The sequence below is a fragment of the Sorex araneus genome, chromosome 1 (assembly GCF_027595985.1).
Source record: "Sorex araneus isolate mSorAra2 chromosome 1, mSorAra2.pri, whole genome shotgun sequence".
Taxonomy (NCBI): Eukaryota; Metazoa; Chordata; class Mammalia; order Eulipotyphla; family Soricidae; genus Sorex; species Sorex araneus.
Window position 1 is genome coordinate 117,126,120 of NC_073302.1, and position 72,089 is coordinate 117,198,208.

General features: G+C 35.0%; 1 non-coding gene across 1 annotated transcript; it reads left to right on the top strand.

Annotated features, from left to right (window-relative positions):
• The first annotated feature begins 13,967 nt into the window (after positions 1–13,967).
• LOC129401034 (U1 spliceosomal RNA) lies at positions 13,968–14,130 on the top strand. The gene has a single exon (XR_008628060.1). It is a non-coding gene; the product is annotated as a U1 spliceosomal RNA (small nuclear RNA).
• Positions 14,131–72,089: the final 57,959 nt, after the last annotated feature.

A 72,089-nucleotide genomic window follows, 5' to 3' on the forward strand; every position in this document is an offset into this window, starting at 1 on the left:
TGAGAAGGACAGTCCTGCTTTCAAACCTCAGAACAGATTCTCACGTGCGTGTGTGTGTGTGTGTGTGTGTGTGTGTGTGTATGTGTGTGTGTTTAAATTTTGGTGTGCTCAGGGGCACTCCCGATTCAGTGGTTGTGAAACTAAGCAAACTAAATGATTGTATAGAATTATATTTTCCTAATATGCATGTAGTCACCATTACTATAAGTGTACACATACATACATGGCATGCTGCTTTAAAATAAAGGGATAATTGATAGTAAGTTTTTTATTAGTGAAAAATGTGTTTACTTTATTAGAAAAGGAGCCAGAGATGCAGATATTATATATTTGGTATTGATGGTTAATGATAATTCACCTATATCCAACAGAAATTTATAAAAAAATAATGTCCACCTAAGAATAGTAGAATTCACATTCTTCTCAAACTCATCAGGAAAATTCTCATATATATACATATATATATATATATATATATGTTATCTGCTCTGCCATAAAGCAATGGGGGAGACTTGTAAACAACAAAGCAAAATCTTCATCTACAGTGGAAAAAAATTAAATCGAGTAGGGAATTTAGGTGAATTAGCCTGGCAAGCTCCCGGTGGCATATTCAATAGCTCAAATACAGTAAAAATAACGGGTCTCAGTCCCCTGACCCAAACAACAGTTTAGTTCCTTCATGCATGAGGCTTGTCCGAACACCCAGAATCTGACCCCCACCACGCCATGTAATCCAATGTGTAATCCAATCAAAGGTCAAGATCCAGAGACTATAAAACCAATCTCCTGGAATAGAGCAATGCAGTCTCTTGCTCCCGTACCTGGCTGTCTTCACCAAGGCCCCTCTGTGAAGTTACCCTCCCCTCCCTGAGCAGAGCCCCAGCTGCCACAGACCTCTGGAACCGAGCCACAGCCATGCTCAAGGCCCCTCTCTATACTTTCGGACGAGCCTCATGCATGAAGGAACCAGCAGAGGAACCCAGGTGTGCAGGACCCAGGGCTGAAATCTTCAAGCCTGCTTTGATCAGGACAGGCCTCTTCCGCCCAGATCTTCCATTTTCCAGTAGCTAGGTGGTGACACTCATTTTACATGGTAAAAAATGTAAGATATGAAAATAATAAATCAACAAATCGCTTTGTCTTGATACCACATCAATGACTTGAACTCGACTTCATCGTTTGATTTCATTCCCAGTTGTGTTTCCTGGCTTTTTATAGGCACGATCCTGTTAGATGTTACAGACACATTCTAAGAGGGAAAATTAGATGTGACTTCTTTTATTAAATTTTCCATTCTAGAAGGGAAAAAAGGGACTGTGGCATAGAAAGGCCAAAGTAAAATTGTCAGTAAGAGTGTTGTAAGTATAAATCTGGCTGAGAGCCAGACCCACAGTCTGGGTAATGCTGTGGCCACAAATTGAAAGGCGGCTGTGAATTTACAAAAGTATTGTAATATTATTTGACACAATTTTGATTAGTTAATTCTGTCTGCCAAATCCAAAGTAAATTCACATGAAATATTTATGAGTTGAAAGGAATCTTGAAAAGAAGTAGCGATAACAATTGATTAATTAGGATTCAAAAGATGCCAACAAATGTCCCTGTCTATTAGACATATTTTTGGGGACAGAGTGATAGTGCAACTGGTAAGGAACTAGCCTTGCATGCAGGTGACAGAGTTCAAATTCCAGCAATTTCTTTTTTTCTGGAGTCATATAAAAGTGATCTCTGAGTGCAGATGCAGGAGTAAAGTACCAGGGGTGGCCCAGAAACAAAACCAGAACACTCAAACAAATAGAACATGTTAGTTTTATAACTAGAATTTATCCATAGATAATTATATTTATTTTGTTATATATAACCTTCTTATAATTACTAGGTAAAACACAGTTATTAACAATTATTTAAAAGCTGAAAATTGGTAGTAAATTACTAGATACAGTTTTTCCTTACAAAATTAATTCTTAAGACTAAATATCTATACAGAATGTTTAGCAAAAATTATAACAAATTTTTGTGTCATTTCTTATATAAATGGCTTGTCATGTCGATGATGTTTTCACACTTTTTCAGAATTCCTAGCATGTGATCCTAAATCTATGTCACAAGATAGTTCTCATCATTTGTAAAATAATAATAATAATAATAATAATTTGTATAGGTTGCTTATTTTAACATCAGATGGACTTATTGCCAAAAGAATGAAATATTTTACAAATAATTATTCTCCAGTCCTTAGAAATTATGGCATAATCATAAGTTTGTTGCAATTAAAATATAATTAATGTTAGTGCTTCTTATTAATTAATACTGGTAAGAATTAAGAAGATGTAATCTCTTGAATAAAATTAATTTGACAACCTTATTTTACATATGTTATGCATCTGTCAAATAATAGAATCATCATGCACATTTTCATAATATTCTTCATAGAGATGTGAAGTGGAAGCCATTTTTTACTTAATTAATGTTAGTGATTTCATTAGAATTCTCATATAAAATTATTCCTTTAGGCTCTGTTTTTCTTTTAAATTCCCATACATAAACATAATTAAGAGAATATATATTAATTAAAATTAACACCACAATGTTTTAATATCCCCTCATAACTATAGACCCTAGAGAATATAAAGTAATATTTTAGTCTAACTCTGGAATACTATTTATAGTAAATGAATCAATGTTAATAATTGAATCTTTTAACCATGGCTCCCCCAAAAATTTAATACCCAGTTCCTTAAAGCACCAGTAACTCATTGCATGTGGTTGAACTGGAATTCTTTATGCATCTTTGTTAAATATGTGTTAATCTCAGCATGATTGCTTCACATGTTTCAAGTCTTCACTGGAGTAGATAGAGTGACTTGGAATCCAGTGATTTCTGTTCTGCCCAGAGTCCATCTGACTGAGTGGATTTTGTTGTTTTTTATGTCTCATAGGGTTTCAAATCAGATGAAGTCTTAATCTTCCATATTTATTAATTTATCCCTTGCCCCTGTAATTGCATCATTTGACCATTTCATAACGTTCTGCTCCTTATTTTGAGTTCCCAAATATAGAAGGCTGCTCTGGGGTTGTAAAGCTCAAACAAATTGGTCTAAAGCTTTTAGCTCGAGGAACATAATACCTCAAAAAAAAACAATGCTTTGCTCATCGATTTGCTGGAGCGGGCACCAGTAACAGTCTCTATTCATCCTTGTCATGTTCAGGGTCAGGGGAATGAGGACCATTATTGTTACTGTTTTGGGCATATCAAATACGCCAGCTTGCCAGGCTCTGCTTTGTGAGATTCTGCATTGCTCTTTTCTGGGAGCTTTGTTTTAGTCTCTGGATCTTGGCCATTGATGAGATTACATACAGTTTGTGGGTGTGGCTGCCTACCTACTGGAAAACTGGGGATCTGGGTAAAGGAGGCCCAGTCCCGATCCAAGCAGGCTTGGAGATCTTAGCCACAGGTCCCACATACCTGGTTTCTCTGATGGTTCCTTCATGAGTGAGGCTCATCTGAGCCTGCGGAGAGTGGCTGTGGGCATGGCTGTGGCAGGGTTCTGGAGGTTTTTGGCTGCTGGAGCTCTGCTCGGGATGGGGAGAAAGACTCAACCTGCCCCCTTCCGAGGGGCCACGGTGAAGACAGCCTTGTGCAGGACAGGAGATTCTCCTTCAGGCATTATAATTTTTAAATAACAATCATTAGAACATATCTGATTAATAGTCAAAGTCTAACATCAAAGCTAAATATTATATATAAAATGGATAATTATATTTTATATTTTGCTATACAGTTATGATTTTTATAAGAAGGTTTATATCAAATGCTCCGTTATATACAAAAATGCACACTATATGCCCATAAAATTGCAGACTTATTTTTCCTTTTTTATGTCCACACTATCATTACCTTTTCTATTCCTGTTATCAAATATTCCTGATGTACGTCGCTGGCTGTCTTGCAAGATTCAGACAGAATAGCATCAGCGGGGCACAGAAAAACCACGGTGGTGGCCACAGCGTTGCTGTATGCTCTGGCCTGGCTGTCACAGCACTTTCAGCTATAGAGTCGTGGCAGCTACGCGTGCAAGGGCTCATGCACTGTGGAGTGCTGTCAGCCAACCACCGGGTGACCTGGAACTCGGTGCAAGTGTTCGACCTGGCACAGACCCTCCACCATAGGGTCCTGCTTCGCCAGCTGTCAGCAACTTCTGGACGCACTCCATCAACCTCAAGAAGATCAACCTGAGGCCGCACACGTATTTGTCAGTGTGAAGATCATTACAACATGCCAATCGACCAAAAGCTTACATTTGGTAGACTGGGAACACCTATAAAGGTGATTAGAGGCCACCCCAAAAAACTCTGTCTCTCTCTCAAATCCCAGCAAGCTACCGAGAATATATTCTGCCCTCACAGCAGAGACTTACAAGCTAATCCTGGCATACTTGATATGCCAAAAACTGTAACAGCAATGGTTCTCATTTTCCTGGATCCTGAAAGAGCCCCCAATACACAATCAGGCTATGCCAGCACGTGTCAGGGACAAATAGAGACCTTCTTGGCGCCTGCTTGAGCAAATCGATGAACAACAAGATGACAGTGATACAGTGATGCAGTTATTATCAAATATTATTTTCACTATTCCTTGAATATGCATGTCTCATGTGACATACGTAAGCTGTCTGTCAAATACATTAAGTATAGTAGAGCCAAAATGGCAGTGCATCAATTTAAATGCACACATCAATGTTCTTCACACATTTCAGCTAGATATTTTGAAACAGGGGCATTCCATAAATACAAATTCAAGCTAGTTTGCAATGATATTGTGATGAGAAACATGCCATCAAGTTAATCCACTATACAGAAAGCTAACAATTACCAGAAAAGTAAATGATTGTATTGAGGACAAATGGATGCTTCTTTACACATAAACGTACAACTGATACTTCATTAAATCCCAGTGAAATCATTCAGGTCTAAGTCAAATTGAAAAGAGTGTCCCAGAGACCAGTAGATGTGTTAGATGGGAAAAATCATTTATAATATTAAAATAATTGTATTGATCGTACAACTGAAACAACACATTTAGTACACAAATGAGTTGATTTTTATATTTATCATAATTTTATTTTTATCATTAATCATAATATTAATGATTTGGATATGGAAGTCATAACAGCTGTTAACAGCTGCTAACTATGAATTTTGAATTCTGCCTCATATATTTAATCATGTATAATTTTAGTATAATTGTAGTATAATTTTGCTCTATTATTTAATGTAATTTCTCTAATAGTAACATAAAGACCAAAACAACAATTTCTACGAATTAGGTCAACTAGACTGTCCAGTCTGAAAAACAAGTCTATTTTAATGATCTAATTCCTTCAGAACATTTGCATTTTAATTCACAGCTAAACACATTGCATTGCCAACATGCTCAGTTATTTCTTTGAATATTTTTGGTGGGCCTCCTATATTTTGCTTAAGTCAAATACACTATGCATTTGAATTAGACCTCCCTTGGTTTTTTCACCTGTCAAACTCTATCCTATTATAACAACATCAAAAGCTTAACTGTCTTTCCTGACCTAATTTTTCCTCAAGTGGCCAGATAAAAGGGAGTAAAAAATAAATTATGAAACCATCAGTTGCAATACAAGTAAGTAAATATGAAAAGAGGTTAATGAGCAGACAAAGATCAAACAAGCTTAACCAAAATAACAAGCATACTCTTCCTAATGACTGCAAATGTTCACAAGACTTTTACTTTTATCCTGTAAAATAAAACATCCTAAAACACAATGAATTATATTGAAATATGAATGATTAATGCCTCCAGGGCAAGGTTCATTACCCTTATGCTTTTATCTTCATGCTCCTAAGCTCACAGTGAGAAACTTCTTTCTTACAATTCTTTCTACATCAAAGCTTTATATCAGATCAGAAATGCTATTTTTGTTTGGTCATTTATTTAAAGACAATCAGGAATACCAAGGTGCAAACTGTCACTTGCCTATATAATCTTTTAATGAGTATGGTGTGAGTTCACAATTGATAAATGATAAAATAGAATTGTCATAAAACCTAGGGTCTCAAAGTCTACTTTAATTCCATTGCACAATTTTCTGCTTCTTGTAAAATATATTTTATAATGAACTTTTCAATCATAGACTATTATAAATTTTATGTGCATACATAATTCAAAGGCTAACAATAATGAGGATAAAGAAACTAAATTTTCCACCTCAAACTATGCTGCAGAAATTAGGAAAAGCTTTTCAAATCTATAGTTACTCATTGAAGTATAATGTGTGGCTGGCCAATACATATTGGTCGAAATGAAAGAATGTACAAGATATAAAGGGAAACATTGTTATAAAATAAAGAATATGACTTACATAATATTTTAAATATGTTATGTAAGATTATTTAAAAATCTTTCACATAGATTAATTCATCTAATTATTTTCAAGGTGCTTCTAACATGCATCAGATTTTGTTCAAATTGTACATCTCTGTTGAATTTTGTGATGAGAATCAATACTGTAGAAATATCGTTTTCACTATAAAGTACTTCCAAGATTATAAACAGTGCTTCTTTATTTCCCTAGGTTCTTTATGCTGTTTCCCATATCCATATACACAGTTTAATAATCATGAAAGGTTGAAAAGACATCTCCAGTTTGAGAATGTGTCATTCTTACAATTGCTTCCTTTTCTATTGACTTATTTTCCACACTTACAAGACAAAAATATTGGAAAACTGTTCATAGCTTCACCCACTGTCCATAATGATGTGGTATGACCAACTATGAAGAACATCTTTAAGTTCTATTACACTAAAGAAAGTGAAGACAAAGAGTTTTTTGTCCTCTACCCTACTTTGGCTGAAATTTCCACAGATATTTGTGAATAGCAGCTTTGTTATTACCTATTTTAGAATATTGAAGCTCTTTGTTAGGAATTAAACATATATATGTATATCACTTGTATCAATTGTATAACTTCTATAACTTGTCAACTTGTTGCTCATCGATATGCCTGAGCGGGCGCCAGTAACATCTCAATTCATTCCTGTCACATGCTAGTGTAGCTCAATGGTGTCTGCTCGCTCTAGGAAGCACAAAGAGCCTCAAATAGTTTGTTCAGGGTTTTGATGAAGAAGTCCGACCATCTTGTAGGTAGACCACCAGACATTTTTTTGACGTCCACTGGAATCCAGTCGGTAATAGCTCTAGTCCAGCGGTCATCTCAAAATCACATTATGTGTCCGGCCCATGCCTTGGCAAACGAGGCAGCGTCTCTGATTCTCGACCATCAATGAAAGTCAGAAATCCAGACTCCTCTGTCACTTGAGTGAAACATGATACTACAAGCATAGCTTTCGATTTTGTTTGGGAAACCCAAGTAGTGTTCTCATCCTGTTTTTGTAGGGTACAGGCCCCTACAAAAAAAAAAAAATATATATATATATACATATATATACACACACATATATATGTATATAAGTACATATAATTATTTTATTGTCACTTTTTAGTGGTGATTTTAAAATGTGATTTTAATATTATTTACTCAACACTGCTTACAGTCATTTTGTTTTTTCTCAATTCTAAAAGCAATTTATTAAGAGTACAATCATACTATTACATAATAAGCCAAGGTGTGATTTGAAATAAAATCTATTGGGGGTGATGTCCAGAAAATCACGGGATCTAGGATCACTCTTGATAATGAACTATGCAGAACTGCAAGACCATGGAGTAACAGGACTCAAATCCTTGCCTGATTTAGCAGTATTTCATCCAGAGAAACTAGGCAACGATGATAATGATACAATGATCACTAAAGAAATCTGTCACAGGTATGTTCAGGGTGATATGCCTGTCGGCTAATGAAACCTGTCCCAAACAAATTGACAATTTTCTAATTTTATTGACTCACAGTAGTTTCTTCTTTATGTTGATTAATATTTCAATCTTATGAACTATCATTTTGGGGTAGGAGTCCCAAAAACTACTCTAGTTAAGGGGGTCCCTCTTAGTAATTCTTAGTCAACTGAGCTGGCACTTTAGAAAGTGACAATAGCTATTAGTTATTGAATCATTATTCTGGTAATACTTATTTGGTTTTTAATATTAATCTAATTAGTTATCTGCAATTCATTTTCAGGATGATATATTAACAAGCAAAACACATGAATTCAGTGTCATAGAATTTTTGTTTCAAAATCATTACTACTTCTGAGCTCAGTAGAGATTAATTGAAATCCAGAATAGTGGCACAGTGTTTTAAGACAAATACTGTAACCAATATCATCGCAGTAATGTGTGCTGATAGGACTTAAATGGTCAATAAGCATCAAAGTTCGAGGAAGAGTGCCATTATATATACTCAGATTTTGTATATTTAAACATGAACTACTTTGTTTTATTTTATTTTGTTTTGGGGTCACAGCCCAAGGATCTCAGGGCTTACTTTTGGCTCGGTACTCAGGGATAAATCCTAGCAGTGTTTCGTGAACCATATGTGGTGCTGGATCAATTTTACTATGTCTCCAGCTCTTTGTTTTACTTGTTTCACATGAAAATAAACCACAATAGCTATTTAAAAAATGAAATGTTCTTTTATAAGATCCAGATTCTCATGCTTCTTCACTACATGTACTAACATATCCAAATGATTTACATAAGGTATAAATAACTTATCTGTTTAAGACTTAAAATAAAACCAATTAAAATCACACCTTAAATAATTTTCATCACAGAAGCAAAAGATACAATTCTACACATATATATGCTTATATGTAAACATATGTAAACCATTGAGTATTACACTATAAAATCACTGTCATCACTGTATCACTGTCATCCAGTTGTAAGTCGATTTACTTGAGTGGGCACCAGTAACCTCTCCATTCATCCCAGGACTGAGATTTTAGCAGCCTATCTTACTCATCCTTCCCAATGATTGTCGGCTTCTTTCAGGGTTAGGGGAATGAGACCTGTTATTGTTACTGTATTTGGCATATCAAATATGTCATGGGGAGCTTGCCACCTCTTCCTTGCATTCCATGTATTCCATGTCTATATATTAAGTTCTCTAAAATAAATTGAATCAATATTTCTATGTCTATATTATATTAAAGCATGTTAACCATATTAAAATAATGTTTGCTTATTTTGTCTTCCTGATCCACCTTCTACTGAGAAAAATATTAACTCTTCCATCCTGATAAAGTTTTTGAAAACCTCTTATAATTTTGTTAATTTTTGCTTCAGGAAGATTCAGGTAATTGTGTACTAAGTTCAAGTTCAAACTATTATCTTCTTACTTATTCTTTTTTATCATTAAGCTCATATCCCACTTTTCAAAAAACTAAGTTTTTTTTGTTTACTGTAAATAATTCTTTTCTCACATTGTATCTTGATATTCTATGATACTTTGACTCCAGTGATATTTTTCTATAAATGTTAAGCTACATTTACCCACCATTCCATACCCCTAAGTTTGGTTTTGTACCACTATCTTACAACCTCAGTGCACTCTACTGAGTATATCCTTCATATAGTGTCTATTGAGCTGTTCTTTGATAGAAATGTTTCACCACTGGATGTATTAATGGCTCCTGCCATAATAGAACAATCTTCACACTGTTTTCTATATGAACACTCTTTTGTAAGCATGTTCAGCAGCTCTTCATAAAAAACATTACAAAATATATTCTTTTAGTTGTGTTATGGGACAAGGATTGGGGCTTGGGATGGAAACTAGGATCATACTAAGAAATATTTTTATTATTTGATCCAAATTTGATTATGACCTACAATCCATTTACATTGAATTACTGTATTATTTTAATTTTGTCTTGTCTTATTTATTAATTTGATTTTTTTCAACATTTTAAAAGTTTAAAATGCATTAGTATGTACCTACAATTCACTGCATCTAGTTCTTTAAACTTTATTGGAATAAACATTTCTAATATATGGAGGTTTATGAAAATAGTCATCAAGAAAACAAGATGCAAGATTAGTGAAAACAAACTTACATCCCATGATCTTTTTCCCCCTCATAATTTAGTTTTAAACCAAACAATCATTCTATTCTAGAAAATTTAAGTTTTATTTTTAGAGTAAGTCTGTAAGAACTACAAGGCCTCAAGGTGTTTGCATGTACTCAACAGAGTGACAGGAATAATTTTCCACAAGAGACTTGTGACTGCTAAAGAATCAAACTTTTGTAGAGTTCATTCTACACAACTCAAATTACAGCTGCTCTATATCAAGTTATTTCCCACTTTACTATTTATTTTCCCTATTATTGCATTTCCTAATTTACCACAGTTTACATATTTTTCTTTCTTCCTCTTTCACTATAATATAATCTTTGTAAAATATAGATGGTTTTCTTTTTCTGTTCCATGTGTATAATTGAATGTAAAATAATACAGACACCTTGACTAGGTTCAATCTAGTACATCCATTAGAAATTAAATGATGTCATGGCCCCGGGGAAATATAAATTGTCATATTTTACAACTATCTTACTAGGATATATGTTCTATTAATTTTTTTTATCTATAATCCTAGATTACTTGCTACACAGATTATCCAGGTAAATATAAATTAATCAGTATAACATTATATCTGTATACTACAACACCATTTAAAAAAATTCAACAATTGAAAAAATTACAATTTTTTCTATGATTATTATGAATATACTGATGCTTCTCAGATACTATCAGAATTGGCAGTAATTCTGAATTTCCCATACTACTATTTTGTAATAAACTATTCTTTATATATTGCAATCAGTGTATTTGATCTATTTTTAAAATGTTTCAACATCTATATTCCTAATACTTATGAAAATTAAATAATGAAAAAGATCATATTTGCACCTTCTTAGAATTAATGTTTATTGAAAAAAACGTTTTAGGGAAAAATCTAAGCAAGTTATTGTAGTCTTGAAACATGCTGATTTCTTTTTCCATGGTTCATGAATAAAACTGATGGAGCAGAGAAAAAAAAATTCTTCAAAAAGAAAAGTAGTTGACAAATGAAAGTTACTCCTTTCATGACCTTAAAATAATCTAATAGTTCTCCATTATTACACTAAGGAATTACTGCAACTTTATTTTTGGTCCTGACTGAATAGGGGCTCACCTTTTGATGGTTGCCATTTTCCGCTTTTTGTGGGTTATAACTAACTTGACATTTGTGGTGCTCAATGTGTCTTTTTAATGTGAAGGAATCATCTGTGCATTAATGAACTGGCTTGATGTATCTGCCAAACCTTTCAAAGAAGCAATTAAGTCTCTGTAAGAACTTGCTTGAATGGCACGATTTATTGTAATCGAAGAAGTAGAGCAACTATAAACAAAAAGTAATTAATTTTTAAGGCTGGCAATCAAGTAATGCAACACAAGAAATGCATTTATTGAACTCTATCAACATAGAATAGAACAACAACATGCTAATTTTAAAATGTCTCATCAAGTTTCAAATATTACTTTCTGAAAAATGCTCCAATATTTTTTGCTGTTGAAAATTTAAATTATAATAATGGGCATAGCATTTTCATCTATCAGGCTTGCAAACAAACTAGACACAGAAAGAACATGAATATTCAGAGTTATGAAAGGAGTAGTGAAGCGAATACAACTTGACATTACTAATGGTAGGGTGATCTTCAGTCATGTCATTGGTTGATAAATCTGCAACACATCCAAAGAGTTAAAGTCTGCCATATACTACAGTTCATCAAACTCCTCTTGCTAGATAACCATAAAAATAACAAAAAAGCAGTTGACCCTGAGGATCCCTATGACATTTGCTATTTTTTTCATATCTACCATGAAAGCAAACATTTGCGGTGTCTAACAAGAGAGAAATGACAAGTTCAAGTAGTACTACATCCATTCAACTGTATCATTTTGATGGAGCTTACTTAGAAAAATGCATTTTTCATTTAGCATATATTGCGCTCTTTTTTGCTAGTCACTAATTCATTCATCTGGAGCTATTATGACACATTTTAATTTTCAACTCTAATATTGCTCTAAATTACTAACTAATCATTTTCATTATCATAGTTTTCTCAAAGTTACAGTGGTCTTATGAGGTAAAGCAAAGATCAAATATATATGTCACTTGAAAAATCTATGCCCTTAAACTATGACACAGACTAACAATTGAGAGATGATGTAATATTACTGAATAAAAAAAAATACCATACCAAAAATCATAGATATTCTATTAGAAATTTAACTGGATTGTTGTGCTTTGATCTCTCTTTTTTCCTTCCAGGCCATATTACTACTGTTCTATAAGAAATATGAATGCAATTGATGAGATAGAAATATCAATTTGCATAACTCATTTTTTCTTTAAGTCTTAATAGGATTTTTCTTTCTTAATTAACCTTGATTTTGTCTTAAAGTGTTATCAGTATACTAGAGTATACATTGTACTGTTTTCTCCAGCAAGAATCTGTACTTCTTTGGAATTTAGTCATGCACTGAAGGGGCTGGAGTGATAGCACAGCGGGTAGGGCATTCGCCTTGCACGAGGCCCACCTGAGTTCGATTCCCAGCATCCCATATTGTCCCCAAAGCACCACCAGGAGAAATTCCTGAGTGCATGAGCTCGGAGTAACCCCTGTGCATTTCTCGCTGTAAAAAAAAGCAGAAAAAAAAAATCATGCATGCACTGAAGAATCATTTACTAAATCAGATTCTTAGGATATTAAGTTATTCTACAGGATATGCATATGAAAGTTTATATACATGTATATAAACAAAATTTCATGTATATAACAGATCACATATATACCTACATATAGTTTTATACTATAATTAGAAAAGAAACCAAAAAAAGATAACACATAGAAAACATTCTTGTGATTTTTTAGTTATTCTTAATTCAATTATGAGCTGGAGCGATAGCACAGCAGTAGGGCGCTCACCTTTCACGAGGCCAACCCGTGTTTGATTCCTCTGTCCCTCTCAGAGAGCCCGGCAAGCTACGGAGAGTATCACACACCCGCTCGACAGAGCCTGGCAAGCTACCTGTAGCGTATTCAACATGTCAAAAACAGTAACAATAAGTCTCACAATGAGAGATGTTACTGGTGCCTGCTTGAACAAATCAATGAGCAATGGAATGACAGTGAAGTGACAGTAATTCAATTATATTTATTTGGGGGCAGTTCAGAGGAGCAAATTGAGTAAGCCACATCCAGCGTGCTTGGGTGCTATTTCTAACTCGCTTTCAGTTTTCAATGGCTATTCCTTGCAGTACTTGGGGAATCACATGCTGTGTGTGATCGTGTGTGATCTGTATCTAGCCAGAGTCTGCTACATGCAAGGAATGTGCCTTCTTCCTGTACAATAACTCTGGCCCGACTTAATTTTTATGACATATTTTCTTAGAATTATACCTTGCCATGAAACTCTGAACTCTAGGCGCCAGATGCTCTCATCATATTCCACACTGATTGATAGTTAGCCAGTTATATGTTGTTGCCGTTTTGTTTAGGGGCCACACCCGAAGGTGGTCAGGGCTTACTCCTGGCTCTGCACTCAGTGATCACTCCTGGAAAATTTAGGGGACCATATGAGTTGCTAAGGATCATAGCTAGGTCTGCTATGTGCAAGGCAAATTCCACTACTGTCATTATTTCTATGCAATGATATATACTACTATAAGAAATGATAAATCCATGTCATTTGCAGCTTGATGGATGGAGCTAGAAGGTTTCACAATAAGCTAAGTATGTCAGAGAGAAGCCATACACTAGGTAATCTCACTCATCTGCTGAAATATAAAGATAAAACAAGGAAATGGTATCATGAAACAATGGCAGTCCCATGGCCTGGGATTATAAAATTTATTAACAAGCTATATGTGGAGGAGGGAGAGGAATGAAGATCCAACTTGAGATATCAGATAACAGGAGGGGTAATATTTATCTGGCACTGGAGAGACTAGGATCACAAAGGTGGTATTCCAAGAGTGAGGCTCATGAATTGCACCCCAGATGTGCTGATCCCTGTGATTTTTCCCAAATGTGGAAAATTTGACTGTATAATTTGTGGTAATGGTAACTGAATTGGTAATTTTCCCCTGAATAAAGGAAAAAAAAAACAGTGGTGAAGGGTCTTAGACACTTTATATGCGGTGGGTTTAGTATCATTTTACATCAATGCCATAAGCTTTAATACTTCTGTAATCATATTACCTTAGTTATAATTCAAAAATAGTTTAAGTAAAAATAAATAAATGAAGAAAAATTTTAAGGTATGTGAATGGTTGGGGAGATATATCTAAAGGGCTATATAATGGTAATTAACCATTGCTTTCTCCAAATAATATCCAGGAATTGGGAAAAAAATTTGTTAATTTTTTTAATAGTTTCTAATAATATATATTATCAGAATAGATATATCTTATATCTATCAGATATCTGATAATCATATATTTTACTATTTCTTAGACTCATTTACCCAGTGTTATCAAAAGTGGATAATACTGCTTTATCCCTTCCAAATCATTGGAAAGATCTTTGGGACTGTCACTGTATCACTGTCATCCCATTGTTTATCAATTTGCTCGAGTAGGCACCAATAACATCTCCATGTGAGACTTGTTGTTACTGTTTTTGACATATAGAATATGCCACAGGTAGCTTGCCAGCTTCTGCTGTGCAGGCGAGATACTCTGGGTAGCTGGCCGGACTCTCTGAGAGTGTTGGAGGAATCAGACCCGGGTCAGCCTCATGCAAGGCAAATAAATGCCTACCCACTGTGCTATCACTCCAGCCCAAAGAAAGATCTTTGGGACATGACCAAAAATCACTGCCACTTTCTTTTCATTTTTTTGATAAAAATTTAAAGTAGTTAATGCTCAATATATGTCATAACTAATGAGGCATTAGATTGCTATAGTTAGAAACAAACACTGATATTGATTAAAAGAAAATCTCTTTGTTATCTATTTTATGTTAATCTTGGGAAGCATTAAAGAGAGCAATATTTGCCTCTTTTCAGCTAATGCTGATGGATGTCAAGAATAACAAGTGATACTATGATCTGCCACATACTTCTGAAGTTTTCATATTTATGAACCTAATACCCAAATTTAGAATAGCTTTTACTATGGAGAAGTAAAATCCTTCCTCTGTCTCCTTTCAGAAGTTATCCTGGTTCATTAAACTGTGGTATGAGAATGTGACCGTGGGGGATGGCCTTATATTAGAAAAAATTTTGAGAAAGAAACAAAATCAAATGTATTTAAGGAATTCCCTAACTGAGGTTCAACATTGCCTTCTGGTGTCTGCACTGAACATGCTTAAATGAACAGAAAACTTGATCTGAGTGATTCAGAACTACAGCTGCTCTCTTCCAAAACTATCAACTAAAATAACATCTTTCCAGTTGTACATGGAAGAGCAGCATCTTTTGAGACTACATAATGAGGTAAAATATTCCCCCAACTGTGATAAACCATGCTTAAGTATTGATTGAGCCCATTAATAACTGTTCATTTGAGGAAAGAAAAAAAAATCTCTGATTTTTTCAAAGATTAAATATGCTTTTAGGTATCTTATAAATCTAATAAACATATTTTAGAAAAAAATGCCTTGAGGTGTTTATGACAAATCAATGCTTACAAATATTATATAGAGAAGATACAATATATAAGCAATGAGCTCATTTTATATATATATATGTGTATATATATGTATTTGTTTTGGAGCCACACCTAGTGGTGCTCAGGCTTAACTCCTGGTTTTGTGCTCAGGGATCACTCCTGAAGGGTTTGAGGAATCTTATGTGGTGCTAGGAATTGAACCCATAAAAGGCAAGTACTTTACCCTCTTTGGGTAAAATACTGTACTAAACTCTTTGGTCCCATCCTTTGATTTATATATTTTTTAATAATTAGCTGTGATTTTATGTGCTATTTATTCTCTTACAAAAGAAGCTTAGTTTGGGGCTTGAGCGATAGCACATCAGGTAGGGCATTTTTTGCCTTGCACGAGGCCAACACGGGTTCAATTCCTCCATTCCTCTCGGAGAGCCTCCCCCCCACCCCCTGCCCTGCAATCCCATCAAAGGCCAACATCCAGAGACTTAAAAGCAAGCTCCCGGAACCACGTGGCTGCAAAACAGCATCGCAACATCTTATATCCTATTTCTCCCTTAGGGAGAACCAGCAGGCTACCGAGAGTTTCCTGCTCACATGGGAGAGCCTCTCAAACTCCCTTTGGCATATTCATATGCCAAAACAAGTAACAATGCTGGGTCTCATTCCCCTTACTCTGAAAGAGCCTCCAATGTGGCATCATTGAAAAGGACGAATAAGGAGAGCCTTCTAAAATCTCAGGGCTAGGATGAAGGAGACATTACTGAGACCAATCAAGAAATTCAACAATCAATGGGATGATGATGATGATGATGATGATGATGATGATGATGATGATGATGATGATGATGATGATGATAATGAAATTACATGGGAAATGAAGTGATTGAAGGAATCATGAGGTGGGTAAGATGCTTACCCTATACAACACCAACCCACATTCCAAGCCCAGCACCCTACACGGTTCTCTGAGGACTACCAGTATCCCCTGAGCACAGAACTAAGAGTAAATCCTAAGCACCACTGAAGATAGGCTAAAATTCACAAACGAAAACAAAAATATGGACATGACATGCATGAGAAAGAATGCCTTACCAGACTTCTTAGCTTCCTTAGAACTAGAACTCAGAAGAATAAACAATTTAGTCTGGTTTAATAGCCCCCCCCCTTCCAAAAAGAAGACTATTCTGTTTTATATAATTTCACAGTAAATATTTATCATATTGTAGAGAGGGACCTGGGATGCATGCCAGATGTGATCTGAGGATTAAGTATAAAGGGATGACCTTAATAAGGTAGAAAGAATGTCACAAATTTGAAGACTGCTCATTGGGAGGCAATTTAAAAAACAGACTTGGGCAGCATATGAGAACTGCATAATAAAGTTTAAAATAACCCTAGAATGACCAAATTATGGTGACCAGTAAGAAAAGGGAACTTTAGGGTCAGGAGCTCAGGAGGGAAATTAGAGCAGGTGGCAAGCATTTGGGAATCATTACCACTGTGAAAGTTGAAATTATGATAATGGATTATACTGTTCATATATGGTGTGCATACATTGAAAAGAGAAATGAAAGAAATGTAATCCCAGGAGAACACTAAGTTTTAAGAGCAAGGCGAAAAGAGAGGGTTCATGAAGAATGAAAGGGAACATAGGTGGCCAGAGAGTTACAAGAAATATCACATGGTCTTTAATGTGACCCACAATGTAGTTTAGCAGCACTCTAAGTACCTATCAAGAAATGTAAGTACCAAGTCCTTGGCGCTTGGCTAAAATTACAACTTTTTTTATACAACCTTAGGAGTTTACAGTTTATTCATTCTACATAATTTATCTCTGGTTCATATCAAAATGTGTGAGGTTGCAAATATAAAGTGCTTTACTTCCGTCTTCTTAGAATGGCAGTTTTTGTCATAATGGTAAACTATACTGTAGAATTTGTTAAACTTTTTCCTATGTTTTTTGTAAGGATACAGTGCTCAGTAAATTGTTCTTTTTGTGTGTGTGAGAACTGATGTTGCACTAGGACTGCATCTAAATAAAACTTCTCTTATGTTCTGACCCTATTATTTACTGTGCTGACTAAAATTTGATCTTTACATTGAGGAGAAAAAAAATAAATGTTCTAATGTTAACTTATGAAAACATTATATTTCTCATTTAACCCTTACTAACTTTTTAAAACTTATCATACATTGTACTTATTTTTCATTATTTCATATTGTGAAATGAATTTTATCATATTATGAAAGTCAAGTTATGCTAAATCTATTGCATATTCATTGATATTTATCACATCTTCCTCTATTCTGAAAACTGTCATGATCTGAACTGAATATTACACTAACTTGATTTATTTTCTCTTGGGCATCATCTTAGTTTTGGCCAATGCAAGCTATATGATAGATGCTAAAGATTAGAAGAATGAAAGACTGTGACATTTAAATATTTGCTATTTGTTCACTGTGGTTCATTAGTGACCTCATGATTTTTTTAAATACAACATTAATGTCATGTTACTTCCACTCACTGGTGTAGAAATCTCCAATTTCTGGTTATAAACTTATGTCCCTTATCCTAAAAGCTGCGTTTGGCATTGGCTTTCTGCTACTGACTGTTCATAATAAGGTGCTCATCTGTCTTTTTTGTCTAAACCTTTTCGAACTTTGACAACTGGTATTTCAGACTCTCTTCCACAAATGCTTTCAATAGAGGAACAAACTGTACAAACTCTCTTGTGCACTGCTGAATTGAGTGACAAGATTTTCTAAATTTTAATTTTAAAATGTCCAGATTTTATCATATGTACAAATATGTATGTGTATCTATACATGAGTGAAAAACTATACAAAATAAATAAATTATACCTTTACAATTTAAACTTTTCTTTTTTTAATTGATTAATTAATTTTTTGCTTTTTGGGTCACACCCGGCGTTGCACAGGAGTTACTCTTGACTCATGCACTAAGAAATTACTCATGGCAATGCTCAGGGGACCATATGGGATGCTGGGGATCGAATTGAGGTCAGCCTCATGCAAGGCAAATCCTACCTGCTGTGCTATTGCTCCAGCGCTGACAAGACAACTTTTCAAATCCAGAATGAAAACAGAAATTTACAGAGACTTCTCCTAATGCCTTTAGCTATTGCCCTCTAAAGTCACTTAGAGAAATGAAAGTTAACTTAAAGTCAGCTTCCACATTCACCCCAAATCATCCCTATCTCCTCAGAGCCACACCCTTGTATTTTTCTTGCAGCTTTGTACTTTGGATTTCCGGTATGAGAAAATGCACAGATGCATACCACAATCTAGTATCACGTGTAACTACAGCAAAATAGGGCAAAGAGCAGCAAGCAGGGTCTCATTCTCCTATAGAGAGTCTTAAAAGCATAGGACAGAGTCAGATTCAACTTGTCATAATACTGGAATAGAGTAAATGGCTACAGAAACCAGAGGAAAGCCAAATGAAGAAAAATACTGTCCACTCCTGGCTCTTTGGTCAAGAATCACTTCTTGTAGTGCTCAGAGAACCATATGGAGTGCCAGGGATGGAATGGATGGAGAAAAATATGAACTAAAGGTGCATGTATAATTCATGAAGTTTTCAACATTCTCTTATCCCATCAATCTAAGAAAGGAGACTTTATTTCCAGACTGAGAGTAGTGTTTGAGTTTCTGGAGAAAACAGGACAAACCCTATATGTCAAGAATATTGCATGTTATCACTAAGCTAACTTGGAGTTACTTTTAAAAAAAGACAAGGAATAATATAGTTTCCTCTAATTCAGAAGTCAGGACATATGTGGTGATTATAGTTCAGAAAAACTGCTTAAAAATAACATAAAAACACCATATTTCCATGGCAAATATCATCAATAATTTTGAAATCCAATACTATCCAGTATAACTAATATAAAATGAAAAAATGAAGAATGAAATTTAAAAAGTAGAAGAATGGAAATATTTAAAATTATGATAAAATCAATAAAGGATTGAAGCCCCTACCAAAATTATTATGGCATATTTTTAAAGGGGACAGACCTTATTGAAGCTTATAGGGAGCTACCAAAGACAATCAATAATTAAAGTATTTTGTGAAAAAAAGGAATATTACACATCCTAATTTCAAACTATAATCAGAAAGATATATTAATAGTTCAATATATACAGAAATATGAATATAAGTTACACATATGTAATATATTTTGTATATATGCATACATATATACATACAGAATTGAAAGCGCAGAAAATATCACGCACATAAAGATAATTAATTTATCACAAAGATGCCAGTGACCATCACTGTCACTGTATCACTGTCATCCCATTGTTCATTGATTTACTCGAATGGGCACCAGTAACATCTTCATCCATCCCTGTCGTGTGCTAGTGTAGCCCTATAGCATATTAAGGGCTATTTCAGGGTCAGGGGAATGAGAACCATTGTTGTTACTGATTTTGGCATATCAAGTATGTCATGGGTAGCTTGCCAGGCTCTACTGTGCAGGTGGGTTACTCTTGGTAGCTTGCCGGGCTCTTCTAGAGGGACGAAGGCTTTTGGGGAAGCCTCTAATCACCTTTACAGGGCTTCCCAGTCTACTGAATGTAAGTTTTTGGTCAAATGGCATGTTGTGATGATCTGCACACTGACAAATACGCACCTGCCTCTGTCTCTGGGCAGCACCTGGGATATCTATAGCTTCAGGTTGATCTCCTTGAGGTTGATGGAGTGTACCCAGAGGTTGTTGAGCAGCTGGCAGAGCAGTTCCCTATGGTGGAGGGTCTGTGCCAGGTCGAACACCTGTGCTGATTGCCAGGTCACCCGGAGGTTGGCTGACAGCACCCCACAGTGCTTGAGCCACCGCATGCACTGCCACCATGGCTCTATATTCGACGGCGCTGTGACTCAGCCCTGCCAAGGCAAGCAGTGACACCTCAGCTGCCGGCGCCATTTCTCCATGCCCAACTGACGCCATTTTGTCCACATCTTGCAAATCAGTTGGCAATGTCCATCAGGAATCACATGTAGAGTTCTAGCTGGGATCACACATAGAGTTCCATGCCTGGCGTGCTGAGCTGCACGTTGGCTAAGGCGAGATGGTGAGCAGAAGTTTGGGAGAGTACAAGGGGTTCTGGCAGGGTCAGCAACATTTTGCCTCCAATGACCATACCACAGTCAAGTGAAAGACTCTTCAACAAATAGTTCTGGATCACCTGGATAGCCACGTGGACAATAATTAAGCTACACCATTATCTCACTCTATCCATCAAACAAAATATAAAATAGATTCAAGTTTTAGCTCTGAGACCTAAAACCTTAAAATATATAGAAAAAAATGCTCAATATATGGTTCAACACTGGCTACACTTAAGTCCTTGAGAACTCAACTCTAGTCTCAAAAAAATAAATGAGCAAAGCAACTGGGCAACTGGAATGACATTCACCTAAAAAGCTTCTGAACAACTACAAAAAAACAAGAAAGGGAAAAAAAAATCTCCCACTGAATGAAGAAAATATTCCTGTATCATTGTACAACACTCATCCAACAACAGTCTAATTACCAAAAAGTGAAAATAAATAAATAAAATATAAACTAATAAAACTCAATTTTAAATGTCAAAAAAATGGACATAAGAGCTGAATTGATGCTTCACCAAAGAAAATATAATCATGTACATGGAAAATAATGCATATTGACTCAACAATGAGATTTACTTCCCCATGTGAGTACATGGCAAATACCGTAAATATATAATATAAAGCCCTCATATATTATTGGGAAATTTATAAATTGTCTTTACCACAAGGAGAGCACTATAAATATCTATCATAATTTGTTAGAAAAACAGTTTCTATATGATCCAGCAATTCTGTTTCTAGGCATTTATCCAATGAACATCATAAAAATAACTCCAGAAGATACATGCACCCCTATATTTTTTTAAAGTTCTATTTACAATAGCCAAGACCTGGAAACCACCCAAGCACCCAATAATAACAAACAAAGAGTGAATATTCATTGTCTCTTAAGTGACTAAATAAGATACTATATATACATATATACACAACGGAAAACTCTCCAATTACGAGAACAATGAAAAATTTGCTCTTTGCAGCGCATGGATGGAATTTCAGGGTGTTTTGCTAAGCAAAATAAAGCAAAAAAAAGATAAATATTGTATAGTTTACTTTTGTGTGGGCTATAAATATAAAGCAAAGGGACAGTGAAAATCAAGCCAAATGAAGATCTTGAATTCTTACTGAAGAACTGAGGTTATCTAAGCAGGGAAATAGGAGACCAGGATTTGGAAGGGGTGCCCAGTGTTCTGTGACAGTGGGATATTAATCTGACATCATATTTATATAGAAGAGGTTTGAAAGTGTACTCCAGAAACTTACATATTACTGTAAAGTGTAAGGAAATAAAATTTTCTTTCAGTGGGGTATTTGGGAAACTCCCTGCAATGCTCATGAACCAACACTGACTGCATACTCAAGAGTAAGACATGGGAGTTCCCGAGCAACCGTTTTTGGTACCAGAAATTCCAACCTGAGTCAGCTGCAATTTAGGCAAGTACCTTAAGTCATGGACTTTCTCTGATATACACATATATTTATATTTATATAAATATAATAAATATATTTAGATAAAACATATGCATGGATATGTTTATATAAATAATATGTATATTATACTCAAAAAGTATGTATAAACATTGCCATCAACCAAAGACCATTTTTATAATAAATACTGAACATATTTAAAAATACGGTAAACATGGGCTTAAAATGATCATGTAAAATATCAATATACATTTGAAATTTTTATTCATCAGTAGAGATATTTACAGAAATAAAGTATATTAATTGAAAGTTTTATTGTAAGCCTGCTTTATAATTTATGGGAAATAATTTGTTTCATAATCAAATTAATAGCTCAAGTTTCAAGGATCAAAAGCTATTAATACAACATTTAAAGGAATTAAGATCACTTCATAATTAGGACCTATAGTGAAAACTACCTTATATTGAATTATTGAAACTATTAAGAGGTTAAAGTGCAAATACAATTATAAAACCAGAAGATGCAATTAATATTCCTTGGAATAGTAGCATCATCAGTGCTGATATAGTTTGCATATATAAGAATATAATATCACAAACATTAGATTATAATTCTTTAGAGTAGATAATTATTATAGATTTTAGTTACTAATTAATTGCATTCACTGTCCATGAGGCAAAATTTATTCGAGGATGGGCAATTATTTTTGGTTGGTTTGAGTAGTATTTAGGGGCCATCTATAGCAAAAGTGAACTGTCACTGTCACTGTCATCCCATTGCTCATCGACTTGTTCAAGCGGGCACCAGTAACGTCTCTCATTGAGAGACTTATTGTTACTGTTTTTTGCATATCCAATACTCACTGGTAGCTTGCCAGGTTCTGCCTCGAAGGCTCTATACTCTCAGTAGCCTGCAGGGCTCTCCAAGAGGGGCGGAGCAATTAAACACAGGTTGGCCTTGTGAAAGGCGAAAGCCCAATCCCTGCGCTATTGCTCCAGCCCTGCAAAAAAAACTAACCAAAAAAAAAAAAAACTATTAATCACAGCTCTTTAGAAGTTGTTGAATGAATGTCTCTAAAAGAATCAGAGACTTTGATCATTGTATCCATAGTAAGAGTAATGCAACAAAGTAGGGGAAGCTAAAGTAAATTAAGGCTCAGCTGGCCTCTGAAAGAACAGTTACCATTACTTAAAACAAGCGGATAACATCAAATTATGGTGCCACCACAAACAACTCTTTTAACATAAAAATTTAATTGACATCATGGTGTACACTGGCAATATGATAGTATCATTTATCATCACCCCTCTTTATATTAGAATTATACCCTTTTCTCTGTCTTTGATGTGTAGTTTCCTAGGGATGAGATGCATAGCTAGCCCAGAATGTCATTTCACTTTAGAATTCATCTCCAGTTCCATTCTCTAAGTGTATGTTACCAAAGTTTGACTTGAACTCCTATTAATCTAATGTTGTTTCCAGACTCGGAAGAACCCAGAAAGAGCTAGGGAATTTTTCGCCTCACTTTGATGTTGCCAAAGCTAAAACAATTTCTGTTTAAGAACATCTTAATCATCTGTCTGGCTAAGTGTAACTCTTATATTTAATCACCAGGATGACTGAAATATTCTAGTGTAATCTAATATTTAGCAAAGAACCACCAAGTACTTCATCATTCTTGGAATTTTTGACCAAAGATCAGTAGCTATATTGGCAACATGACAACAAGTTGGATGCTGACTGATGTATGTTGTCAAAGCAACCATCTAGTCTGCTTCATCATAAGAAAAGGGTTTTATAAAGAAAAGGAAAGAAAGAGTGAAGTGCTGGCTACTTGATTTGTAAATGAACAGTAAGATTCCCCCTGGGGTAGTCCCCTGAGGCAAACTCCTTTTTATCTACCTAAGCAAAGTAAAGGGTCAAGAGGTTTAGATAAGAGTAAACTTTACATTTCTTTAAATGTGGGGTAAAGATGGCTGTCCTAATTTATTACTAACCTTTGGTCCTTTTTAGGTTTTAGTAAACAGTCTTGAGTAACAGGCACTTGTCTATTTGTAACAACTATATTTCTTTTTTTCTGTCATATGTTAATTTCTGATTTGGGAAAATAATGTTTCTTGTTTGTGTGCGGAGGGGCTCACCAAATGATGCTCTGGGATCAGTCCTGGCTCTGTGCACAGGGATCACTCCTGGCAGTGCTCAAGAGATCTGACTTGGTGATGGGAGTCAAAGTCTAGTTCAAGACAAGTTTCTCATTCCTGTCCTATTTTCCCAGTCCCAGGTAAGGTAATGTTGTGTAAATAGTGCAAAAAATAGAATAGTGTAAATAGGATATTACACTATTCTCTCCCATCCCTGATGCATTTTCAAGATTTAGGCTATTTGCTTTGTTCTTAGAAGAGTTAGTTTTTGTTCTATATTAGTGACTTGGACTGGAACGATAGCACAGTGGGTAGGACATTTACTTTGAATGCTGCTGACACAGGTTCAATTCCTTCATCCCTTTCAGAGAGCCAGGCAAGCTACCAAAAGTATCCCGCCCACATGGCAGAGCCTGGCAAGCTACCCTTGGCGTATTCGATATGCCGAAACAGTAACAACAAGTCTCACAATGGAGATGTTACTGGTGCCCGCTCGAGCAAATCGAGGAACAACTCACCTATGTACACTCAAACACATTATATAGCCCATGTGTTAATTTTCTTTGTGTTAAGTATATTCCCAGTTCCCTTGTTGAAGAAGGCTTGCAGTCCTAAATTTAGAGAAGAAAGGCTAAACTACTTTTAATGTTAGTAGCAAAATTTATGTTCCTGAATCACGCCCACAATAATCAAGTGTGTAAAGGTAATGCGCTCTTGTTTTAAACTGTGTTTTTAAGAAATAGACTGTAAGAGAAAATAATTGAGTGAAAACCCCTTTTTGAAGGAATTTCAGGAAGCATGTTTAAGGGCAGAAACTGTAAGCTAGGGAAAGCAAAGTAGCTGATACACTAGGTTTCAGCAAGTGACTACTGGGGCTGTTGGATATTCATTCCCAGCAGGTATTCGAAACTCCATGAAAAACCATAACTTGGGGCAAGAGATATCACGAGGTTAAGGTTAAGGCACTTGCCATACCTTTGCCATCCCAGGTTTGATGATCCCTGAGCACAGAACCATGAGTTAACTCTGAGAATCACCAGGAATGCACTCTCCTAAATAAAAAAAAAAAAAAAAAATTAAAAATGTATCTTAGTCATGTCAAATGAATCCATTGAGGAAGGTATTTCATTTATTCACCAAGTCCATGAATTGTTAGTTAAGGGCTGCCCACAAGAATATTAAACAAATTATATTAATTTATATAGTAAAATTATGTGGGCTGGAGCGATAGCACAGAGGTAGGGCATTCGCCTTTCATTCTGCTGACCCGTGTTCGATTCCTCCGTCCCTCTCAGAGAGCCCGGCAAGCTACCGAGAGTATTGCGCTCACACGGCAGAGCCTGGTAAGCTACGCTACCCGTGGCATATTGGATATGCCAAAAACAGTACCAACAAGTCTCACAATGATAGACGTTACTGGTGCCCACTCACACAAATCGATGAGCAACAGGATGACAGTGACAGTGACAGTTAAATTATGTAATGAATAAGTATTAAACAAATATCAAATCAATCTCTTGCCCTTCAAGGAAAAGCCGTGAGTGGGAAAGTGGGTCTATGCAAAGGCAGGCAGCAATTGACTTGAGTAAAAGGGATAAGATAGATGGTCTGAGATGAACACTGATGGGTCCTGCACACCCTAAGGTCTCAACCTCCATTAGTATCCATGACCCGTATTGTAGCTAATATTTAGCATACGCATTTTGACAGGCACCCGTTTCAGGTTTAATCTCACTTTAAACCAGCTGTCAACTGCCAAGTTAAAGATTTCTAGTCACATGTTGACAAGGAGCTTTTCAAATGCTTTCCAATGTTATGCTTTCTAGACATGAAAAATAAGAATATATATATTAAAGAAGATATATTTAAAGAAAATATAAATATATACAAAGAATATATATTTAAAGACACATGCAGTGGTTAGTAATGCTCACATCTGGCAAACATCTTATGGTGCCCCAAAATGGGATTATTAAAAAAAAAAAAATGCATTTGCCTCTTTTTCTCCAGCCTCTCCTCTGCTAATGCACTAGAAAATTCCAATTTGAAAAGTTTATACAATTCTGAATTCTGCATATGATAACTACCTTCATAGGACTGCATCTCACATTTTGGAATCCTTGACTACCACCTGAAGTTTTTATTAAAACACATATTCACCAGACATATTTTCTGGGGAACTTGATCCCGTTGTCTAAGTGAGGTTGCACACTCTCCAATTCTAATAAGATTTGCTGGATATTTTTTTACTAATGGGTCTTCAACGCATTTCAGGAATATCATGCAGCATTGTTCAAGGATATTGACATTTTAATTAAAATCTTAAAAAATTGTAAACAATCTTTATCTGTTTTGCACCCTAAAGTATATGAATAAACAACCTAGAGTAAGTCAGATTATAATAATTTAAATAGGGAAAGAAATTAAAATATTAATATTTTAAGTCAGTCTTCCCTCAGATTTTGACTTCCACCTCATCACAACTGTCATGGGAACAGTATGCAGATATACCCTGTGCAGGTAACACCCAAAGAGGAACTGGTGACTGTTAGGCAGATAAGACCATATAAGCTGTCACTTGTTGCAATGAACTCCACTATTTGTGTATTTATTTAATTCTATATCTGTGTATTTCCCCCATTTGTAGTATTTTAACTTGCTTAAATTTAAATTGAAAAGATCATATAAACTCAAATACATAGCAAATATTTATTACAACAATCTGCTACTTTTTTTTCCGACTTTATAGTAAGCATATTAGGCTTTATTGAAAATTTCCCATTATCACTTAGGAGAATCTTATCTTTGATAGTTTTCAGATGCAACTATTGTAAAACATAAAAAGAAAGGCAGCAGTTTAGGACTTATTTTTCATGCAATTTCTTTCTTAGCCTCCAAACATAGAAAACACAACATGCAACATGACTGTTTTTGTTTTTACATATTAAAGTTTGTGAATTGGAAGATACGGTTTATAGTTTCATCACAATGGGAATTTATTTTATTCCATAGATCTTTTTCCCTCAAAGTAGGGATTTCATTCATTTTTGTTGGTTAGTATCACTGTTATCACTGTCATCCCGTTGCTCATCGATTTGCTCAAGTGGCACTGTAACGTCTCCATTGTAAGACTTGCTGTTACTGTTTTTGGCATATTGAATATGCCATGGGTAGCTTGCCAGGCTCTGCTATGCTATATGCTTGGTAGCTTGCTGGGCTCTCCGAGAGGGGCGGAGGAATCAAACCTGGATTGGCCACATGCAAGTCAAGTGCCCTACCCACTGTGCTAAGGCTCTTCTGATCTATGAAAGTACAGCTTCAAACCTTAGAGCTTTACATTATAAAGTTTTGGTTAACATTATGATTGAATGTTTAAGAAATGTGACAGCCATGTTAGCATTTGAACACTCCTGTTCCAGTATGTTGAGAAATGAAATGGGACACTTTCTTCCAGACTAAGAGAAATTTCTTCCTACATGAAGACATTGAATAATTGTAGCTAATTAGTTTATAAATCATGCTAAAGAAACTTTAGGGTAATACACCTAATAATAGATTTTAAACTTTTTGTTTGGTGAAAAGATTCTCTATAATATATTCAAATGCATCATGAACTGTGCATGTAATGCATCATTTATATTTACATCCTAACAGATTATAATAATTATGTTTCAAATTTTAATTAGCATATATATTGAGTTTTAATTATTATTAGTAGGCATTTTTATATATTTAATGTTTTTTTGTTAATATAACACAGTGGGTAGGTTGTTTGCCTTGCACATGGTAGACCCAAGTTTGATTCCTCCATCCCTCTTGAAGACCCCGGCAAGCACAGCAGAGCCTGGCAAGTACCAATGGTATATTCAATATGCCAAAAACAGTAAAAACTATGAAGCTGGAGTGATAGCACAGCAGATAGGGTGTTTGCCTTACACACTGCCGACCCAGGTTTGATTACAGCATCCGATATGGTCCCCCGAACACCACCAGGAATAATTCCTGAGTGCATGAGTCAGGAGTAACCCCTGTGCAACTCGGGGCATAACCCAAAAAGAAACAAAAAAACAACAGTAGCAACTAGTCCCATGATGGAGACTTTACTGGTGCCTACTCCAGCAAATCAATGAACAAAGGGATGACAGTGTACAGACAGTGCTAAAATTCAGAGGGCTGATCAGGTAGTACAGCAGGTAAGGTTACAGTTTTATAACAGTTCCTACAAATTACTGATAACAATTCAACATATTTCATTTTTATGAATAAGAGTTTTAACAGTCATCTATAGTATTATATGCTGAAACTAGCCCCAGCAAAATGCAAACAGTAAAGTCTGATCATCAACATGAGTGTATGATACTTTTATTATTATTAAAAACTAATAGTTAAAATGAGCTCATAAGGGCTGGCCTTGTACAATATGATTGATCCTTATAAGAAAAGAATATTAGGACACAGACATTTACTGTAGGTATGCTTTCTAATGACTAAGAAAATGGGTGACCCTTTGCTTGTCAGAGAGGCATCAGGAACAAGTTGTCAATCTCCTTTATCTGACTAAGCCTTTTAACTGCTACCATTGTAAGAAAATTCTTTTTTGTTTTGTTTTGTTTTCTTTCTTTTTTTTTTTTTTTGGAGGCCATAAGCAAGGTTGCTCAGGGACTAGCTCTAATTCTACTTCAGGCAAACCTCTGGTGGATTCACCAGGCTTGGTGATGAGACTCAAACCAGGGTTGAAAACATGCAAGCCTTAACACCTACAGCAAGCATTTTTTTGGCTCAAACAATTAATTTCTAGTTCTTGCTTGAGATACTTCTGAGATTTGCTGCAGTCTTACAAAACTAATACATATACATAATAATCTTTGAAATATATATATATTCATTACCTTAATATGCTACTCTATATCATCATTAAAACTTATGAATATCTCTTACTGTTGCTAAAACAAATTTTATTAAAATATTAGCAATTAAATAATGAATATAATTTTTATACAAACTTTCTTATACACATATATATTTCTTTAGAAATCACGAATCATGAAATCCCCGTTATTCGTCGATTTCTCGAGCAGGCTCAGTAACCTCTCCATTTGTCCTTCCCTGAGATCTTAGAAGTCTCTCTCTACTTGGTCCTCTAAATGATGTTGCACTGGAGGCTCTTTCAGGGTCTGGGGAATGAGATCCAGCTTGTTACTGGATTTAGCATATGAATACACCATGGGAAGCTTGCAAGGCTGTCCCCTGTGGGCAGGAAACTCTTAGAAGCTTGCCAGTTTCTCCCAGAGGGAGAAGTAGGCTACAGGATATCCCTTCTGAGAGCTTGCTTTTAAGTCTCTCTCTGGATGTTGGCCATTGATGGGATTACACACACCTGGGTTCCTCTGCAGATACCTTCATGCATGAGGCCTGTCCGAACATGTGGAGAGGGGACTCCAGCATGGCTGTAGCTAGGTTCCGGTGGTCTTCGGCTGCCGGGAGCTCTGCTCTGGATGAGGAGGGAAGCTGGAGCCCATCCCCTCCGAGGGGACCCGGGGAAGATGGCCAGGCGTGCGGGCAAGAGACTCTCTGTTTAGAAACATTTGTTTAGAAATAAATATGTATAATATATAAATAATTTCAAGAGACATGGACGGATTGCTTCCTAAAATGTCAATGACAAATGACATGTTATTTGCCAAGTTTATCTTTCATTTTAAAAAATATACTAATAAATTTCCAAATACTACTGTTTAGCTGAAAATTCTTCATATTTTCTAGTCATTTAATTTCTTATTGCAGTTGACTTTTACATTAAAATGCTACACAGCTGTTGTTGTTGTTATTGGCTTTGTTTTTTGTTTTCATTTCTTCTTGACAAAAAATGCTGAGAGGAAATCAGGGCTAAAAGTTAAAAACAGGAGCCTGGGAGAAGGTGTCTAGAAGTCTAGATTATCACAGTAGGTTCTTCTCTTTGCTCCATATAGAGAAAGAAATTGAGCACCTGCTATTAATAAACAATTGTATCCTTTATAATCATATATTTTGTGGACCCTATAGATTTCATTTTTAAAAATAAAAGCCGATACCTTATTTTAGATATCAATTTTGCAAGTCACAGAAAGTTGAATATATTGTACGGCAGGAGATTAGTGTTGTGCAGCAATAATAAGTAGGTAATTTACTATTAAATCTATTCGGTGGTAACATGAATTTTCAGAGCAATAACTATAAAGTTATTTATGTAGGTTTATTATGCAAAACAGCACTTTGTGGTTTGAATTATCACCTAGAAAATTAAGCTACAATCTAATGGTTTTCACTGACATTTAATTTCAAGTAACTGATTACAGTATTACACTCTATTATATTTTTGAGCACATTGTAGTTTTGTGGTATTATAAATAATGTATTTTCTCATAGTTGTAAGAATCTCTAACTATTCTGTAGCATATATGTGTGCATCTATTTTATATTAACATAATATATGGCAGATTATATAATAACTACCTTATTATATATTTATTGTTAAGATATTTATTATGTACTTAAGTTAAAATAATTTGACATTACCAGTAAAATACTTCTACATTACTATCTTATAATCAATGAAAAGGGAAAGTTCTATTATATGTGCATTGCACAAAAAATGCTATCTGACAATTTCATTTTCAGTAAAATACAAAACATATTCCAAAAATTATTATGGCATTAATTAAATTATACCACAATTAAATTAATTTTAAAAATATAATTAGTTTGGCATTTCAATAGTGTGATATACATCTTAATTATGGTGATATCATTTTAATCAGATATATGTGTTTTATTAATTGAACAAAGCACATTATTATGTTTAAAGTAATGATGATTAGATTGTTCAGGATGGGAGATGTGTACTGAAAACAGACAAAGGACCAAACATGATGACCTTTCATTATCTGTAATCCATATTGCAAACCTTAATACCCAGAAGTAGAGAGAGAGTAAGAGGGCAATTGTCTGCCATAGAGGCAGGGGGAGGGATGGGATGGGGGAGAAGGAGGGATATTGGAGACATTGGTGGTGGAAAATGTGCACTGGTGGAGAGATGGGTTTTCAATCATTGTATGACTGAAACTCAAAACATGAAAGATTTGTAACTGTAGCTCTTGGTGATTCAGCCAAAACTAAATAAATAAACATATATGCAATAAAAAAGTAATATTTATTTTTCAGACTTGTAGGAAAAAATCTATAAAAACTGTGTTATATTAAAATTGAATTTACATAGCTCTTTATAGCTATTATGTTCATATTCATTAAAATTTGCATATTGTTAGATAACACATCATCAGCATAGTAGATTTGAATCTGTCTAAAACTATGATTGATTAAATACTGCTTTTATATATTTTGGTAAAGCAATGCTTTATTGAATATTTTCATCAGTATGTGATTTTTCTATATCACCTTAATATTTCATCATCATTTTTATTGTTCAGAGCATCCTTTATTTAAAAGTGTTATAGATATTTCAAAGAGAAAAAATATGTATAATTGTTCCAAAGCACATATTTAATAATTGGTATTGGGATGATTTTTCATTTATATTTTGCTTTGGGAAACTGAAAATTACCTAATGAAAATAATTATAAACTGATTATGAAAATTTCTGAGTTTATATCTGTGATTAAATAGATATTTATGATTAAACAGCTATTATTAAGTGAGTCAACAAAAATTACAAGTCGGAAATCTAGTATAAAGTTACATAATGCTGACTCAGTAATCCCCATGGCTAGTAAAAATAAAATGAATAATGTGACTAAAATATCTATATTTATATCCAAAAATTGTAAAAGGGAAATTATCATTTTAGCTATAGTATAATATGACAAAATTTTTATAACATGAAATATTTTTAATCCATGATGCCAAAACATAAAATCCATTAACTTTACACAAATGAAATGCAAAATATAAATCTGACTCTTAAATGTCTATATAAAATGTATAAACATTAACAGTTTTCTGCCACCAGGGGACAGAGATGTATTACAGTTGGTAAGGTATATGTCTTGCCAATTCCACATATGGGCTCTATCCCTGGACCACACAGGATTCCCTGAGCATGGTTGGAGTAATCACTAAGCACAGAACCAAGTGTAAGCTAAGTACAACTGAGCATGTATATACAGGACTTGGCCAATGACATTGTATGAGAACATTTTTTAAATATCTACTTTCTACTATTTATTATGTATAAATTATTAATTTGAAATGGCTGAGGTTAGAAGCAGATGCAAACTAAATGTATCAGGAAAATGTTTGCTATTCAAACTCTTTATTATCATAACATTAAAAAACTTGAATAACAAGTGAAATACACAAAAGTCAGGAAAAGTAGGAGTAACCATATGTGGGATTTTATTGAGCATCAATACAAAATGTTTAATACTACTCTTCATGATTCTTTTTTTTGGGGTATAAATGTCTTCCAATACATTATGTAAGATAATTTTATTAATGGATCATGAAAAAATATGTAAAGTTATATATATGTATATATATAAAGAGAGAAGATAAACTTTCATTGGGAAGTATAAAACAGCTAAAAGCAAATGAGATATAATAGTGGGTGATGTACATATCTTGCATGTGTAGGAATCTTATTTCTTATTTTCTTTTTATGCTGATTTTTATTTTTTTTTTTACTTTTTAAGGCAATACCTGACAGTTCTCAGGGCTTATCCTGAAAAATATAACATGTTTTCTAATGCTAAATTTCTGTGTGCAAAATGGCAATAATAATATCAGGGAAATAAATCACAAAAACACAATACATTTGTTGTTAGAGAAAAATTTAATCATTAATATGCCACAAAAATAACTTCTGGAGGTAAAATTTTAATTAGCTGATATGAGGTACTCTCCAACTCTTTATGTTTCTATCAGGTAGGTTTGATTTCAGTGTAGTTCTCAGTGAAAATATCTTAGTGTTCAGCTGGCCACAGTTATACAATGCAGGAAAATTATCCCCTTCACTAGCATGTATTAAGAACCTATTTATGTGAGCCATTTTGTTCTTGGTGCTACAAACTACTTAATGAAAATAATATAAGGTTCCAAATATTGTTCTTGTCTTCTGTGCAGCCATGGAAGGTAATTAATATTTTAGCAAGACTGCATTGAGCCATAAAACAATGAATAGAAGCATTTTTATTTTTGCTTGGCTTCTTACAAAATAATGTATGCTTATTAGAGCTGAAAATACAGGATTGCACAAACATATAAAGTATAAAATTTATCATAATCTTGTCACCCAGAAGCAGGCATAGTTAATATATTTCCATGTTAGTTTATTTTTCTTTTTATTCTGTTCATTTTTTTATTTAGAATAAGAGTGAATATTTTATCATAAACATTATCCATCTAGTTAGCTTTCACAATACATTCTATGTAAGATATATTTCTTGAAGCGAATATGTAGTTTTAAATTTGCAAACAAGGGTCACTTGGAGATTCAATTCAAGCTGAAGACTTGTTCACCCAGGTTAGATTCTGAGATCTGTCTCCACCATCTGACTGTATAAGTTTGTACAGTTTTTTTTTTCAGTCTTCTGTTTCTAGTGTCTTATTTATATGCTATGCATACTTATATACTATATGGAATAAAAAAAGTGTTTGTCTCTCTTAGGCCTGCTAAAAAATGAAACTAAATCATGTATAGCTCTTGAAATATGTAGTAAATTAATTAAAATACTTTACGGTTTATTTTCAGGTGCTTACTTTGTGTTTCCAAGGACTCTCCAGAACCTGTGAGCATTCTCTTCAGAAAAAAGCACACCAGTATAAAACAAATCACATAGTGTTATGTGTGTATAAAAATGCCTATAGTAAGTTAAATTAATGAAACCTTAGAATATCAGAATTCTACCTTCTTATTTATTTGTTAATTAGTTCATGGGAGGGAGACAGAGATACACACAGTTATACTAAGAGCTTACTCCGGGCAGGTTTGGGAGAACATTTGGGTTACTAGGAATAGATCCCATATCAGCTGCATGCAAGACAAATGGCCAATTCTGTTTTTAACAACATACAGAAAATTCAGAAGAGGAGAAAAAAATAAAAATAATAATCAAATCTGAGTGCACAAAAACAATAGCCAAATGCTTTGGAATCAGGAGCTCTTGCTTTTATTTTATCTGGGGTTGGGGGAGGGCGTAATAGGGCATAATGTCTTAAATGAAGGCATCTTAATTCTTCTTCTGAGATATTTGGCTTGTCATTTCCATCAATGCAAATTTATGTCATCCAAGTAGTTAGAGGCTCTAGGGAAGGAAGATTATACTATTCTAAAATTGTCATAATGATTTCATTAATTTTGGGCCTCCTCCTTTATTATACTCTTCTGACTTTATAGAGTAGCAAAGACATCTTCTTTCTTGCTGTTAGAGGCATGTTAGGTTCCAGTATCTGTTAAGTAGATCAGAATGCTCATATCCTGTCTTCATAAAGTGATTTTATTAGGAAGTCATCTAAATTCCTATCTCTATTTTTCTCTCACTCAGTTTCACTTGCTATCTCGTTATCACAGTACTTTTTCTCTGTTGGATGGAGACTCATTCTTTCACACTACCATTTGGGAATGCCAGAAATTTTTCAATAAAACGAAATCCACTTATATAGTTCCAGATGATGTTTAAAAGTGCCTTAACTATGGAACCACTTTTAGTACCAAAGAAACACCATGAAATGTGTGTGTTTGTTTATGTGTGTGTGTGTGTGTGTGTGTAATTGCTGAAAGATCCCTAAACATTTTCTCAATTACATGCTCTATGTTATGGATTCATATTTTTTGGTATAATTTACCAAATAAGGTATTTAAATTGTAGCATTTAAACGAGTGTGCAAACTAATAATATATCTTATATGAACTATATCAGCCACTGACAATTTCCAATTAGGGTTATTTGAGATTTCTGAACAACACATCTAACCAAGACCTATCACCACACTAAATTTGTCTTTTAAAATAATTGTTAATAATTGTTAGTAGGAATGCAGACATAGTACAACTGGTAGGATGATTGTTTTGCACATGGCTGTCCCATGTTCAATCCCTGGTACTCAATATGACCTCTTGAGCCAAGAGTGATCCCTGAGTACATAACCAGGAACAAACGCTGAGAACTTCCAGGTGTGGCCCCCAAACAGAAACAAAAACAACACAACACTCTTGTAAGTGCAATCTAGGAAATTTATTTGACTGAAAACAATTCATTTTGCAGTATATCTTCACGTAATCATTTTAAGCCTGCGTTTTATGAAATATCTTAAAATTTTGAAGTTTGGTTATGTTATCCTTTCATCTGCTAAGAATACAAATCTCTACAGGAATGGAATTTAATCTAGTCTAACTTTGATTTGTTGAGATTAAATTGCTAAGATATTTCGTTGAGTAGCATTACAGAAAAGCCTTTTATGTAGAAATATAAAAGCTATAGAAAATTTCGACAATGTGCTCTTTTTACTTAATATCACTAGAGTGTATCTACTGAGGTTTCAATACTTATGAGACAGACAATTATATTTATTATATTTATAATGATATACATTAGCTTATTACCATTACTAACTACTGCATTTCTGTTATATATAATGCTGTTTTATGGTGATGTTGTATGGTGAATATATTGATCGAAAATACAATTTCTTTTAGAAGAATATCTAACCCTAAAAATGTCCCACCAGGCCCATAAACGGCTCTTCTGCTCCTGAATGACCATGATCCTTGAGGCACACAAACCAATTTTGGAACCCAGCGGCTTTTGTCAGAAATGCTTCTAGACTGTGAACTAAACTATGGCCCTTTGCCAACCTGGGATGGAAAAAATTTAGTCCCTTGGCCTTTCTCTTCGGCAGCAGCATGGCAACTGCCATCTTTCAGAGCCTATTGGACAGACGTACGAGTTTGCAGTTATGGGGCACGTGGGAAATCTCAGGATGGGCGGAGTGGAACCAGACCTGTTCCCGCCCAGAGGAGACCCCGAGCGGCTGCTCATGAATGGCTCCTCCGCTCCTGAACAGCCGTGATCCCAGAGCCACACAAACCAATTTCAGAACCCAGTGGCTTCTGGCAGAAATCCCTCTGTACTTGATTACTAAAATACCAGAAATCCAATGAAGACATCATATGCTCTTCATTATCAGCAACAGAAAACAAATTATCAAATGATGCCTTTCAACAGGTCTGATTGTTGGAGAAAAATTCAAAATAATAATAGTGGGTTTTCTGTTGAAACATTCAATTTAATCAAAGTAAAGAGAGAGTAAAGTGAAAATCATCTGCCACACAGGCAGGGGCGTGGGATGAGGTGTATACTGGGGTTCTTGGTGGTGGAACATGTGCACTGGTAAAGGGATGGGTGTTTGATCATTGTATCACTGAGACTTAAACCTGAAAGCTTTGTAACTTGTTCTCATGGTGATTCAATTAAAAAAAAAAATTCCACATGCTAGAGGGCACTGTTATCAGTGTGCATGTGACTTCATGAAGTCATTTTCTAGTTGATAGATTAAGCTGTCTCTGATGCACAATGCAAAACATTAGCATTAAATCAAGATCATGGTATACTGCTTTAACTTACCCTTAAAAATTTCCTGTTTGTTTGTGTGTAGAATACAATGGATAGTGAAACTTCATGTACCATTAACGAAACTAAGAAATATAAATTCAGAAGCTATCTATTGGAAATTATCCTTTCATTTGCTTCTATTAATGATGTAATTAATTTCTAGGTATCAGCCTATTATAGTGGTTATGATTACTTACTGCAGACTATGGTTCAGAAAGTGGGATTCCCATGCCACATTATCAGAATACACAATTTGTTTTAAACCACATGAATGAAAAATGTTTAATACTAGTGTTTCTGTTGGGAAGATTTTCTGTTTTTCTTCCTAGTCACAGATTTCATAGTATAGAAAATGAAATATACTGAATTGTTATCAGCAATTTGTAGGAAATATTATAAATTCAGTCAGGAGTATTTCCTGAGCAATACCAGGTATACTTCCCTTACAAAAGAAAATGAAGCTAAACCTTCACAGTATGCAACTTTAAGAAGCCATGTTGTGTTATTATCTACATATTCTGTTTGTAGTCACATTATTTTTGAATGATTCTCTCCAAATGTGGTTAATTGCAGGGATTTTCTAAACTAACCACACTAAAAAATAACTGTATTTTTCATTAAGTAAAATATCCAACAGTCTTTAAAGACACAGGATTATTGGGTATACTAACTAGTAAAGTTGTTTAGAGGTAAACATATATCTTTTATTGTTGGTTGCAGTTGGAATCTGAAAAACAGAAAATTAATCTGCTGAAGTTATAAAACCTTGATAACAAAATAAAATATCTCTTTTTAAAATTTCTTGGGTGTTTCAGTCATTTTTCACTATAATATGTAAGACTAAGAATACTCTTAGTGATCAACTTTGAATTGCTGTGTAAAAGGGAAGACTTTTCCTTCAGATTTTTAAGATATATTATTGTTCACTATGCCCTAATTTAAGTGTGGGAATTAGTGGTTAATCTAGTTTATGTTCCCAATTTTTTTTGAATTCTATAAAAATAGGCTATTTCTAAGAGTGTTAAAAATAGATCTGCCATGTGATTCACCAAATCCACTTTAGGCATACAAAGAACGTGAGATACTAATTTGACAAGTGCATGCTCTGTATTGTACTTCTATTTACAATAGCCAAACTCTGACCTGAGGATAATATAGTCATTAGGGTGCTTACCTTGATCAACACATACCCTTGGTATCCCATTTGGTCCTCTGAGCCAGTCAAGAATTATTCTAGAATACAAAGACAGTATGACCACTGAGAACTATCACCTATGACCCAGAAGCAAAAACCACTAAACAAACAAACAAACAAACAAAAAAGAACAAGACGAAGACTTGCCTTTTGCAGCAACCTAAATAAACTGAAGAGTGCCATGTTAAGGGAAACTGGTCCAAATTATAAAAGTAGATTTCAAATGACTTCATTTATGTGTGGGATACAGAGAAGCAAAGCAAGAGAATTCACAAAACTGAATGGAAACAAATCCCTGAGTACTGTAACAGAGAAAAGGGCAGAAGAAGGTTATCAAAGTTTGCACAAAGGTCCAATAAACTGTGTAGGGAATTGTACTTTGGTGGTGACTTTAGTTTGGAGAGATTTGACAAGATTTGGAAGAGCTTCAAAGTCATGTAAACAAATATGACATCAAAAACTCAAAAGAAAGGCATGTAAACCAGTGAGTAGGAAACAATTTTTTCACAGTACTTTGAATTAAATGTTTTCAGAAAACATCATCATCTTTAAATCTCTATCACTAAAATGATAAAAAGCAGAAAAAATAATATTTAAATAGTTGAAATAATATTGCTTTGGATGACTGATATATTGGTAAATATGGAATAGGTAAAATTTTAATTAGACTCAAGTGATATTTCTGAGGAAAAATCATTGTTTGCATGAATTAACTTAAAATGTTGCACAATGGTTTAAACTTTTCAATTAAGGAATATTAATAAATTCTGGAGATCTAGTGTATGGCATCCTATGTGTATAATAAGTGCAATAGAAACTTTTATATGATCTAATATTATTTACACAGTTTCTTAAAAGGGTTCTAAGCATTCTCCACAAAAAATAAAAACAAAAAAAACATATGCAAGGGAATATGCATAAATTAGTTGATTAAATTTATTTGCCATGGGTGCCAAATTTATTACAAAATGAGTGATGTCATTTTATTAGACTATAGATATTAGTATTCTAAACAATATTACTTGAAGTCATAAGTTGCACAGTCATCACATTTCGTAAAAATAGTTTGATTTCATTTTAATGGCTCAATCTACTCATTTCTTATTATTCATATTAACTCAAGAAATTATTTTAGTCAAGCTAAAATCTAAAGAGTTAAAATCACCGGTTGTCAATTTAATCTTCAAGCATTTATAAATTATTTCAGTGGGTCATTGGGTGAATGACCCATTCAAGCATTTATAAATTATTTTAATAGGTTTAGAAGTTTGGGTGAATTTTAAGACCTCTCATTCCTTTTTGTCATTAGTGGTAAATACCTATCAATAATTTTATACCAAACACATTTTGTTAGGATTGAATAAAATATGCAAATAAAACCATTTACTATATCCTTGATATTTTGCAAACAATAAATATGTTCACATTGTAACTCTTCTTTTAGTTTTTTTTTCAATTCAGCAGCTATAAAGTGAACAAGTATAAGTGAATTCATATATTTAAAAAACCTGAGGTCATATTATCTTTATATTAATAATGCTACACATATGCATGCATGTTTTAAGGATATTGGTTAAATATGTGTAAGTTTTATACATATATAAAAGATATGTTTTTAATTAAAAACCAGAGGGTGTTTTTCACATTTTGCCTGTCACACAACACTTTGGTGACCAATTCTGGGATTTTGATGTAGTGCTTCCCTGACTGAACAATATTACTTTGCGCCTCAAAGTTGTGAGATACTCAGCCAACAACTTTTCTCCTTTAACTTTCAGGAGTTATTCAGTTACATTTCTCATTTCATGGGTCAGCTACTTCCTTTGTTCTCATCCAATAAGGATAAACTCAACCTCTCTTATTGGATAGAAAGCAGGTAGTGTAACTCTTAACTCTGTTATGGATCTTGGCTTGTCACAGATGAATTGCTCCTCTTTGATACAACTTAAGCAATCTATCTAGTATGTGGAAAAACCCCATCTCTGTGGAAGAAGAAACACAATTCAGACCAAGGAGATGCTTCTCTTATTTAAAATGAATAGTGGCTATTGGTGGATGACAAATCCACAGTCAATTTAAAAAAGCTGGTCAATTGTCTGTTGAAGGATAGACTCAGCTGAAGAAAAGGGGAAAGAACGATTGTGTAGTTGCAATATGGGAGATTTCTCTTAGTTTAAGACAAACATGAATAGTTAAACCTAGAAAACTACTTTGTTTCTTTTTTTAAAGAGAAGCAAGAGGAAACTGTATAAGGAACCATTGTCTAGTAAAGTTAAATATGTGGACTCCCCAAAATATCTGAGAAGAGCTGAATTGAAGGAAATTGAAGAGTATATTTCTGTTTTATTTTACTCTTGTTTTTTAAGTCTTGTTTACTTTCTCTAATACTATGATAGGATTAAAAATTGGCAGTCATTTTCACACTGTACAATTTGGAAATTCTGTGCGGCATTCGTTGAGACATATGTAGATCTTCGTTTGTTTATTTTGTGTTGGGACCCACCCCAGGTGGTGCTCAGGGCTTACATCTGGCTTTACGCACAAGGTTCACTCCTGGCAGATTCAGGGGTCCGTATGAGTTGCCAGGCATCCAATCCAGCATGAGCAAGGCAACTTACCCACTCTGCTATCATGTTGGCCTCATGTACATATTTGAGTGTTTTTTTGTTGTTGTTCGCTTTTTTTTCTTATTGTTGCTTTTTAGCTAATACAAATTAATAAAAAACCTAACTTTGTGGTTGGAATCTGAAAAGCTAGTCTGTGAGGCTAGAGAAAAAGTACTGTGGTGTGAGCCTGTTTTGCTGCTTTGTTTGATCAAACTGTGCTGCTCAGTTTGATCCCGCGAACCACGTGATATCCCACCACTACCAGATGCTAGTGTGGAGGCTACAAGTACCACTAGGTGTAGCACTAGAGAGCTAAGAGTACTAGAGTCGTATAGAGCACCCACTCCCCCTCTCAACACACACACACACACACACACACACATACACACACACACACATATACACACACACACACACACACACACACACACACACAGAGGATGAACTGGGTTACCCCTAGCACCTTAATGTCGAAGCAGCACTGCATTCTCAGACAAATGCCTTTATGCACTCATCTGTTTGATTAACCATCACGGGAACCAGTTCTTGCAATGTGAGGACAGCTACAATAGATGTTAAAAAAATAGGGATCCTGTTTTCTAGGAAAATGCCATGCAGGATATGCAATATTAGGAATAGGGGCACTATCCAAAGCTCAATTAAATGCTTAGTGATTGATAACTATCCAATTCTTAGAAAAAGTGATTTCCAAGAAAAAAAGGAATATATTTATGATTATTGAGAAAGGAAAAGTACCAAAATGGCATTACCTATATTAAGACAAATATTTTAGAGCATATATTAATATTACAGATATTAAATATGTTACATCAACTATAGAAATGACATTAAAATGCAAAATATATAATAATACATCAAGATAAAATATACATATGTGAAGAGTACCAGTAGATCTGTAGGAGAAGATAGAAATATTTTAAACTAAATAAAAATAAAAGCACAATTTGTGAAAATACTGTGATATGTAAAAGACCCAATACGCTTTTAAAAAGTTATTCAGACAGAAAACAAACATGGGTAAAGACATTTAGGCAAAACAGTGAGCTAGTCATGTCTTAAGAGGTAAGAAGATATGTCCTATTTAATGGAGGAGCTTAAAATGACATTGAAAAAGGCAAGAAAATCTGGGGAGAATCTGTTTTGATACTTGTCACAACTGACATTTGTTCTGTAGTTTCAGTAGGTGAAACTTTCTTGTTCTTCCTGTTATTTGTGGAAGCAATAATGGCCATGTAAAGTAAATACATATATCCGTACATATCTATTTATATATTTGTTTTTTGGGCCACATCCTGTTATGCTCAGGGATTACTCCTGGATCTGTGTTTAGGAATCACTTCTGAAAGTGTTGAGGAGAATGAGGTATTAAACTGTGGTTGGCGGTGTGCAAGGAAAACCCCTACCAATTGTATTAACTCTCTTGCCTAAAACTATTTATAAATTTCTAGTCATTAATATTAACTTGCATTCATTTTTATTACATTATATTAGCAAAAAGCAATGATTTCATGAAAAACATAACAGTTTAAAAAATCAAGTACATTCTCTGGGCATATTTTTTATTCAGACATATTTTCCACATAAAAATAGGAAAAATCAGTGAGAAAAAATAATTTCTTACAAGACATAACAATTTGCATAGATAAATTAAATCACACTAATTTTACTGATTAAGCATGTACAATATTAATAAGTCACTTATGTTTACATTTTCTCCAGATGCCGAACTTCATGTCACCATGAAAGATTAATGCATTCTCTAAATATTACATCGTTGTATTTAATTACATTGGATATTACTTAAACAGTATTTTACTGTATAGAACCTTGTAAATCCAACTACCTAATACAATAAAAATAAAATATTTTTTATTTCTACAAAAATCCATACTTATGATAGACTTTTCCAACTTTAGCTTAAAGAATTTTCATCATAACACTGTGTAGGATAACATAGCCTCTGATAGTTTAGGTTTATTGGGTTACTCCCACCACAGTGCTCCCATTCCTCTGTGTTCATTTGTAGCTTCTTAATGTTCTGCTGACTTGTAAATATTGTTTTTCTCTTCTCCTTGAGTCCTTTGCATAGTTTATTCAGAGCCATGTCCCTTTTGTATGAACAGAGGAAGACTTAGCAAATGCTATGCTTTTGTAACCTGGGAGTCGTTTGACTCTACATGATATTTTCCTCCTGGGCATCTGTTCTCTAAGAATCTAAGCCTCAGATGCCTTTACTTCCTAGCACCCCCAAAAGCAGAACCAACGAGGGATGAGATGGACCCAGGGCAAGCGGTAAGTTGTATGCTACCCTGGCATCGAGATGGGCCTGGCCAAAGTGCCTAATGCTTAACTATAAGTTAAGAGCTTGGTCATGGACAAATGCTGTCATGATCCAAACAGTGATAACTAGATTCGGACCCTGCTAGGGTGAGGAATGATTAATCTGGCCTGAGTGCTGTAGTCTGTGTCTGGCAAGATGTTCCCAGGAGAGCTGCCTTGCAAGCCTCAATGTATCTCTTGCTATGTCCATACAAATATAACTAGTATTAGGATGTTAATGAGTGTTTGGATTAAGGAAAGGAGAAAAATACCTTAAGAGTCAGGAAGGGCTTTGGAATGCCCTTTGGTAGTGCTGCCTTTGAACCTGAAGGCCCTCAGGAAGGTCTTTCTTATGTTGACTTTGCCACCTGGCTGTGTGTAGCCTAGAGGGCAAGGTGAAGAGAGACAAGTAGGGGGAGAGACTAGTGAAGGGGGAGAATCCAGAGATAAGGCAGTAGATCCAGAGAGAGGACAGAGCTAAGAGTTCGGGAGATGAGAAAGATGGAAGATTGAATAAACGGTAACTAATCAGCAACCAGCTTGGTCCTCCTTCTTCCTTCCGTCGCCTGCCCTTGACCAACAGCCACACACAGCAGTTCCAGAGCACCGAACACGGGCGGTGAGACAGAGCCGCTTGGAGAGCCCGCGAGTGCACACGCCCTTCGGCGTGCCTTAGTATTTTACAACAGTGTACACTTTTCATTACAATTTTTCTTGCTAAAAATGTATGCACTAATATATCATATGAAGAATTCATAATATCCATGAAATAGCATAATTGAAATAAATAGAATGGGATGCCAGAATGAAAGATTAACCATACATTTGGTTTTTTAGTCCATCATTCATCTTAGTTAAGACGCTACTTTGATGAAAAATATATAAATCCAAATTTTCACAAAATGTTTATATGTGTAGTGTGATTTATTAGCAAGACATTTCCAAATTACTATTTAAAGAAGGTGCTTAAATGTTTCTTACCAGCTAAGAAACAATAGTGAACTCATGCAGTGAGCACATTTCTTAAATATTGTTGAAATGACATGGCTATATTGTGCTTGGATCCTTGATTTAAGATTGAAAAATTCCAAACCAGAATTTCTGGATGCCTACAAGATTAACCCTCTACTACCCAGTGTCAATCCTAACCATTCTGTAATAATATGAAGAGTCTGGAGGCAGTCAATCTCTGAGATCACAAGAATAGGAAAAGCAAAGAAGTCAGGCTGAGGGCCCAGAGTGTGACTCAGGGAAGTGTGTGCGTCCATGCCTGAAACCAGGATTCAACGGATCAAAGCGATAATTCAACTGACTGATCTCTAATGCATTCCTCTAGGGAACCTAGGTCTAGTAATGCTGGATAAGGCCTCAAAGAAGCAACAAAGGATTAGGAATGAATTTTTTGATCAAGTCATCACTTGATAGGTAAGAAAATGTCCTATTTATGGGAGGAGCTGAAAATGAAATTGAAAAGGGCATGATAATCTACAGAGCATTATAGTCATTCTTGCTATACATTACATAGTGAAGGGATTTCAAAAAATACATATATTGTAAATATACATGTTACATGTCTATGTAACATGTATATACATATATTGTAAATATACATGTTACATATCTATGTATATTTACTACTATGTATATTTATCTACATACATAGATATGTAACATGTATATTTACAATATTACAGATTACTGTCACTGTCACTGTCATCCCGTTGCTTATCGATTTGCTCGAGTGGGCACCAGGAACATCTGCTTGTGAGACTTATTGTTACTGTTTTTGACATATCGAATACACCACGGGTAGCTTGCCAGGCTCTGACATTCGGGAGTGATACACCCGGTAGATTGCAGGCTCTTTGAGAGGGGTGGAGGAATCGAACACGGGTCTGCTGAATGCAAGGCAAACTCCCTACCATTGCTCTAGCCCATTACATATTACATCTACATATTTATGTTTTATTATATTATATAGTTTGCCTAAATATATTTACATATATTTGTTTTCTATCAGATTATCTTCTGTAATGAGCATCTGGGTATTTTACCCATCGCACTTAGCTCTTGGGTTGTACATTTGGATTTGTCTTTGTGATATGCTCTGTCCTGAATTCTGGAAATTTGTTTATTTCTAAAATTAGATTAAAATGACATGGGGAAAGGGTACTTAGGGAAACCATTTTCTTGTGCTTTACTCTAAATAAGGTAGAAGAAAATTTACGTGAATTTTCAGACTCATAATTGATACAATTTTACTATATTCATGTTATATGTGGCTTTTGCCATGTATCATGACTTGAATATAGGAAAGAAAATGTCCCTGTCCACTGCTAGAGAGTTTTTAATAACTGGATATATCTTATATAGATAGCACAGCGGGTAGGGCATTTGCCTTGCACAAGGCCAACCCATGTTTGTTTCCTGCGTCCCTCTCGAAGGGCCCAGCAAGCTACTGAGAGTACCCAGCCCACATGACAATGCCTGGCAAGCTACCCAAGGCACACTCGATATGCCAAAAACAGTAACAACAAGTCTCACAATGGAGATTCGATTAGCAGCATACCGTTAACGCCTGATTCTTGCAGAGCTCCTAGAACAGCTTCTAATCTCCTTCCTTCTCCCTCCAGAACCTCCCAGTCATTTCCCAGTGTGTCGCTGTCCCTTCCCTGTCCCGTGAAGAACCGTAGAAGGGTACTGGATATCCCCATCAATCATTCTCCTTTCTGGAGTCCTCTGCTGAGACCCAGAAGTAATGAAGCCCTGAGCTTGCTTCCTCCTCTACCACCCCTACCAGTGTTAGGAAACAATCTTAACATTCTTAACAATGTGTTAAGAAACAATCTGTTAAATACCAAAAAGCATTGGGAAACCTAAACACAGAACCGATCCATAGTCACTGCAAGTGATAGAAGGACTTAAACTTCCTCTACCTGATAATGTTGCAAAATGTTATCCTTCTAAACAAACTTGTAAAGCAAACTTTTTTTTTTTTTTTTGCTTCTTTTGGGGCACACACACCAATGCTCTGGGGTTGTTCCTGGCTGTGCACTCAGAAATTGCTCCTGATGGTGCAATTATCGGAGATTACTCTGATCTAATGTTGCTTGTACCTTTTTAGAAAACTTGGATATCAATATACTCAGAGGCAAGATAGAAGATGACATTTACAATCACACAAACTTTAAAAGAAACAGAATTTGCTCATGTCTCATCTCAAACACCAACAGGCAGAAACATGCAAAAAAAAAAACAAACCCTCAAGTTTCTGTTTCTTTTCTTTGGTTTGGGCGCCACATATAATGGTGCTTCAGGGTTCTCACAGTTCTGCACTTAGGGATCATTCCTGTCATGGCTGGGGGATCCTACTGGGTTCTGGGGATGGAACTTGGGGTGGCCAGGTACAAGGCAAGCACCCTACCAGCTGTAGTATCTAAGTCACTCAGTCTGTTATATTTTGTGATGACAGCCCTGATAAAACAATGTGAATAAAATATTGCTTTTATTGATGTCTAGAATGTATTCTATAATATATACACACCATTCTATAGTATATGAATCACTTTTTAGTACTTCTCCCTCTACTGTTAAGAGGGAATGAAGAAGTCAGTTGTATGCTAGTCTAAGAGAAGAATTTGTATTTTCAAAACAGCTATGTTAAAATGCAAGTACCTTCAAGAATACAGGGATTAAACAAAATAAGTATTTTGTGCATTAATTAATATATTTTTTTAAAAAACCTTTCTGGTTTTCATTTTCTTCAGTTATATTAACATTTTTTTACATAAAAGTCACTATATATATTAAGTACAATTTTTAGTTTATGCTGCTGAAAAGCAAATTATGCTAGGAGAAATTTGTGTCACTTTTATATGCATTTTTATAAATGTCTCTTCTAATTTTGATTTGGTTGTATCTCCAATTCCAGGTTTTGTCTATTAATTGGGCTTACTTCTACATGTTTATAGCTATTTTAATAAGTTCTGTTGTGAAAGAAGGGAGACATCCACGATATCGGCAACTATCACCCAATCTGCCTGCTGTCTGTCGTCTACAAGTTGTTCACTCGTGTCATCCTGAATAGAATAGGCAGAACACTCGACGAAGGACAACATGCGAGCAAGCCGGGTTCTGAAGGGGATTCAGCACGACAGACCCTATCCACACAGTGACAAAACTCATTGAAGTTTCACGAGAGTTCAAGATGCCGCTCTGTCTAACGTTCATCAACTTAATGAAGGCCTTCGATTCTGTTGAGACTAAGGCGGTCATCGAAGCCCTGGCCAAACAGGGCGTTCAAACTCAATATATCGAAATGCTCCGAGAGCTGTATTGTGGATTCACCACCAGGATCTCACCATTCTACAAGGAAGTGATCATTGACGTAAGGAGAGGGGTGCGGCAAGGTGATACCATTTCACTGAAACTCTTCAGTGCTGCCCTTGAGAACATCATGCGACTACTGGAATGGGAAAAAATGGGAGTGAAGATAGACGCTCGGCAATTACACAACCTCTGCTTCGCTGATGGCATCGTTCTCATCACACCAAACATTAGCCAAGCGGCACAAATGCTGGTTGACTTCGACCACAAATGTGGAAAGGTTGGATTGTAGCTGAATCTCAACAAGAAGATTTTCATAAAAATGGAACTGGTCCCTGAAGCTCCATTTGCTCTCAATGGAATGAACATCTCCAAATGCAGCAGCTATGTGTACCTGGGTCGAGAAATCAACATGAGGAATGACTTGGTGCCAGAACTGCGCAGGAGGAAGATAGCAGCATGGAATGCATTCAAGAGCGTCGGAGAAGTGGTTAAGAGAATGAAGAAACTTTGACTCTGGGCACATCTTTTAGATTCCACTGTTCTTCCTGCACTAACATATGCCTCAGAGACCTGGGCCCTAAGCAAACAGGATGAGAATACTATTAGGGTATCCCAAAAAGGAGTCGAAAGAGCTATGCTAGGAATATCATGTCTCACTCAACTGAGAGAAGGAATCCAATCCGGAGTTCTGACCTCTGTCGACGGTCAAGAATCAGGGACACTGTCTCGTTTACCAAGGCATCAAAAATCAAATGGGTTGGTCATGTAATGAGATTCAGAGACGACTGCTGGACTAGAGCTGTTACCGACTGGATTCCTCGGGACGTCAGAAGACCTCGTGGCCTCCCACCAACCAGATGGTCAGATTTCTTTGTCAAATCCCTGAATGAACGATTTGAGGCTCTTCCTGTTCCTGGAGCAAGCAGATAACACTGGGCTGCACTAGCTCACAACAGGGACAAATGGAGACGCTACTGGTGCCTGCTCAAGCAAATCGAAGATTATTGGGGACTACAAGTGATACAAGTGATATAAATTCAAAATCTCAAGGATTATTGAATGCTAAATTACTATTTTAATCAACAAATATAAAGACATGATCTTATATATAATTCAAATAGCCATGTTTTATATTAACCAATTGTGGTTTTTATTAAAATAATTCTCCTACATAACCAACCTTATGGAATGCATACAATTAAATTTGCTGTAAAGACTTTTTAATTTTACTGACAGGGTTATTCAAGTAAATAGCCAAATGTAGAGCAGTAAAATTTGCTTCAAGTATCTTTTGTTATATTTACTGAACTCTAGGAACTACTTACTCATTTCTTTTGTTTTATTCTAAATGTACTTTTAGATTTTAATTAATTAAAAATAAAAGGACAAATATGAAATTATTCCACTGTTTATATGTTGTTCTAAAATATTAAATCTCAAACTCATTTAATAATTTTTCTTGTTTTCCTAGAAAGATAATTCTTTTTTTTAATTGTTTAATTTTATTTTTTAAAATTAATTTATTTTTTAATTAGTGAATCACCATGAGGATACACTTACAGATTTATACATTTTCGTGCTCGTGTTTCCCTCATACAATGTTTAAGAAACTATCCCTTCACCAGTGCCCATTCTCTACCACCAATAAACCCAGCATCCCTCCCACCCCTGAATCCCATCTCCCCCCACCCCACCCTGCTTCTGTGGCAGGGTATTCCCTTTTGTTCTCTCTCTTCCATTGGATGTTGTGGTTTGCAATAAGGGTGTTGAGGTGGCCATTGTGTTCAGTCTCTAGTCTACACTCAGCATGCATCACCCTTCCCCCTGTGGCCTCCAACCACATTTTACCTGGTGTTCCCTTCTCTATCTGAGGTTTCTTTTCCCCATAATGTGAGGCCAGCTTCCAAGCCATGGAGTCAACCTCCAGGTACTTATTTCTACTATTCTTGAGTGTTAGTCTCCTACTCTGTTATTTTGTATTCCACAGATGAGTACAATCTTCCTAGAAAGATAATTCTTTTCCTGAATAGTTTCCTTGGTTCATCTTTCACACTGCTGACGTCACTTTTGTAGTAGCCATTTAATTTATCTTATATTTTTTTAACATATTATTTTTAGTCAAAAAATTCATGTAAACTAATATTTTCTGTAAGTAAAATTGTGCATTTAGTGAGAATCATTGCCACATAAGGAAATTTAAAAAGTATAGCTAATATTACAGAAATTATAGGTGCAATAAAAGCAAATCTTTAACACTAAGATAATTTCTAACTCATTGGTTATTTCTAACTTCATTCTTTCTCATATTTTTACTTTTTCGGTAAGATTGTTTATTACTTTGCTTGTTCAAATTTTCCAACACTTACCTCAGGACTATTCCACATAATTTTTCTTCCTGGAATGCTTTTTCTCACCTAATTGCTCCCAGGTACACATACATCAATAAAGATGTCAAGTGTAGTGAAAAATTACAGAGTAATTTTTTAAGTACAACTAACTTTAAAATATTTTTAAATCTAGAGGTAAATATATGATTTGCCCATAGAACAAAAAATATAGTCTTATGGAAATAATCATTGTATCACTGTTATCCCATTGTTCATCGATTTGCTAGAGCAGGCACCAGCAACGTCTTCATTGTGAGACTTGTTGTCACTGTTTTGGCATATCGAATATGCCATAGGAGCTTACCAGGCTCTGCCATGTGAACAAGATACTCTCGGTAGCTTGCCAGACTCTCCGGGAAGGGCAGAGGTATCAAACCCAGGTCAGCCGCATGCAAGGAGAACACCCTACCTGCTGCGCTATCGCTCCAGCCCATGGAAATAATACCTAAACAATATTTGGTTCTATTATGTATGTTAATAGAAAAAATATAAACAATTAAAAGTAGATTTTGAGTGACAGAACCCTGTGCTTTTGAGCACTTTATCACTGTATCACTGTCATCCCATTTTTTATTGATTTGCTCTAGAGGGCACCAGTAATGTCACCATTCATACCAGCCCTGAGATTTTAGCAGCCTCTCCTTACTCATCCTTCCAAATGGTTCCATATTGGAGGCCTTTTCAGGATAAGGGGAATGAGGCCCGTTATTGTTACTGTATTTGGCATATTGAATACGCCATAGGGAGCTTGCCAGGCTCTGCCATGCAGACAGGATACTCTCGGGAGCTTGCTGGGCTCTCTGAGAAGGATGGAGAATATATATAAGAGAACACAAGCAGGGTGGGAAACGGGGGATATACCGGGGATATTGGTGGTGGTGAATGTGCACTGGTGGAGGGATGGGTGTTTGATCATTGTGTGATTTTAACCGAAACATGAAATCGTGTAACTATCTCATGGTGATTCAATAACATTTTTTTAAAAAAGAGAATACAGCAAGTATGTTAAAAACAAATAAATGTGTGCTGCTTTAGGTATATCAGTGGGCTAGACTATAAGAGGTACATAAGAATGTACTTTTGATGAAAGTTTGGATGAATGACAAGTAAACTTAAATGATGCTATTAGTATAATTTTCATCATAAAATTATAATTTAGCGATTTATAATCGCTAAAAAAGTACTCTGTTTTCTTATCCTTTCAAGTATATTTTCCTTAAATTTAGATTGATCATTATTTTATCTTGATCATTATTTTGAAAATGAAAGGTTTCCTAACAAAATATGAATTATTAAAATACAATATGTAAATATTATAGTATATGAAAGTAACAATATTGATGATTATATTTTATACTGAAATATAAGAGTAGATTTGTGTTTACTATTAAATTTACTATTTACTATTACATTTATTTTTAGTTCCTAATTAATATAGATTAATGTAATATTTATTTAATTTTTAATTATTAGATTTAATATATAAATGTTACTGTGACTTATCTTCTTTTGAATTTATTTGGTATGCTTTTATACTAACATATGCAAATACAAATCACATATGTTAGTGGGGCCAGAGATATTGTAGGCCTTGCATGTGACCAATCTGGATTTTAATCCCAGTGCCACATATGGTTTCCTGAGTACCTGAAATAATTTTGATCAATAAAAGTAGTAAACCCTGAGAACAGTCAATTGTGGCCTAACCCTTCCCTCAACCCCCCCCATCACATAAGTCAGGTATTGGTACATGGTCTCTATGGAACAATGGAAATAGTTCATAAATCTGTGAACTCCTTTATAACCTCACTATACAGCTAAGGGCTATAGGATTTAGGGTTTATGCACATCAATGTGGTATTTGACAGTTATAGTTTCTGTGGATAGTTTCTATTATAATGCTTTTCCTCAATTATTTTATGGGGTTAAAATAGATATAGCAAATTCTACAAGGATTTCCTTACTGTGCTTGGAACATTCACTTGGTTTTATTTTCTCAATGTTACAGAGCAAATAATGTTCAATGTAGACCTATATAAATACATGTATTCTGTTAGATATCTGTTTCTCATTGTTGCCTATTAGATTTAACTAGATAAACATTTAGCATCCTAACTTTCTTACTATATAGTATAATAATAGTTTATTTTGAAAATTGGGGCCATACCCAGCAACGCACAGTGGTATTTCCTGGCTTTACACTCAGAAATTAGGGCATTTCTTGGGAAGTCAAGGGTCAAAAACAGGTGTTCCATGTGTAGGGCTAACACTGCAATATGGCTCAGACCAGTATTATATATATATATGTTATTATATATTATATATAATATATTTGTATATAATATATATCTTTATATAAGTATATATTGTATATTAAACTTAATGAAATTCAGTCAAAAGCATATTTTATATTGATTTAACTAAAATGATGGAGATTGCCTATGTTGGATATAATGCATAATTAATTTTCGCTTTTATGATTACTCTGGAATTTTGTCAGGCCTTTTACTATGTTCATCTTTTCAGTAACTGAAACAAATTCATATGCCTCAAACATAGTTTATCTCTAGACTTACAAACAACTTTTGATTTCCACACTGATTATATATTTGCTTGCTTGTTTATTGTCACCAGGTGGGAGCAGAGGAGTTACTCTGTTTAACTTTTTGTGTGTTAAGCTTGGGGTTTTATTTTGTGATGTTCAAGGTCAAACTCAGGGAGTTACACATGTTTAAGGCATGCTCTCTAATACTGAAATATTGCCCTAGTTCCTGAGTTTTAATTGAGACTAATTCCTCATCCCCAATTCAGGAATTAGTAATTCCATATTGTAATTAGTTTAGGAAAAAAGAACTCAGACAATCACAAAAAAGATTGATTGAACTTTCCTAAATATTTCATTCTAAGGATTTTCAATATTGACATCATCAGAATTTTGTACAAATTTGAAAAAAAATCAATGATAATTATCTCCTCTGTCTCCTACTAGATCTTGTTAGTTGATTTCTGAATATATACTTATTTTAATATTCACATTTAAAAATACAAATCTACAAAAATTGTTTTAAGGCACTATTGTAGAGTCTGAAGAGATAGTGCAGTGGGTCAGGTGCTTGACTTTCATGAATGGCTATCCAGGTTTGAGGACCGGAGTCATCAATTGTTACCTGAGCACTAACAAGAGTGATTTCCATGCACAGAGTCAGGTGTGGACACAAATGAACAAAAAAAGAAGATATGAATACATGCACTCATACAAATATAAGAAGTACGTACTTTATTGCACATCCTGAATTAATAGTTTTATCATTAGAGGCTTGTCTTTGAATTGCAGATCAATTCTAATCTCATTGCACTGATACCATGGTTAGTGGGTAATAGAAAATGTAGGCAGGAAAAATAAAATTTTCATTAGCATTCATAATTTGTAAGTATTCTATTTCCAAGAGGGTCGCATAATTTAATCTCCATTTTTCTCACCGTTCCATTTCCAGTAAGTAATAAATATGCAGTAAGAGAATAATTGTGCAAAATCCAGAATCTTTGAGTTGAATGAAGTTGCAGTATATAAATACTTTCTATACCTATATAAAGTTAAAACTGTATAAAGATTGGATGATTTGTTTACATGTAAATTCGAGAAATTTTAGTAAGAAAGAGACTAATTAAAATCACTTATACTACAAAACAATCACTTTTACTACAATACAAGACTTTATTTTGGCATATAACAATATATTTTGCTAAATTTATATAATAGTAATCCAATACAAATATACATGAATCTCATATTATGTATCCTCTATTAAAAATGCATTCCAATAAAATTGAAATTTGATGATTTTCTTTGAATTTGGAAATATAAAACAAAAGGGAACTCATGCATTGTAGTGTTAGCCTGGAGAAAAAAATACTATGATATTATAAAGAAGTTTAGAAGCACACTAAATTTCCTATCACATCAAAAATATGTTTTGCTTTGTGTGCTTTTTCTATGGTTTCTTGCTATTGATGTGTTGTAAAATTCTTCAGGACTTCAAAGGGCCTTGAATGTCTTTTGCTTTCATTGCAAATATTTTAATAGGATGGACAGAAAAGCGTAATGCTTCATTGACTTCAGCTAATGGAGAGGAATGCAAGGACTTCTTCCTTTCAAAGTGGCATTGCGACAAAATTACCTTAGATATGCAGACATGGAGAAAAGGGAAAGTAAGATTTTTCTATAAGAAGTGTGCATCTGTCTTTAAAATACATCCACAAATTCCAGACATTTGAAATACTGAAAGTTTTATTTTTTGTCTAATAAAATATAAATAGCATGGCTACACGTTCAATAAGTGTGACGTGTGTTGTAATATTTCTAAGTGAAGTTATTGAACAGTGGTTCAATCATGTTCCATACAGGAGAAAAATATGAAAATGAAGAAAGAAAGAAAAATTCCCTCTCTCAAAATATTGTCTGATGATGTCGCAAATACTAAGCATTCCCTCCAAATAAATATAATATTGAGTAATAATTCACACATTATGGATAATTTGGGCTATGAAAAGGACTTGTGGGTGGAGAGATAGTGCAGCAGTCATTGTGCTTTCCTTGTGCATAGCTGACTCTGTTGGATACTTTGATACAATGGTCCCCAAATGCTACAACAAGGAGTAATCTTTAAGCGCTATCATTTATCTCTAAGAGTAAGCCTAGAGAACTACAGGGTATGGTCTAAACCCCAAAAACAATTTTTTTGTACTCATGTATAAAACATATTCCAGACTTAATTATTAGTCTTCAAACAATAATATTACAACATTTTTTATGTTAGATTGCAAATCAAGAACCACAGCAATAGTACAGTGGATAAGGTATTTGTATGCATGTGACTAACCAAGGTTTACTCCCTAGACCCCATATGATTTCCTAAATGGTGCTAGTAGTGATTCCTGAACATAGTCAGGGGTAATCCCTGAGCAACAACACCAGGTGTGCCCTCCACTCAAAAAAAAAAAAAAAAAAAAAAAAAAGAAAGGAAGCCAATGGATGAGTTGATTTACTTGTTATATATAGCTCCATATATAATCAGTCTATTTGACAAATGTGGAAAATGTTGGGTTCTACTTATTTAAAAATTTTGACCAGCATATATTTGGCTCAGAATAAAGTGTTGTATTTGTCTGAAGAAAAGTAAGCTATAATTTAAGTTAGCTGCACAGAAAAAATAAAAATCAAATTAAAATAGAATTAATTTTATTAAATTGAATTAAAATAAAATTTAACAAAAATCTAAAACTGGAAATAAACAATAGTGATAAGATTGCTTGAAGAACAATATTTCTCAAATTGCAACCCTGATTATTTCAACTGAAGATATATTGTTAGGACATATGAAAACTGAAAATACTTACATATACACATGAGCACATAGGTACTTAATTTATATGAATTAGTATTTTAATAGGTTGTATAAATTATATAGCTCATTAGATATCATATGTTTATGCTTATTCTATTATTTTACGTACTTATACCAATGGACAAAGGACTTTACTATCAGAAAATAAAATGCCTGAATAAATTCTTTCGCTAATGATGCTGAAGCAAATTACCACAAACTTCAAAGCCTTAAAGAAATGCTTTTTTGCAATTTTTCCAAATGAATATCAAAAGATTTAACAGGAATAAAATAAAACTGTCAATAAAATAAAATGTACCTTTATAAGGGTAAAAATTTCGTGTTCTACTAAAAGATTTAGAGGACAATCTTTTTTGCTTTGTCCAATCCTGTTTCATTAGAATATCTGCTTCCCTAGGGGCCAGAGCGATAGCACAGCGGGTAAGGCGTTTGCCTTACACTCGGCCGACCTGGGTTCGATCCCCGGCATCCCATATGGTCCCCCAAGCACCGCCAGGAGTAATTCCTGAGTGCAAATCCAGGAGTAACCCCTGAGCATCGCTGGGTGTGACCCAAAAAGCAAAAAAAAAAATATATATATCTGCTTCCCTCAAGGCATATATTTCTTCAGTTTTTAACCCTCCAGTCTTTCTTTATCATAATCTTTAAGCACAACTTGAAACACATTGTATAGTTCAAAAAGTCTCTCCATCTCAAAATTCTTAATTGAACTGCACCTATGGATTTCATTCATACCAAAACAAGAATATTTTTAGACTTCAAAAATGAATACCTAAATATTTTGAGGGACATTTACATTAACTTATAGTTAGCAATAAAGTGTTACATAGAAGCAAAAACCATTGAATTGTTGATAGGGAAATAATGATATATAATATATTATATAATACATAATATAACATAATATATTGTACATACTATATTATATTTTTATTATATAATATAATGAATTATATACAATATATTATATATAATATATAGAATTATTTCCCTATCAACAATTCTATGGTTTTTGCTTCTATGTAAAACTTCATTGCTAACTATAAGTTAAAGTAAATATCCCTCAAAAATATTTAGATGTTTTGAAGTCATTTTTGAAGTCTAAAAATATCCTTGTTTTCATATAAATGAACTCTATAGATGTAGTTCCATTAAGAATTTTGAGATGGAGAGACTTTTTGAACTATACAATGTGTATATATACACACACAGACACATATATGGGACTAACTTCAAGTTAATTTAGAGGCACTACACAGTTATACTATAGCAAAAGGAAGGCGTAGATAAATGTTAATCCCTGAAGTTAGACTATACATATGATCGAATGCATTCAAATGCAATATCCCTTGAGTTTTTTCTGCAATATGATTTATTGATCCCTGATAATTAACAGAAAAATATTGGAGAGAGCCAATAGGTTGAATGCTTGCATTGCATGTGACTTGAGTCTATCCCCAATACCTCTTAAAATTCTCCAAGCCTGAGCAGGAGTGATCCTGGAACACAGATCCAGGAGAAAGCCCTAAGTGTCACTTGGTGTAGCCCCAAAACAAAACAAATCAAACCAAAGTAAAAAATAAAATCAACCTTGAACAAAAATGTGACTAAAAGGACAGTGTCTTCAGCAGAATATGTACTAGGACAACTGTACATATGCATAACAAAATAGTCCTAAATCCATGCATACATTTCTGATTAAATGACCTCCAGGAGTACATGTTCATTCATCTATATGTTCATATACATGTTTATTTTGTTACTAAATATCCTTACATAATCCTGGTTCACAGGTATTAGTCCATAGGGGTACTTCATAAGGGTATATTTTCAGATTTTCAGTAATATTCTAGATATATATTTCCAATAGCACACCAACCATCAAAATACCAATATCCCTTCTCTATAGCATACTGCATCTCTCCCCATTATCTCTCAGAACTTCATATCTGTATCCAGAGTCTAAATGCTTGCTACTTCTTATTTTGTCTGTTTCTTTGCTGCCAAGCCTTATTTTGATGACCTTTAATGTGTCTCACATTGATATTAATATTGGTTTGTCCTTACAGATTTCTCTTCTAATTTTCACTTTATTTTAATTTGAGTTCTAAATTCTCTTACCATGAAGGTTAGTGTGAATGTCAAAAGTCTTAGAAATTTAAATAACTACAGACTCTATCTCAGAATCAATCTCTTTTAAGTCATGGTACAGTAAGGTATAATCTTGAATCCCCACAACAATCTCAAAACACTGCATGAAGATTTATAATGAACACAATCAAATTATTTATTATCGATACCACTGCTATTACCAGGATTATTGAGTACATATGTCTCATAGAAAATATGCAACACAGTTTACTCAGCATATCCTTCATTGAGAGTAATGATAATTACATATTAATTTTGAGCTATAATTTTAACTTTCATTTTTACTATGTATATGAATTGAAACTGTTAAGAAGATATTAAAATGATACTAATATTGAGAGTATGTGTATTGTGTCCATGATTTACATTGTCAAATTGCTCTTAGGGATCCTAACAAATTACATTTTATTCAAAGGTAAGTGAATGCATTTTCCAGATTATTGACAGGACTCAATGTTATGACTTTGTAAAATCGCCACCAATTTTGTAAACTTTTACTAATCTGATGGATATACAGTGACATCTCATTTTTACTGTCATTTGCATTTCTTAAACTGCATAGGCTGTTGGATTGTTTCTTTTTCATCTGTACTTAAAAATCAAAAATGTTTTTATACATTCCATCAAAAATTATATCCTCTCGACTCCCTATTATTTGTCACCCATCTTTACTGCTTTCTACTTACCAATCTCACAGGCTTATATACTTTTTTCTTTTATTTCTATTTCTCTCTAGAACATGACCCTAGAAAACAGAATTTTTCATCATTTTGCTTATCAATGTAACTGCAGCATCAACAGATTGCCTGGCATGTAGCAAAAAAAATCAACAATATTCTAAGGGAGAATATAAGTAAAATCATTTTAAGAAAAGGATAATTTTTTTGTGTCTTTAAAACTTTGTGTCACAGCAGTTTGTCACTAGGAAACAGCAATGAGAGAATCTATGAGTTTATGCTAAACAGATACATTTCGTAGAACATTAGAATTACTGAGTTTATAAATAGCTACATTAATAACAACGCCATGTCAGGGGAAAAAAAGAATAGCATAAAATTTCCCATACAAGCTATTTGAAGTTGGCTTTAAGCTTATGCTTTCATCAGAAAAAGGAAGGAAAAGAAAAATTAAACTGGTTTTAAGCACATGCTTTCATCAAAAAAAGAAAAGAAAAATTAAAAATCTCTGAAAACAGCCACAACATTTCCAAAAAGATTAGGTGCTGTATTTTAAATATAGTGTGAACTGGATTATGCCTGACTTAATGGAGAATCAAAATCCACTAGCTGAGGACGTTTGATTTCTCCAGGATCTATTGTCTCAAGGAATACCCTCTTTCTGGAAACCACTGCCATATCAGAACCACATATAATTAAGTCTCAATTGCAGTAGAATCAAGCAATAAGAATTATATTTTATTTAAAGAAATATTTGCTGCGTTTGGTAGACTGTCTACTATCTGACCTTTTCTTGTTCCTCATGTGTTAAGATCAATAAATAAACACTTAGCCCCCCAAAAATTGTCAAGAATCTGTATTAGCATTATATAAATATGGAATACTTAAGACCTTCAGTACCACTTAATTTGAAAAATAATTGTTTGGGATATAAATTAGGACATATGTGGCATTATTACAGAGGAAGTTGGGGGATAGAAAATCAAAACTATGTGATTGACCATTTAAAATCTTGGTAATATGGGCATATAGTCAGAAAATAAAATCAGGGATAGGATATATAGATGTAGCACAGCAGAGACACGCAATCAGGCTTGGCAAATGGTTCAGTTGGGTCTGCATTGGTATAAAGAAAATAGTTTAACACAGGAGGTGGCCTCACTGTACAGTGAACACTGGTGACCAGACTGTGGCAAGGAGCCTCATATGACACAGCCAAGTGGACCGAGCAGTGTAGCAGCTGAGAGCAGCAAATAAAGTCCAGCAAAAGAGAAAGTCACAGATTGCTGTCCTAAAGTTCTTGGTCCCATTTCTACGATTGCTTTCAGCAATAAATACCTTCATAAGATGTTAAGTAGAGATTTATAAAGTGAAAGAGCCATAGCACCATGATATCACAATTGGTATTCTTTTTTACATGCTAAACCTAAGGACCCTAAGTTAGCTGGTATCCTCTGAGTATTACCAGAGAAAACATAATTTGTTGTAAAAATGTGCAAGCATTTATTTTGCAATTCAACAAAATCGTTCCTGTTGGAATTTTTAAATTATGAATTTAATAAAGTTTCTTAGCACAGAATAATTAGCCTTTAAGTTATGAGTATTGAAAAATATTATTCAGGTGATTTAGCTTTCAGGTCTTTCATTATCCTCATTTAATATCAAAAATGTAGGTAAACCTTTTGTTATAATCGCAACTGCAATAATACTATCAAGGATGTTATTACTACTGCAAAAGAGTATGATAGAATAAAACCTTTTAAACTTCAAATTTGCTTTGTTTAAACTTGTTATATATATTTTTATTGATGTATGTGAACTGAAAAATTTTGTGATGTTCTTTACATTTTATAAAATTAGGTGTCAAAGTAAACAATGAGATGGGTCAGTTGTCTTTTACATGGGACTCCTTATCAGGCAATTGAAATGCAAACACAATACACAGGTGAATCTGAGTCAACTTGAAGCTTTTACAGTGACAAAGGAATCATGGACTCAGTTTATAATAAAAAAAATGTAAAAACACATACACATGAAAGTATGTGTGAACATGCATGATCATAAAATCAGGCCAGAGGTCTAAAAATCAAGTGTCAGATCTATTTACTATGAACTAGGCAACTACTTTACTTATCCCTGCCAAAAATGATTAAAAGGTGTCATTGTTATTCAAAGTAAAATTATTCAAGTTTGAATCACTGATACAAGATTGAATAACCTACATGTGACATTACTCCTGGACTGAGTAGCATCCACCGAAAGGAAATGGATTTTTATGTCCATAATAAAATATATAATTCTTGATCTTGGCAATGTCATCTTTGTAAATTATATTTGGATAGAATTATTCCAGTTAAGTGTCATGAAAAATAATAGAAATGATTATTAATTCCACTTTAATTTAATTTTCAACCATATATTCTATCTTTAAAAATCACACTTGGTTTCATTCACGTTTTGAGACTATAAGTTTCTAGGTCAGCTAAAATAAACAGATGACTTTCACAGGATATAAGGTTATTTTTTTAACATCAACAAAGATCTGAGAAAAATTCCACTATAAAAATTAAAGATGGCAATACCATACTCCCAATATTTCATATTTTATAGCATTACTATTTGTGTTTGGGACAGACTGAAAATCTATTTTTATTATGCTTTCTGAGATGGCACTTTGAATTTAAGCCCCATTTTCCATGGCTTATAGCTTTTCTACTGAGTACCTGTGGGGATAAACTTCATCATACTAGTGCTTAACCTAGAATGAAATAATTCAGGAAGTTTGAAGGAAATGCATTTTGTTTTTCAGTTTAATAGCTATAGGAAAATATTTTTGACTATTCAGGAATACTGTATGAACTTTATTCTCAATAATTCATAATGATTATAATCTGTTATAGATTATACTCATAAATTAATAATCCATATGATTATAAGTGCAAATATTTACACATAATTATGCTCTATAAAACACATTACAATTTATTATATAAAAGGTAAATGAAATGTATTGCTTGTCTAGTATATTTCTCAAGTTCATATAATCACATGCTTATGGTCTGAAAAATCCATCAGAAATTCTGAAATGTAGGCTTTTGTGGAAAAGACTGCGGTATTGAATCAAGATGAAAAATATTATTTGTAAGAATGACTAGAAGTGTATTAAATAGTCAATTTTTTGGAGTTATTTAAAGTCAGCCTCAGTAGTTTATGTTAGCTTTCAAAAAATACCCCATTCTTCTATTTCAAATATGTATATATAAAGCTATTTCTAAAAAATAAAAAATTAGGGCTGGAATGATAGCACAGCGGGTAGGGCGTTTGCCTTGCACACGGCTGACCTGGGTTCGATTCTCAGCATCCCATATGGTCCCCTGAGCACCACCAGGGGTAATTCCTGAGTGCAGAGTCAGAAGTAAGCCCTGTGTATTGCCAGGTGTGACCCAAGAAATAAAACAAAAATCAAAAATTAAGACATTAATAAATATTTTTAGAATTACAGAAGATAAAATGCTAAGATTTATATAATGGCTCACTCAGCTTAGTAAAGTTTTTAATTCTTAGAAGTGAGAATAATCATGATTCCATATAGGTTTCATGATTATAGTAATGAAAACAGGACATTATATACATATATATACATATATATATATATAATATTTGTTGTTTTGGTCATGCCCAGTGATCCTCAGAAGTTACCCTGGGTCTGCACTCAGGAATCACTCCTGACAGTGCTGGGAGGCTGTATGAGATGCTGGGGATTGAACTCGGGTCTGCAGCATGCAAGGCAAGCATCCTACATGCTGCACTATTGCTCCAGCCCTGGAAATTATGTTTTTAAGTAACAGGAGAGAAATTTAACCAGATGAGAGACACCTAAGCAAAATATGAAACCTGTGACTTTATCACACACATACATGTACACTTTACACATTTATATACAAATGTTTTCAATATTACATATCCATTTGATTTTGATTTAATGCTTACATCATATTTTGTAGTTTTTTCAAATTTGAAAAACATAAATTACTTGGTTTAGTTAAATAATTTTATTTAACAACATATGGGTTATAATTACTTTCACAATTATATTCCTTTTACACTTATATGCAAGCATACCAATGCACATATCTGTAAAATAAGGTCAGCTTATGTGTTTTAATCTTTTATATTTCCTAATTCACTTTTATTAAAAATGAAGACTTAGCATATATTATTCTCAATTTATTCTATTTAATGTTTCATTCATGGGCTGGAGTGATAGCACAGCAGGCTGGGCTTTTGTCTTGCATGTGGTTGACCCAGGTTTGATTCCTCCGTCCCTCTCGGAGAGCCCGGCAAGCTACCGAGAGTATCCTGCCCACACAGCAGAGCCTAGCAAGCTACCCGTGGTGTATTCAATATGCCAAAAACAGTAACAAGAAGTCTCACAATGGAGACCTTACTGGTGCCTGCTTAAGAAAATTGATGAACAACCGAATGAAAGTGCTATAGTGCTGCAGTTCCATTCAAATATTAGGAAGATGTTTGTAAAATTTATAAGCATAAGCTTTTAGAAACAGTAACAAAACATACAATAAAAACAGTAAAACACAATTCAATTTACTTAAAAAAATGGAGTCACTACAGTAAGTTATGCAACCTTGTTTTATTTTGTTTGGGGTGCTCAAGCAGTGCTCAAGAATTACTCCTGATTTTCTGCACAGGGATCACTCCCTGGTTTGGGGATTGAGCTACAATCAGTTTCATGCAAGAAAATTGTCTTAGCTTCTATACAATCTCTCCAGCATTGAGAAATTGCAACCATTTTAAAGAGGGAGAAACATTAGAAATGGATCTTAAATCTAAATATTCATTGAGATTTATAATATAGAAAATAGAGGAAGTTGCTGTTTCTATGAAGCATGTTCCCTGTGTCAAATGATATTTATGATGTTGTTTTGAAGTGATGTTTATGCAGATATTATTAAATCAGTGAAAAAGAAAGCAGAATGAGTAATAGTTTTCCAGGATTCTGAATTGAGTCATTTTTAGATTTTAACTTGCTTTATTTTTTCTCTCCTCACTGCCAGAATGTAATTAGGTAGTTTAATCATATTTTTCCTGCTTAACAAATTTACACTCAAAATTACAACTTTACTTTGAAACACCTTATTGAGTGGTATCCCTTTTAAACTTAGTAAAATTATATTTGAAAATAGTGGTCTATTAATGACTATGTATACATAATTATTGCTCCCTACCTTTCATATTACATAGCAAATTATTTTATGCATTAATTTTTGTCATAACATAATTTTCAGGCAATTATAAGCTTACCTGGTAATTTATGCTCTATTCCATTCATTTAGTTATGGATTTTACTCCTAAAACATTGTGTAATGAGGTACTACCTCAGACTAGTGTCTAGCCGTATATTTGAACATACTGCAATCTATTCAAGTAGGCAATGTTGTCTAATACTATAATATTTATTAACATAAATTTTTTGAGCCACACCTGACTGTGTTCAGAGTACTCATGGATTGTTCTCCCTTAGAAATAACTTCTGGGACTGGAGTGATAGTGCAGTGAGTAAGGTGTTTGCCATACATGTGGCCGACTGGAATTCAATCCCTGGTATCCTATATGGTCCACCAAGCACCTCCAGAGTACTTTCTGGGTGCAGAGCCAGGAGTACCCCTGAGCATCCATGACTGTGATGCAAAAAGCAAAAAATAATCAGAAATAACTTCTGCTGGTACTGATGGTCCATATGTGTTGTCAATGATGAAATCATGGTGAGCCATCTTTCTGGCCACAAATAGAACTTAAGAGTTACTACTCTGCACTGCAGTGATGTAGTTGAACACTGTGTTGATTATATGAACACTAAGATCATATAATTACTAAATCCTTTTAAAAATATTTCTGGCTCTCCGCCGAGATGCGAACCGGGTGGCCACACATTTGTGTGGCTGCTCTGCGGCTGATCAACCATGATCCGGAGGCCAGCTAGACTACTTTTGGTACCAGCAGCTGCTTGCAGCAATGTCTCTAGACTGCAAACTAAGCCATAGCCCCATGCTGCCCCAGGGAGGGACATGATGCAATTTCTAACATAAATTTCCCTGGACTTAGTTACTAAAATACTAAATTACAGAAATCCCAAACTTCATATCTCTTCATTCTTAGCAATGGAAAACTAATTATCAAATCCTGTTTTTCAGCAGGGCTGTTTTTTTGGGGGGAAAACTCCAACAACAATAGTGAGTTTTGTGTTGAAATATGGAATGTAATCAAGGTAAAGACAAAGTGAAGTGAAATTTATTAGCGGCGCAGGTGGGGGTGGGGGGTGGGGGTGGGAGGTATACTGGGGGTTTTGGTGGTGAAATATGTGCACTGGTGAAGGGATGGGTGTTCAAGCATTGTATAACTGAGACATAAGCCTGAAAGCTTTGTAACTTTCCACAAGGTGATTCAATAAAATAAATAAATTTAAAAAAATATTTCTAAAATATTTTCAATATTTTTAACAGTAGTATATTCCATTTCAAGCTGCCAATTTCAGGTCTACAAATGTAGGTCAATGCAAAGTCCATACCATACAGAAAAATTTCAGTACCTTTACCCGGATAAAGCTACTTCTCCTGAGAAACAACTCCTCACACATTCATGTGTTCATGAGATGGCAGCAACTCATTCACAATTTTAAATTTCACTTTTAATTCAAAGTTTCTATGGCTTTAGTGGAGAGGAAGTAGAGAGGGAAGGGTGCCAGGTAATCTAGACAAGATACTTGGTGGTATTGTTCTAGATAATGAAACTTTTGTTATAGTTTGGTTTGTATTGTTTTGCTTACTCTTTGTTTGATCTGGTTTGGGGGACACATGTAGAATTGCTTAGTGCTTACTCCTGGATCTGCACTCAGAGGTCACTTCCGACAGGGCACTGGAGATAGGAGGTGCTAGGTATAAAGCCCAGATCAGCCACACGCAAAGCCATGGCATTACCTCTTGGCCGCTGTTGATGTGTTTTAGGGCTATAACCACCAATGCTCGTGGTTTACACCTGATTCTGAGCTCCAGTATTACTCCTGGGAGTGTTTAGGAAGCATTTTATGCCATGGGGGAATCAAACCAGTGCGGGTCACATACAAGTCAAGTGCTCTAACTCCTGGACTATCTCTCTGGCCCCTACCAGAGTGATGATCAAAATGGCTAGCACAGTATAATAGGAACACAAACGGGAAATGAGTCAGGTAACTTTCTACTTGACCCGAGACTATTACCTGAACTGAAAGCAAGGCCCAGGTGGATGGCAAGAAAAGTAGGAGTTCTTATCCCTAAGGTAGAAAACAAAGGGGATTCGCAGGCAGCAGGCAAGCATAGCAGAATACAAAGTGTCAGTGAGAGAAGAGCTTGATCAACGGGGACAAATAAGCAAAGGACATGGGATCCCTGGACTTTGTGGGAATGACCCAGAGAGACACCCGCAATGACCAGATGACATTGAAGGACAAAACCAACAAGGGGCCCGGGTACAGCAAGCAGAAACAGCAGGATACAATATAGTATTTACTTATTTTTAATTTTTATTAAATGAGGTGATAGCACAGCAGGTAGAGTGTTTGCCTTGCACGCGACCGACCAGGGTTCGATTCCTCTGTCCCGCTCAGAGAGCCCAGCAAGCTACTGAGAGTAACCTGTCCACATTGCAGAGCCTGAAAGGATACTCGTGGCACATTCGATATGCCAAAAACAGTAACAAGTCTCACAATGGAGACATTACTGGTGCCCACTTGAGTAAATCGATGAAAAACGGGATGACAGTGCTACAGTGCTATTAAAGAGGCATGATTTACACAGATACTAACAGTTGAGTTTTAGGCATACAATTATTCCACACCAATCTCTACACCAGAATCAATTTCCCTTGAGTAGTGTTTCCTGACTTCCTTCCCACCCAACCTCCACCCCACACCCTTCCTGTCAACTTGACAGGCACATGACAAAGTTTCAGTGGTTGCTGCTTAGATCCCATCAAAACTATCTTTTGAAAGCTGTCAAATAAATAAATCTTTATATAAATCTTCAATTTTGCATGCTATTTTTACACACAATAACTCAAAGACCCAATAGGAAATACACATTTCCCATAATTACTGCACTATATTGTTCAAATATGGTGTGAACCATGGGAACACCTGTAAGGCTGATTACAGGCCATCCCAAGAGCCTCCACCCCTTTTAGAGAGCACAGCAAGCTACCAAGAGTATCCTACCCGCATGGCAGTGCTTAGCAAGCTACCCCAGATGCATTCAATATGTCAAAAACAGTAACAACAATGGGCCTCATTCCCCTGATACTGAAAGAGCCCCAGATAGAGTAGCATTAAGAAGGATGAGAAAGGAGAGGCTGATAAAATCTCAGGGATGAACTGGACTGCCAAAATTAAGAAGGGTTACAAAGATTATCTGTATTTTCAACACATGTACCCTGGCATCTGAATCATCCATCAAGGACCTGATGGTACAAGCATAGAAGATCAAATACGACATCATTGTTCTTACGAAGAAGAGAAGGAATTGATTACATGACGCCATTGTCAACACTGGAGAAGAACTGTTCCATGGAACATGTGAAAATAGAGGCGTCAGTGGTGTCAGTGTCTTATCAACATGAACTTGGCCATGAACATTGATTCATTCGAATGCCTACCAACCCAAATTGGACGATTAAGCTCGAATAGATGCGGCTCACTACTGGCAGTTTCTATCTTCATCGTCTATGCATCAACATCCAACTATGATGAAGAAGAAATTGAAAAAATTCTACATGGAGTTGAAGAAGTTCTATAAAGAAGACCATACCTCCTACAAAATCATTGTCAGTGATTTCAATGCTAAGATTGAACTGAGAAGGAAGCTTAAAGAACTCCACATAGTGACCTATGGCCTAGAACGGAATGAACAGGGCAAGAGATGTCCAAGTTCATCATGTCAACCAAGACCATCCATGGTAACTCAGTTCCAGAAAGCCAAATCTAAACATTGGACATGGGAGTCTCCTGGTGTACAGTTCCACACAAAATTGATTACATCATATTCAATTGACAGTTTTACCTGACCAATGTTGCTGTCCCAAAATTCCAAACGGGATTAGACCACTGTCAACTTCGTGCAAAATTCTACTTCACAGAGCGGGAAGAAAGGACTGCAAAGTTTAAGTCTAAGAAGAGAACTCACACGTTGTGTGAGACGGTGGTCCCGTAAGGATCACCAACAGGGATCTCTTTAGCACTATTGCGGCAATGGGGAAGATGACTTCATTGACAATATCAATGAGGAATACAACTGACTGGTTCAGCCACAAACAGACACCTGTGTTCGGAAATTCCCGAGCTCATTCGCCAACATGGCTTGGCACAAGCCTCAGGAAATCACAAGTTAAGGTCCAAGTTCACAAAGCTGTGCAGAGAAGTGATAAAGGAAGGCCTCAAAGAGAGAAGAGCAGCAGTGTTGTCTGATGCAGCAGAAGCCAGGAAAAAAATTCTCAGTGCTCACCTGACCTTCGCCAACTAAAAGATCAAGATGACTGCCCTCGGACGTCCGGATGGATCTGTCACATCTTCCAGAAGGGCAATGGAGAGGATTATTCATGAATTCTACTTGAATCTCTTTGACAGTCACAACCTCCTAACCACATACCAAATTCTGCAGGATGGATATGTCATTCCCAACATCCCTCTTTCTGAAATCCGACACTCCATTTTGTAGGTAAAGATGTGTACAGCACCCAGTCTAGACAAGGTCAGAATTGAATCCCTGAAGAATCTGCAGCCAGTACTAGTCAATACACTGACTCGGCTCTTCACATGCTACCTGTCCAGATGCAAGGTTTCTTCCAAATGGAAAACCTGCAGGACTGTTCTGTTATTCAAGAAGTGAGACATCCACGACATCAGCAACTATCACCCAATTTACTTGCTGTCCATCATCTAATAGTTGTTCATTCGAGTCATCGTGAATAGAATAGGCAGAACACTAGATAAAGGACAACCATGAGAGCAAGCTGGGTTCCGAAAAGAATTCGGCATTATCAACCATATACACACAGTGACGAAGCTCATTGAAGTTTCGTGAGAGTTCAAGATGTCACTCTGTCTAACGTTCATCAATTTAAAGAATGCCTTTGATTCTGTTGAGACTGAAGCGGTCATCAAAGCCCTAGCCAAACAGGGTGTTCAAACTCAGTACATCAAGGTCCTCCATGTGCTGTATTATGGATTTACCACCAGGATCTCACCATTCTATAAGGAAGTGATCATTGAAGTAAAGAGAGGGATTCAGCAGGATAAGAACATTTCACTTAAACTCTTAAGTGCCACCCTCAAGAATTTCATGAGATGACTAGAATGGGAAGGAATGACAGTGAAGATAGACGGTCGGCAACTACACCACCTCCACTTTTCTGATGACATCGTTCTCATAACACCAAACATTAGCCAAGTGGCACAAATGCTGGCTGACGTCAATGGTGAGTGTAGAAAGGTCGGATTACAGCTGAATCCCACCAAGACAATGTTCATGAAAATCAAACTTGCCCCTGACATTCCATTTAATCTCAACGGAACGGACATCTCTGAATGCAGCAGCTATGTGTACCTCTGTTGAGAACTCAACTTGTGCAATGATTTCATGCCAGAACTGTGCAGGAAGAAGAGAGTAGCGTGGAATGCCTTCAAGAGCATTAAAGAAGTGGTTAAGAGGCGGAAGAATATCTGGCTCTGGGCACATCTTTTCTACTCCACCATTTTTCCTGCACTAACCTATATCTCAGAGACCTGGGCCTGAAATAGGAAGAGAACACTATTCAGGTATCCCAAAGAGGAACCGAAAGAACTATGCTTTGAGTATCACGTTTCACTCAAGTGAGAGAAGAAATCTGGAGATCCGAACTCCATTAATGATTAAGAATCAGAGACGCTGTCTCGTTTGCCAAGTTGTTGAAAATCACATTGCCCGGACATGTAATGTGATTTAGAGATGACCGCTGGACTAGAGCTGTTACCAACTGGATTCCATGGGATGTCAAAAGACCGAGTGAACGCCCACCTACAATATGGTCAGACTTATTCGTCAAAACCCTGAATGAACAGTTTGAGGCTCTCTGTGTTCCTTGAGTGAGCAGATACCATTGGGGTACACTAGAACACAAAAGGGATGAATGGTGACGTTACTGGTGCCTGCTCGAGCAAATTGAAGATCCATAGGATGACAAGTGATATAAGTGATACACGTGATATTCACAATACCAACAATCCTTATATCCACAGGGAAAATTACCCATTAAGGTTGGAACCAACTCCTTTCAAACTTCTTTTGTTGCTACTTTGGCCTCTTCCTTCAAAGAAAATTCAATACTCATAGTGGATCCTTTAATGTTTCATGTCCCCATGGAGAGCTGACTTTGTTTTACAACATGGTAAGTTCTCTTTCTTCAGTAACTTTTATTTATTTTTTCTTGTTAGTATTAAGCCCGCACCTTACAATAAAGTTTGGCCTTTAGAGGAGGCCAAGATATTACAACAGAAAGATTTTATTTATTTCAACCAAAAAATGATATTTAAGTCATTTACATAATATTTACTTGAATTTTTTTATAACTTTGTGTTTTATATTTTTGTTCTCATAGATTTTAATGATTATTTTTCTTATTTTTAGTCTCTATACTATTTTTTAAATAATGTAGTTTTAGAGCCTCTTTTTCTTATATTTTGTTTTATTTATTAAATGTTTCTTGTGTATTCTCCTAGAAAAATATTTAATATTTCTTTGATGTAGTTATACTGTGCTTTTTATTTTATCTATCCAAGTGAATGTTATATTTCACTCTTTCTATCACAAGGACTTGGGAAGTTGGGCATAAAATTTCCATCAACATTATTTTTATTAAATATCCATCCATTATTTTCTGTCTGGCATCATTTCTACACATTTTTTAGGCTTGTTATTAATTCTTTGAAGATAATAATATTGTGTTTACACTTTTTACTTCTCCCACATATTTTATATAATTTCAGCAGTGAATTATTCCATTATCATACAACCTCATGTTGGCAGTTGGGTTGTATTGGCAGGTGGGTAAGTGGAGAGTATAAAAAAACAATAGCATTTTTTCCACCCTCCTGCTTAAGACACTGTCATGGCAGCTCTTAGAAGCCTTTGCCCTATATTCTAGTCATCCATTTATTAATTTTCTTATTATTAGCCTTTTAGACCAAACATGGCAATTCTCAAGGGTCACTCCTGTCTCTGCACTAAGGAATTACTCCTGGAGATGCTCAGGGGATAATATGTGATGCTAGAAATTCAATCAGGTTCGGTCATGTGTAAGGCAAATGCTTTACCAACTTTACTACACTCCTACAAACTCCTTGGATTTTTCTGTGACATGAGAAATTCAAAATTTTCCTAAACCATGAATTCTGCCCCAGAACTCGGGTTTACAGGAGTTTAAGGTAATGAGTAATATCTGGGTATACAATGGCATAATGACCTCTAAGTTCTCAAATAGACTGTCACTACCACCTCCATGGAAATTCAAGATGTCTGGAGTAAACATGAGAACTCTGAGAGAAACAAATGGGAATTCTCTGATTTTTTTTGGTAACACGAAGATCCATATTTCCTATTAAAAACACACCAAAAAATGAGCCATATTTACCTTAGTGAATTCCTTCAATGCTCGGTTTTTCTTTCTTTTCTACTTTCCAATAAACTTGTATTTTTTATAACTCTGAATATCTGTATATTCACTGTTATTATTTTTGAAAATAATAAGAACCTGGGAATCATGGATGAACCATCTTGACCCGCCACCACTGCTGTTTGTCACTGGAAGGAAAAGTCAGTTCAGATCTGCAACAACAGCCTGGTTACTTGTCTAGTCTCTAGAGAAGAGGAAGAGGAAGAAAAGAGAAGAGAAGACAGAAAAAAATAACTGTGTTCAAGATTAAACACAGAAAAAGGAGAATGTAAGCTAAAGGAGAGAAATAGAATATGAAGGCCAATACCAAATGGAGTCTGCAAAATCAAAGAATTATGTATCAAGAATTTGTGTGCAGCTGACTCCAGAATGAGGTGACAGTAGCTATTTTGTAAAATGATTTTATGTAGGATGGTTTCAACCCACCCAATTTGTGTCTTTCTATAGCTTGAGGGTTTGTGTGCAATGTAGAAATAGAGATTTTAATTCAGGCATATCCGGGCTTTTGTTCTGGTTGAATGGTCCCTGGATGGATCTCTTGATAGATGCTGGCTTCAGGCTTTGAACTGGTGTCTGCCTATAGGAGCTGAGGAGTGGCTGTTAGCAAATCTTTGTAGATCACATCATACTTTTAGGAGTTGTTAAAAATACAGTGTCTAGGGGTCATCCATCTGACTGCAGACATCACAGTTATTATGTTCCATGGCTTTATCTTTTTTTTTTGCTTTTTTTTGGGGGGGGGTCACACCCAGCAATGCTCAGGGGTTACTCCTGGCTTTGCACTCAGGAATTACCCCTGGCGGTGCTTGGGGGACCATATGGGATGCCGGGGATCGAACCCGGGTCGGCCGCGTGCAAGGCAAACGCCCTATCCACTGTGCTATCACTCCAGCCCCATGGCTTTATCTTTTACACTTTCTCAGAAATTCTTAAATCTTTCTGCTGATTTTATTTCATCAGTCAGTTCTTATCTTGTTAAATATTAGCCCCAATTCCTTTGCTCTGTTTTACATATATTAAATTTTTAAAAGAACCAAATAAATACGTGTGCTAATTCCACAGGCATATTACTGTTTCTTACACTTTTTTTATATGTTTTATTTTTCACATATTTTATCTAGTATGTGTATTTTTCTATTGTCTTTATTTTATTAAGTCTGAATTTCTGTCTTCTAATATATCATTAGACTCATCCGTTACATAATTGGGAAATCAAGGAAGACTAAATTTCAGTATGGATATCTCAAGGAGATATGTTTATTTTCTGAGTGAAAATAT